This window comes from Calypte anna, chromosome 11 (assembly GCF_003957555.1).
Source record: "Calypte anna isolate BGI_N300 chromosome 11, bCalAnn1_v1.p, whole genome shotgun sequence".
In the NCBI taxonomy this organism is placed as follows: domain Eukaryota; kingdom Metazoa; phylum Chordata; class Aves; order Apodiformes; family Trochilidae; genus Calypte; species Calypte anna.
Window position 1 is genome coordinate 6658439 of NC_044257.1, and position 71850 is coordinate 6730288.

Here is a 71850-nt window from a genome sequence, read left to right on the forward strand (position 1 = left end):
GATTCCCAATGGAATCAAGATTATCTTCCCGCTACCACCACCTTAAAATTATCACATGCTTATTGGAACACTAATATCTGCACCCTAAGAGTACATTTGCTTTCAAAGATGAGGGTGATTCTTTTAAAAACACTTCAGTGTGGTAAATGCGATACAGATCTTTGCTAGTACTAAGTTTTGGAACAGTTTTGCTAATAGCAGCTAACAATACTGGATTAATATAATTTATAAATAATTGTTCCCTAAGCGGTGAACGTAAGTCTACACATTCACAATAATCTAAAACAAAATAAATACTGTGATTATGCATAATGTGGTACAACTTTACTAGTTTCTAGGAACAAAAGCTCAACACCTTGTTGATAAATTATCTGATCAAAGTAAAATATGAATCTAAAAAAAACAACATTGTCAAATTAACATCACTTAAGCTTAGTGTTTGAGTAAATTTTATGACTGTCCATATTTTTGGAACATATATATATTTTCCGTTTTGAAGTAAAACACTTTAACACATTGAAAATGTTTGTTAATTTAAGTGATGATATTAGTTCAGGTCTTATTTTAGCATTATTTTACTTTAACGGGCACTAACGAGTGCAATGATCTTTAAAGGTCAGGTTGGTCTGTAGTATCCTGTAAATGTACACCAAAAAAAAGTTTCAAAAAGTTAACAGTACTTTTTATAAAAGCATCATCTCCACAACAGCTGCATTAAATACAGCCACATGAGCCAAATACAGATTTTCCACTTTAAAGAAATCAGTGAAAGTAAATGCCACTTTCTACCACTGAAGTGTCCCAACTCCTGTTCCAAGTTATGCCCATAAGTAATTAACACATTTAATTCCTATTCATGGCATCAAAATTTCTGCAATCCAGACTTGTAATGTGACTGAACCTGACAAGCGCAGAGTTTAAATAAAATGATAACTAGGTCAATGAAGAAATGGTATGAGATATGAAAGGTTTGGGTCTTTAAGGCAATACAAAATATAATTCATTATTTGAAGTTGTTTGGGTTTTTTTCTTTTTTCAAAATAACTAAGTGTAAATATAAAAATGCCTAATAGGGGAGTGAGAAAAAAATACTTTAATTGTAAAATTTACTTAAAGCTTCAACAGTTATCTCCTACAGGAGTTAGCAAAAATATAAAAGACAAAAAAACCCAGACCTGGAAGGGGGAGGGAAGGCACAAATAAAGAGGCATGGGATTAACACAGCCCAGGAATGCAAAGGTCTGTAACAAACTGAGTTTTGTTTTTCTTTTGTTTTTTAAAAACTGAAGAAAAAGAAGAAAATCACCACCAACAACCAAACAAAAAATCTCAAGTGGCTTTATATTTCTTTAAAAAAAAAAAACAAAACAGTTGGGGAGAGACCACTAAGGGGAGGGAAAGAGGGATTCAACTATAAAACCCTACTGCCTGAAATGATGGCACTCTAGAAAACAAGGTGAAGGTTACTTCTCCGAGATGACAAGCTCAAGGTCTACACAAAGTACACGTACACTTTACACAAATGAAAAACTTCATCTGCCACCATAAACCTTTCGTTCAGAGGAACAGCTATTGCAGATAAAATGTTCTATTAAATCTTTTAAATGCCAAAAACAGAAATTCTGAGCAGTATAACTAGTTATGACTTTTTATATGGATGTTAAGATGACAATTCAGATTATTTTCCAAACTAATCCTGAGAAAAATTTGTTTACAGTTTAAACAGTAATGTTATGTAAAAAGTATTAACAAATCCACTATTACAAATGTCAGTTTTCCTATATGGTCATCTATATATACACAATAAAATGGTAAGTATATGCAAAAATAATTAAAAAATCATGCACAAATTACTTTCACCTTAAAAGGCTGGGTTTCCCTCAAAATACAATTTTTTGCTTTTTATTTTTTCCTATTTTTTTGTTTTTTTATTTGTTTGTTATCACCCCCTAGACACACTGAGTACTACCTCTACAGGTCAGCATGAGCTGATGGGAAATACATTTATTTTACATTCAAGCTTTTATATCCTAAATGACCCTGTTGCAGCGTATGACTTATCGAATGATCAAATGAGCAGCCTTTTTCCTCTTTTTTCCCTAAAAAAAATATTTTAAATTTTTTCTTATTTTTCTTTTTTTTTCCTTTTTTTTTTTTTTTTTTTTTTTTTTTTTTTCAGTGATCAATCTTCATGATCCATTCCGTGGCGAGCTGGGAAAAAAAAATGCAGTTGCTAATCAATGTCTGAACAGTCTGAAGCTCTGGAAGAGATCCAAGGAGTCACTATCAAACTATCCTGTAGCATGAGATCATTGCACACAGAAGAACAGTCATAAAATAGGCAACTATCTACAAAGGTCTGAGAGGGCTGCATCCCTCTTGTGTTTCCTCTTTTTGCCGTGGAAGAACTGATGGTGTGATTTGCTGCCCTGATGCTGTTTGTTTGTGACTGAGGTACCGTGGCTTGAGTTTGTTGGACCTTGGAAGCCTTTGTTAGAAGAGCGAAATAACCGTGCAGATCCATGCTGTAAAAAGAAAGAGAATATGGTAAAACAGTGCAAAAAAGAAAAATAGAGTGGCAATTACACAACCCTACTTCTGGATAATGAAAACATGAGCTCATGGAAGTGTTGCACTTGAAAAAGCAGATCTGGCAAAAGAAGCTAAGCCACTGCTCAGGCAGCAGGACAGTACCATGAATCTTTCGTTTGAGTGGTTGCAAACAAATGTCACTCTCTAGACCCAAGCCCAGGTAAATCAAGAGACAAAAGCAGACCATTTTCAGTTTTGAGAAGGACACAATTGTTGAATCTCTCCCAATTTGCAACCATCAAAAACATGTTTTTGAGACCAGGACGAATTTTATACCACACCCTGCTACAGATGTAGAGTATCTCAGATTGTGCCTACCCACATACCAGCACCACAATTAGCTCTGCAGAACACCACACACATACATCCAAGGTATTTATTGTGCTGGTATATATCCAAGGCCTAGCTTGTAAACTGCTTCCTTACTACCTGAACATAGATGACCAGCAAGTAGAAGGTAGCAAGTCTTCAGAATTACTTTTCAGGAATGATATTGCAGAAGATTACAAACTACTTTTCATACATTACAGAAGTCCTGAATTTTGAAGAAGTAAAAAAATTCAGACTGTGCCTCTCCAAAGTATATTGCATACAGAAGCTTGTAATATTTCCAGGTTACTGAGTTGTCATTGAAACATTTCTCAACATGGGAAATCTCCTAAATGAATAAGCTCTGGTAGGTCTCATCATAAAGATGTTTTTCTTTAGAGGGAAATGAGAGGGAATGTCATGGATCAGAAAGGAATCTTCATCTCCCTTAATGAAAGACAGTTCAACAAGTACCAACAGTTATCAACAGCCAGTCATAGTTTTAAACATACGTTTTTGATAACTGTTTTTCACTACGTGTAGGCACATCCCATTAATTCTGAAATTTTGCAGTAGACTGGACTGCTTTTTGCAAAAAGGAAATGTGTGCAACCTAACTGTATAATTCTGGCAGAACTAGATTTCCAAAACAAATTCAATCAAATTTAACCTGTTTTGAGGCTGAGAAAGCCATTGTTGCAAACTAAACACAGAACCAGATTACTTCAGAGACAATCAGTGCTCAGAGATTTTCGTGGGGTAAAAGGGAGATGAAAAATAGTCTTTCTTTTCCAGAACAAGATACTCCTACACAGAGCATGTGCAGTATTAAAATAACCTACACAGTTGTTGTTTCCAAATATTTCACAAACCTGAGATTTGTTCGTGTTGCTGGATGTATTGGTTGTTTGGCTATTTTGTGTTTTCCCACTTGACTGGGAGGATTCCAGTGACACTTCTTGTGACCCCACTCTGTTTGTGGTAGACTGACGGCAACTCAACTGTTTAGAGGTTTTGCAAGGTGTTCCATCAGAATCCTTCAGGAAAATGTAAAGTGTTAGTTTTTCTTACAGATGAGTTTGTTTTTCTACAAGTGAGTTTTCCCTCAAAAATAAAGCTAGTGGTGGAGACTTAGTTAAAAGGTATTTATTTAAAATTCTTTCAATTCATAATTCTCTCTGAATAAACCAGACAGATTTGAAAATGTATTGATGCATGATTCTGTTCTGAGGATCTGCCTTTTACGTTTTAAATAGAATTACAATTTAAAATAGGTTGTTTATGGTGTGCTTCTTTGAGACTTTTTAAAAATAGTTTTCCCAGAGAAAAAAGGGCTATGTAACTGTCTCCTTACTGTATTCACTTGCTACTTGTTATGTTAAAAAGCACACTGTAACTTATATGTGTAGAAATTGCATAAGAGAAATTGCATCTTATGCAAGTTAGGATTCTGGATGAATTAACTAACAAGGATTATGAACTTTCCAAATGTGTTCTGTGGCAATACAAATCAGGATAAAACCCCCAGAAAACAGAAAAAAAAACCCAAATCAGAAAATCTTCAGTACTTACTACATCACTAGAGCTGGACAGTGTAGATGATGATGATGATAAAGGACCTGATGAAGAATTTGAAGAATGTTTACTAAGTGTTTCTGAAGTTTTATTTCTAGGTTTTCCCAGTGCTTCATTCTCTTCAGCTAGATTATTGTTGCATTTGTCTAGCTGCTGAGTATCTACTATCAAGGTTACTCCATTACCTATTGAAAACAAAACAGAGGCATCACCACACATTAACTGCTAAAAGATGTTGTGATTTTTAAAAAAAAAAAAAAAAAATCCCCACAAGGGTCTGCAGAGGAAATCTCTAGCAAAAGCTTTAAAAACAAATACACAAAAACCCAAGCCAGCCTTAAGACTGAGTAGTTGTGTCGTCACCTCTGATGAATCCCCAACAACAGAAGAATTCCAGTAGCTCACACTCTAAAAATAATTTTAGAGAATTAATAATTTGAAAACTTTGAGCCAGCACCTACATCAAAGGAGGGTGGCAACTGGCTGGTGAAGTCAAAAGACAGGCAAACAAGATTATTTTAGAGGACATTTGCAGCAAGTTCTCTGGATGTTTCTTGTGTGTCTCCATTTATTCATAACAAGTGTAGTGACTGATATTTCAGGATTTTTCTATTTAAAAGATTTATTCCAATCATCTTGTCAATCCTGGTTTAAATAATGCTTCTGTACACACACAATATACTTGAAAATGAAAAATAAAAGAGGAACAGAACATAAGGACTTAGATTTAAACTAACATTCCCAGTGACTGTTTTTAAAACCTTGTCCACATTTAAAGGACAAAGGAAGTGCCACAGTAACAAAAGATGTCATTTAGATTGGAAGCTTTTCAAAAGCCTCCTCATGTGAGCCAACACTCCTTACAGAACTCTCTGCTGACCAAATCAATCACAGCAGAATAAATATGTGTTGTCTTCTTACTCTTGTACAAATATAAATTTTCTGGATGAGGAGAATACAAGAAAACATCCATCACCAAAACATCATCATCAAGCAAAACAGTAAATTCATATTAAGATGCATTTGTTGCCTTACATGGGGCAAAAGTAACAACAAAATTTATAAGCTCAAAACCCACAGGAAGTTTCCACTCTTAGCCATGCACAGTCAGGACTTACCATTACACGAAGCCTCTGTTCTACTCTGTATTCCCCACTGCTTTGATATCCAGTCTCTGTATGTGGCCACCTCTTGTGTTACTCTAATTATTCTACCCAATATACTGCAAACAAGGAAAAAAACCAAAGCAGTCACCACCAGTAATTTTTAGACACACCAAAATATAAGCAATAAAGTCTGAGATGTAAACTCATAAAATTTACCTTTCGGTTTCGTTGTTGGGATAATATTTAGCTATTGGGGAAACTGCATGGCTCAAAACAACATAGGCATAATCAAAAGCCTGCTTCACTTGCATGGCACCATATGAACTCCTCCCAACATCATTACCTTAAAATAAGAATATAATTTAATAAATAAATAATATCAAAACCATGCTTACCTCCTTTCAGACAGAATATAGTAGTGTGTTTTTAAAATTGCCCCTAAGTCCCAACCCACTGATATCATCTTTTGTAGAATGGGGTTTAGTGAAGTATTTGGAAGAGCTTCAAAGACCTACGGATTTTTTAAACGCGTGGAAATCCAAATTGGCCATTTTCTGGGTAAAAGTGCAATACATGATGACAAAAATCCTGTATTGCACATATTAAAGGTAATAATACTGTCTTGGATGACATTTTTCTAGACCAGAAATGTTATAAACAGGTCTTGCCTCACCATTTCAAAAGCCACCCACTCAAGTGAACAATCAGCATAAAGACTGTAAAGAATGGAGCCACTACCCCCATGGCAGGACAGGGTGTGTAAGAATATAGGCACAGTACAGAGTGCAACTGGGAGACAGACAAGCACAGGCTGGAAAAGGACCACATGCACACACAGGTACACCTGGCCTGCACTCAGGCCCACACTGCTGCAGCTTTATCACTGTCACAGAGCATGTGAGGGCTGCTTGGCACATTCTCACTGCCTCCTGACTGCAGATCAGCTCCTGCTTAACATGCCAACTTTTGCTAGGAACATGTCTGAAAGCAAATCATTGTGTTCTGAGTGCACAGTGTGTTCGTAGGCATGAATGAGGCAGCACTGGTCAGTCTGTGGTGGTCACTCAATGCTATTCTCTGCTTTAATTCCTCTGGATTAAGCATTCCCTTTTTTCTCAGTCAGTATGTTTAATCTTGGTGTATTAGAATACCTGGCTGTAACGGATCTTCAATGTACAGCATTGATGGTCTGTAGCCATCCAGCATGCTTTTTTGCACTTCATCCTTGGCAACGTAAGAGCCACCATCCTTTATTCGGATTCCAGTCTTCAGGTAATTGAAGTGACGTCCATATAATTCAAAAAACTCTATTAAAAGAACACCATAGTTGGCATTGGGCATACAGGCATCTTCCCTGGGATGCAGCTATTAAGAAGAGAGAAAAGAAATCATTTTCTTAACATCTCAAGTTTCCAGTCCTTTTAAGTGCCTTTTCTTTTTCCAGCATATGTCTAAATACAATAATAAACAAGAATAAAACATAATATATAAAGCAAACCTGTCTAAATATAGTACTTTTCCTCAATAAAGCCATTTTGCATCTTTAAAACAAGATGCTATCAAAACTTTTAAAAACTAACTAACTCTTTAAAATATAGCTGGGGAGTATTATATTTTTGCACTTGAGCTTTCAACTCAGTAAGCAAACTTCTAGCACTAATGGCAGGGTTCTTGTAAAAAAGCAAAGGTATTTACACTTCACAAACCTGGGTTTGCAATACAAATAAAGGCTTTTAATGCACACAGCTATGTAAAAGTTCCCTTCTTCTGTTAAGTATGCAGCCTGAGTCATTATGAATGAAACCAGTTCATAATTGTAACATACACAAAACTTCTTTTTTTTGCAGGGGCAAATGGAAAAGCTATTAGGCAACAGGGGCTGCAAGAGATTTTGGTTCCTTTCAGAATAACCTGCCTTCTTTCTCCATTTCTTTTGTGCTCAGCAGGCAGTGGAAATATCATTCAGCAAACACTGAGCTCCAGTTAGAAGCTCAGGTTTAAAAGTGAACACAGTCTGGAAAAACACAGGCATACACATACACACAATTAAATACAATAACATTTAGTACAAGAAAAAGAATGAAGTTGATACAGCCAGAACTTGGCTACTTCATATTTCTCCATTTTTCTCCTCCAGGCACAATATAGATTTAGTTCTTGTATTTTTTCTCTTAGATTTAAGAGAAGGCTGTAAAATGCACTAATCTGATACTGGCTTAAAAATCTATGAGGAACAAGCAAAACTCCAGTGCATTTGTTACAGCACATACAGGGTGCATGGCCTGGAAAACAAGTGTTATAAAGGACAGCTGCATCCAACACTAACCTATAGAGCTTGTTCCAAATAAGTTATCCAGCAGTCAAGCCCTTTTGCCATGAATTACACTTGTCCCTGGTACTGATCCACCAGCAGCCATGCCAAAAATCTCTAATACCAGTTAGAGTATGGGAGTACCAGTATGGGAAAAGAACAAAAGACAGTGGCACATGTCTATTTGTAAAAAAAGGGTTGCAAAACCACCAACAGGATATCTTAAATGACTGAATTTAAGGATTGATTAAACTTCTTCATAATGCAATGTTCTTTTGCACACTGGCATCAATAGATTTCATTAAACTTACCTGAAGGAAACTGACAGCCATTAAAAAAAGACTATAAGAACCGATTCCACCTGTAAATACTTCATTAAGGTCCCTCTGCAAAAGGAACTGTTTCAATACTAAAACTAGATAGGGTAAAACAGGATATTTCTGAAAGAGACAAACAAAGGTGTTAGGATACTGTGATGAATGTATACAACTGATGCTAAGCAAGTCCATAACTATAATGTTATATTAAACTTCAAAGCTAACTATAATTCCAATTTATTATTTTTAGTAATAGGGAAGAAGCCAAGGGCTCTACCTGTGATCAAGACAGTTATTTTATCTCAACTCCACCTGCAGATATTAACATTAGATAAAAACATACTACCTCATAAGATCAAAATGAATTTCTTTGGATATATAAATGCACTTGCTGTCCTCATAGAAGTGAAAAGGAAAGCAAAGGAAGAACTATGGGGATATCCACATCTGTAACAAACCTTCCTGCTACAATCAAGGAGGTATCCCAAAGCAGACTGAGACTTCAGTCCTGCAATTACTTCAGATGCCCAGAGTTCAGAACAGGTCTTCTAAATGACTACACCCAAATAGTTTTCAGAGGAGCTAAATACTTACCTGTGGGTAACTGCTCATTCAATATTTTGTCCACATGGACTCCCTTTCAGGTGTGCGTAAACTCCATGTTTGAAGAACATGGACATTTTGGACAGCAGTGGAAGCTGAGGCTATGCCTGCACCCTGTACACCCTCTCATAGGATAGGGGGCAAAAGAGGCTCAGTAATATCACTCCTTTTTATCAACACAGAGGCAGAAAGTTTCTTAGTGTCAGAGAAGAGATATGGATCATGGTATCTGTGGTTACAAAATATTAAAGGGAAAGAAGAATTTTTCTAACTTCTCTGCACAAGTCCTACAGTGAGTACTGGGAGTCCTATTTAACCAAAAGCCCCAACAACACCTTTTTGAACTACTAAGAATTTACAGTCACAAGCTGAAGTTGACTATCAGTATATACCAAAATGCAAAGACAGGATTTTTATCAGCAAACTGCAAAGTGGCCTCAGCTGTCTCAGACTTCCTAAATAAACTGGATGAGGAGAAATAGGCATTTCCATGGGTAATATGAAAACACCACTTCTGTTAGGTATTCAAAGTTACATGGGACAAAAGACCCAAAAGAATGCCCTGCAAGGGTTTTTTAGAGCAGTCCTCAAGAACACTCATGAAGTCTCTTGGCAAGTACACATTGAGCTTTCTTCAAGTTAAGTGACCCTCCAGGGCAGCATGGCTGTTGGGTGCTGTGTGACAGGGCTCAGTGCCACCTCTCCTGCCACATGGCTCTGATGCCCATGATCAAGGCCAGCTCTGGTGACAGAGCTGCATGGCCTTGGCTGGGGCTGCTGAGAAAGCAGCCATGTGGGAAAGTGCCATGTGGGAAGCCTTGCTGGGAGTCTCTCCACTCCATTCAAGAGCTGTTTTTCAACTCAGCTGTTCCCCTAAGTGTCTGAATGAGCTGTGCTGCTGCACGCTGACCCTGACCCTAATCCTGACCCTCACCACTGACCTGGTATCCTCAGCCTCTTCACTGGGGACCTGGCTGCCAGTCACTGGCCAGACTGGGAGCTGGCCCTGCCTGCTGTCACCTCAAGGTTGCATCCCAGGGAGCAAGGCCCTGCCCAGTGCCAGCCCAGCTGCCACAGTTTCTGCCCTCTCCCCAGGGGCACAGCTCACTCACAGCCCTGACCCACAGCAAAAGCAGCCCTTCAAAGGGTTACAAACAACCTGGCCAAAAGGAACACACTAGCACTTTTTTCTTTAAGAACACAAAATATTTTTCTTAATATGAAGACCTTCAGGCTCTCTAGAAAAGCTCTTAACATCAAGAAAAAAAGGCAATAAAACCCCTGAACTCTTCTGACATTTAGTGGTGCATAGGCAATTTGAGGCAAGCATATAGACCTTCATGGACGTACCAAAATGAATTATATGCAGACTGTGACAGAAATACAATCCTTGTGTTGTGGCAGAAACCCCAATAGGGACTGCCTGTCTACCACAAGGCAATGTGACAGTGCTCAAGATGGAAAATGGGTGTCTTACAATAGAGAATCTGGGCATCATCTTTCCCCAGCAAGGAGCTACACAGTACAGAACTGCTCAGCATAGAGGTAGCCAATGCAACTGAGTTCTGTCCATCAGACAGAAGCTGAGAGAAGAAAGGTCACAACACCCTCAAGAGGCCTGACCAGCACACAGTTTAAGCAGAAGGTTTCTGTAACTACACAGGTGAGAATACATAGAGAAGTACTCATAATCCTACTGAAACTGAACTACGTAGAGAGATCTTTATTCTATGGCCTTCTACAGGTAAAAGAAGTAGACACAGTAAGGGCAAACTGAGCCACTTCATACATATATAAAGGAGCTGGACAGTAAGGAGTTGAAGGCCATACATTCACCTCATCAGCAACTGAACATCCCCCCAAATTTAGAAAATTTCTTGCAATTCAATGACATTATTAAGGCAGATGTACATGATTTCTAACCCCTCTGACTGACAGTGCTTGCTGTCTTCAGTTTTATATAGTTTTCTGAATAAGTGTTTTCTGGTCCAGCCACTGAAATACTTTGATTCTCCTGCTGTCCATAAGTTTGGTTAAAAACCAAAAGCAGTTAGTAGTAGAAAAGTAATACCTAAGCACTTAGCGTCCTCCCAGAAGGGAGAAGTTTCTCTCCAGAAAACATGGAAACCCAAGAAAAATTTTCTACTGCTTTTATGAGACATTTACTATGAGTGTCCAATGCACTCAGAAAGGTATGGGAAGAAAAGGAAAAGAGTGTAATGATACTTTAAAACTTCAAATACAACAGGTCATTAATCGTAAGGAAATAAGCTTACATATTAAACCAAAATAACTATTATGTATCTATGATACTGGTATTAGTAAATCCCTGAACAATAATTTACTATATTTAACTTTTTCTGCTGAATTAGCACTTGTATGCTGAAACTATATTCAATCCAGAAAAAGATTATTTCTGCAGGAATGTGTGGTTATTACTAATTCTAAGTTCAAGGAACCACAGTCAAGAGAGCAAAAACATTTAAAATAGGCATTAGTGCATTTTCATCAGTCATTGTATTATTATAACTTCTCTGTTGTTTCTTTGTACATTCTAATATATAGTCATGCTTTCTAGGGCAATAAAGCTAAAATCTATCAGCATTATGCAATACTACCAGAAAGCAAAAAATAAGTGTGCAAACATAGTTCTAATAAGGATGCAGCCAAAAAGTAAATCAGAAATTCAAATTTAGTGATCAAATATTCAGCTCTGTAGTTCTATTATAGTGTTGCCTAACCTTGATAAAATCTTTGATGAGCTGGGCTGCTTTAACCCCGTTCTGTACATTAAAGCTTATATCAACTTTTACTTCAGTGAAGGAATCTGTAAGTTTAATAATAGGTACCTGTAAAAGAAAAGAAAGACAGATTAAGTCAATACAGATTTCCAAAACACTTTTGGTTTCATTCATGCTTGCAGGCACCAGTAGAACTGAAGTGATTTGAGTCTGTAGAGAAGAGGTAGAAAAAACAGGACTCCCGTCCATTTCAAAACTCACGCTCCTTGCCCAGCTGTTCACATAAACTGTGCTTTTCTAATTCATAAATGCTATTTTCAATCTACTATCCCATTTAACAGAACTTACCACTTCATCTTCAAAGTGATTATTTTTAAATTGCTTTTTATCTGTTCCTGGTGTAGAAGCATAGTTCAAGTGGGAAAAACAAACACCAGAGGGAGACAAATGCTTTAGATATAAAGACAAGGGTAATACAGATATTCTTAAGATGTAACACATGCTTGTATTATTGTGGGTTGTTGATCCCTCACCAAAATTATCACCAAGAAGCACAAGATGTTGAGAGAACTTTGACATATCTCCACCTGCGTGGTTTCAAAATTAACTCTCTGTACAAATAATAGCCATAAATTAGACAACTGTTTAAAGCCCAGCACTCTTGCATACTCTTACAGTTATCAGAAGGTAGGAAGTTACAATGGAATTAATTGTAACCTGCATGACACACACCATTACATAGTTATAATAAAAGGCTGTATCTACTACTCCTTTGAGAAAACCTGTCTGCTTAGTTGGTATAAAGAAAAGTAAGTTTTTTACCTATGTAAAAATTCAATTCAGAAATTCACAAGTCTTATCAAATTAATTGACACCAATGACTAGTATAACCTCACTTAAAAACAAATTTATGTTGTTCAGTATGGAAAAGCCAGTGATTTTCTGCCACAGAAGAAATGCTTCTGTTGGAGCACTGTCAGTAACAAAAGCCATACTAAATAAAAAGGTTCTATTTCAAATTTATATATAGAAGCCTCTGCTTATGAGAATTCATCCTGTTAACCAAGATCTTTCTTTGGTAAGAAATTTAGCACAGAACAAGGAAATACACCCTCTTCCCCCAAACTTACAGTTGCTTTATCCAAAACCTTTACTGAGTTTTCATCTGCTACATTGTGCTTCCTAAGCGCTTCTTCAAGGGTCCAAAGAGGTAATGTCTCCCATTTTCCAAACACAACTAAATCAATATCACTGAAATGGAAAGAAAATACAGATTTATTCAAAGTGAAAGACCAATACATAATAAACAACCGACATCCAGACATAACTAGAATGAAGCTGGCAGAGTATAACTTACCCAAATAATTTATTCTTAATTTTCTGAGGAAAGGGTTGAAGACGAACTCTTACACTTGGGAAAATCCAAAACATTTCAGGAGGGAACAGACACACATACAGATTGATTGGGTTGCAGAGCCTGAGATTAGTCTCCTAAGGCCATGCTGAGGGATCAGTTTTTCCAGAGTGATTCAGAGCAAGAAAATAACATTATGAATCACCACCTTTAGGCTGTATTATCAGTAAGACTGATCTAACAGCTTTTCACTCAAAAGCAAAGTCCTGTTCCTCCATCTTCTACTCCCACATGCATGGCCCTGTCTCCTCCTTTACTCTAGGTCTGGTGTTTATCTAATCTACAACAAATCAATTCAAAACATTAATGAGCCTAGAAGAAACCAACTCCCACCAACATCTGCCCTTAAAAAAAAATAATCCAAAACATCCTGGGGCAATTTCCTGCTTCTTTGCAACTCAATTTTTTGGGTGATCAGAGCACACGTGGGCACATGGTTAGCAGCTGGCCTGTAGTGCCAAAAGCAGGGAGCAAGGAAGGAAAAAGCAAAATGTAGCAACTGAGTTGAGGAAGCAACACAATTTTAATAAGTAAGATCAAACCATCTAATTAATTTCACCCAATAACTCAGCTCCCTGAAGAGGTGTCTCCATCCTGCTACACTTCCCAGCTATGCACATCTGTTCCATTTGACTACACAGGGAGCTGACACCCTCATTCAATGCCCAAACTCAAATTCAAAAGAGGACTGGTGTCCAAACTAAACCAGTGAAGGCTCCTGTGAGATCCCAACCTTCGCCTCTTTACTCTTCAGCTTCTTTGATTTCCCCTACCTGGCTGGGTACACAAAGGAGAGCACATAACCCTCTAGCTATAACAGCTGTCCAGTAATACAGAAAACTGCATATCAGAAAACACAAAAAAATTCTGGAATACTCTCTACCCTGCCTAGATTCTACAGGTCTGCTGATTCACAAACACTGTTTTAACCATCTCAAACAAACTACCTCTGCATTAGATGAAATATCTTTACCCAACAAGCAGTCTCAGCTGCAGCTCAGTTGTTTCTGATGCACACCAAGGTTGTCACCTTGAGTATCCTCATATTGCATGCAAAATAATAAGAGATCCAGCAGCTAAACAACTGCATGCCCAAACCTTCAATATCAGTTTAAGGATAATCAAGCAAAATCTAACATAGAGTAAATAAATTAAAAACACACTGTAGGGCTTTCTGAATCCCAGAACCTGAAATCTAAATAAACCATAGTTACTGATGGGAGGGGAAAACCCAGGCCAAAGGGAAGCTTTGATAAAAGGCAACAGTGAATTAATTACCAACATGCAAACACTGGTTATTTTGAAAGTCCAGAACATTAAATCCTTGTGTCCCTAAAGCATGGAACTCAATTCAAGGGTTAATTTCAGACTTATACTATTTAAGTGTGTTTATCCCCTGCAATCATTTAAGCCTTTGTTTCTATTGAGCTGTCAAAAATACTTAAAATTTTTACACAGAAGATTCAAGTGTCCCTGAGTAATTTCTTCTCTTTATGAAAACTAGTAATAACATTGGAACAGGTAGAGGCTGACTATTGTATACATTTCACAAAAGGTAATCTGAAAGAAAGAAAAAGAGCTCTGTATGTATTGTTTTTCTTCAGTGCTAACATTAATTTTAGCAAGGTTATGTTAAATGTTTCCACTTAATTGTCTATGGATATAAAATTTAGCTTTTCTTTTAAGGCCAACCTCTTACTTTGGTAATTTAATGCAGCCAGATCATTAAAAGGTTTTTTTTTGACAGCATGATAATTCAGATTTTTTTCCAACAAATGCAAGATCTATATAAGTGAAGGTATTATAGTTAATAGTCTTCATTACTATATTTCTGTGCACTTTTCAGAGTAGTAGTAGCTTAACACTTTGTTAATGTAACACGTATGCACACAACTAACATCAATGTTGGGAGATCAGATAAAGCACTACAGACATCTAGTTTTCTCTTGTACAAAATATACACTTAACAATTACTAACCTTGTAGGTAAATATAAACCAGTTTTAAAACTTCCAAATATCTGCACCTGAAACACAAGAACAGAATATATAACAACAAATTTTCAGACAACAGAAGAAAACCAAGTTCTGTTAAGTTGCTTGTATAGGCTGGTTATTGCTACCCTCCATTGGCAGATATTGGTATTGCTAACAGGCACATTCTTAACAGAAGTACTCTCCTCTGTTAAAGCTTTTACATCTTCAATGGAGTATAAACAGCTAAACTTCATTGCTACTACCCACAATACATAAATAGCTTTGATTTTTCTATTACAAACCTTTGTAATGTTTTCACTGTTACCAAACTTGGCAAAATCTATAAATCAAAAGATTTTTAAACACTTAGGAAAAACAGAATATAAAATTCCCCAGTATCAGTTCAATTTATATTTTGCTTTCAAATCTCGAAGTATACCCTTCAGTCATTAAAAACATTTCCTAATCACTTTTTTTTTTTTTAATTTTTGGTCTCTGAACAGCACAGCAAGCAGTTTGATTTGCTTTATTTCTATTTTAATAACAAAGCAAAATCAGTTTCAAAAACTTGCAAATCACACACATTGTGTTGACTGTGCAGGATTTTGACCAGGACTAGAAGTTTAAATGATTAGGTTTCCATTCTCCATGTCCAAACCCTTCTTATTAATTCAGCCTCTCAGAGAGGTCAGACTCATGTGCCAACTCTCAAAGGGGGACTGGTGAAACTTCAAAGTAAAAAAAAATAAAATTAAAAATCTCACATTTGGACTGATTTTCAACCAGACAGTCTTCTGTTGTGTTTCCTAGAGACACCTTACAGGCTTGTGTATTCTGTTTTAAAGAGTCTCACATACAAGCTTGATTGCCTTTTTGTATCTCAAGTGACTACTTTTATGTTTTTGTCCTTCGGGATAAAAAAAAGGGGAAGGTGGAAAAGGTGATGTTTTGCAAGTGTTTTGATACTTCAGTAGTCTAAGAAGCAGCCTCAGCAGTTCCTCTGGATCATTTTGTATCACTTCTCTCTTTTTACCCCCTCACCACCATCCAACAAAAAGCAGGTGCTGGCAGTCTATTTAATGTTTCAAGTTCATAGCTTCTCAAACTAGAAAGCACTGCAAGAGATGCCACAGAACTAGCACCAATATTGTACTAGATCTTGACAAAAGGATCATAAAGACATCACAAAGCTAAGAATATAATAATAATGATTAATACTACTTTTTTTTTTTTTTTTCACCCAGCATTCTCTGCCTGGGTTTAGTGAAACCAGATTTATTTGGTCACGAAAACCATCTGAGAAGTACTTTTGCACAATAAACCAACCACTGATGAGTTCAGAAAAAAACTAACTGTGCTTTCATATTATCAAACCATTAAGTGTGTTCAGCTGAACAGCAAAGAGCTTTTATTGAATAAACAACTCTCAAAGTATTCATAAACTTACTGATACAACATATATGACCTTTACTGAAAGGAATGAAACAACATCTGCTGTTGTACAATGATTTGGAGTATGAGAAACATTGAATTATTATAAAAGAAACCCACACCCACACTTCAATACTCCCTCATCAAGTCTGGAAACATGAGAGTGGGGAAATGGGAAAAGAAAAATTAACAAATTTTGATTTACTATCAAATAGGAATTTAAAGTGTTAAAGCTTTGTAGCCATGTACAAATGTAAAACATTCCAAATGTGGGACATTGTTATGCATTGAAGGGCAGGTGCATTAGTTTTTGTGGTGTGCCAATCATGTTTTTCTTCTGTGTGGAGTCAGATATGCATTTGCATTCATAAGAGAACTTAAGACTTCACAGTACTCTAGTGACTCCTGCTCCTGGATGCTATTACTACTTATCCTACATTTCTGAGGAATTGTTCATATTAAATTCCAAAGTTTCTGAAGCATGTTTAATTACATTATGTGTCCAAATATGTCCTCACTAAGCACAGTGGAATTTGGAAATCCACAAAAGCCTGGAAAGTCCTTGTTACCAAAATCCCTCCATCAAAACAAAAAATATATTTACAGTCAATTTGAACTCTACTTCTTAGAAGAAATCGAATTAAGTAGAACTTTGTAAGGTTTGTCAAACTAAATAGAGTTCATCTTTCTATCTCCATTCGAAATCATAATATTTTCATAACTGAAGTGCATGAGGTATGCAACACCACCTCTTTTCAGATCTACAAGGCCACACAATACTCAGACATGAAGCTGAGGCCATTATGATAAACTTATCCTAAATTCCACTGTATAAGTACTTATTTGTTCAGTAGTCAAATTTTCATTATCAACTAGTAAAAAAAACTCTCTCTTAAAATGCTTTTGTTTAATGTTTTGGGTTGTTTAGTTTCAGAGTAATTAAAGCCTTTCTTATGGTCAGAGCCTTACTGATGCCAAGAACAGTTCTCACTTACTAGGAATGTTTCCTTCTAAGCACATTCCCTTGAGTAAGAGCAAATGACACAATTGCTAACTTCTATAAATAAAGTAACAGTTTAGGATACCTAGTTCTACATACCCCCTCCATCTGCTTTTTCAGCTTTTTCCTAAGTGGAACAGGGAAAAAACAAAAAAAACTATGTGCACAGACATATCCCACATTTAGATTCATGAACCCTTATTTTCCTTTTCTTGGTATCTGATTTTTAAAGAATATGTCTTACCTCTGTTAGAAGTGAGAAACTACAAAATAAATGTGTTTGTTCAATGTAGAAAGAAGTCCATTTTAGCTGTATTCACTATGACTCAAAATGAAGGGCTTAAAGATTAACTTAATCACTTTACACTACAGCTAAAGCTGAGGACATTGGACCAGATAACACTCCACCTTCTCAGAGCATGTACTCAAAACTTCAGTCTTAGAAGTAGCTAAACCAATACACAGATCTTTAAAAGGTTAGTGATTAACCCAAATGACTGAAATATTACAACAAAAGACTGTCAAAGTCAAACATAGTTGAGTTCAGCAGTTTCCAAGCAGATCTGTAAAATTATTAGAAAAGTAACAGTACAGTAATTTCCAGTTATAACCTAGTGTGCTGTTGTCAGCATTCAGCTCCCTTCTAGTCTCCAGAAAACAGAAGGGCACACAAGAGGAGAATTCTTCCTTGAGGTAACAACAGCAGACGAAATGCTGAGTTTGGCTCTGAAGAACAGTCACTGATTTGACAAAAAGGAACCGGCATGCTCTTGCTCCCTAACATTTTAAAGAACAGCAAAGAAAGACAGTCATGGCAGCTTTAACTGGCACCAGTTGAAAAGCGAACTTCAGGAAGCCCAGTGGTCATCTGTCACTGTGTGGGTGAGCTAGTAATTTGCTTCCTCTTCTTTAGAAGTTTATGGCTACAAACCTCAGTTTCAGTAGCTTAAAAAGGCCCCTAACTCATAAATATGTATTTATATATAAAAATATTTTTTTTAATGTTGAAGACCTAGCTTTTACAGAGCAACTAAGTCCTACAAACAGCACTAAGTTCTTGTGCCACATTCAGAGTGTCAGAGGTAACACCGAAAGATGCCCTGGTAATAATCCCATTCACCCTATCACACTAATAAAGTCTGTAGCACACAAACTTGTCTAGAAAATAGCAGCATCTTCTCCAGGCTGAAGCAATCTGTTATCCTGGTGAAATCCCCTACTGCAAGACTTTGGCAGGGTGTACCATGGTAAAAACTGTTTCCCACCTGGAGTGTTTTCTGTACTAGTGCATGTCAAACTGGCAGCCTGCTGGTCTTGCTCTTGATTAGGGTCTACAAACAGCACTTCACTGGGTTACAGGAGAGATACAACACCTGTGAGATATGCTAACATCTCTTACACTGTTCCCTTGGAAAGGTTATTGGGTTTGCTCAAAGAGAAAACCACCAGTCATGTGCAGTACACTCTATCAACTCCCAGTAACAGTGCAAAGGGGTTGTCACCAAGTGGAGCCTGCTCCTTCCACATGATGTCACCAGTATAGTGTACATAACAACATGAATCACCTTTAAAATGTGAGTATATTTTACACACAAACCCACACAACACCTACGAAAAGCTTATACAGAACTCATACTCTGTCAGTTTCTAAAAACACATTCCAAAAAACAGGCTAAGGAGTTTAAATGAGCAGTGGGCTTAAGTCACTCATGTCAAAACACTTTTAATGTGGAAGGATCGAAGAGCACTTCTTACACTAAAGATTCTGCTGTCTGAACTTTGTTTGCTATTCTGTAAGGCTAACTAGTCCTTATTTTCAGCTAGTTATCTACAGAGAGATGACTACAGCTACATTTCTGCATTCTAGGAATTAATGCCATGTTAGTTAAATGCATAATTAAACTAGATTCAATTATGCTAAGTCCAACTGTGTTCCCATAAAACTATTTTGAGTCGCTCAGGGTCCATTAAAAAACGCACAGCTCTGAACAAGAGAAACTCTTGTTTTGACAGAATGAAGTAGTAGCAAAAACCTGCTTTTGATGAAAAGAGGCATTAGAGGCTTTCTGTATCTAAAATATATATAAATATATATAAAAAAAGAGCTCTACAGATTTATCTCTTCCTGTACAAAACCCTTGTTCCTTTGCATTTTTAAGATATTTAATGTAGTTTAACTGTCTTTGACTACACTAGGTCTAGCTTGTCTTTGTTCCTACGTGCAATAGAAAATGTTGATCTGTATCATTCAAGAAATAAAGAACATCTCTTTCATTTGACCAAAAATGCTTTTGTGTACTTTTAGTAAATAAAATAAAAACGGTATTTTTATTATTCAATACCTCACAAAGTAAACAGGAAAAAAATGTTCTTTTTATGTATTAGAAACAGAACAGTGTCCTACTCACATCTGCATTAGGCCAGAGTTCCTTTATAACATTTTCTATCCTGTTCACCACTTCCATCCGCATTCTCTCTTCTTCAGGTCTGGGAGACATATACTTATAGAAGTCAATTATTTCTTCATGAAGACTAAGAAAGAAAGAAAAAAAAAAGTCAGGAAAAACACACAGGAGAATAAAATACCGACTACTCTAATCAAAATTTCTTTTTAATTTCCTGGTTACCTATTTAGATAATGGGCAATTTAAGAGTAGCATGCAATTACAAAAAAATCCAGATTCACAACACTCGGTACCATTCACTTTCATGTTAGCTTCTTACCACATGGGTCAATATTGCATTGCTTTTGCTACAAGTGTGGAAGCAGATCTAAATCCAAGTGCCTTCAATTCATGTTGGAAGCTGCACTGTATTTTAATGCCAGCATAACAGAGAAATGGTTCAGTGTTCAGCTGCAAATGCAGCTGTAAGCTCTGAGTACACACTTGGCAAAAATTTAAACAGGAGGTTTTCAGTCTGTGCTTCCTACTCAGCCCCTGGCACCAGCTAGCTTGCTTCAGGCCTCCACTGTATTAAGTACTAAGATTTTTAAAAACTTGATAGTACTTGTGCCACTGCTAGCACTAGAAAAACTTCTTTTACTGATTAGAGAAGATGGATAAAATAAATAGGCACTTTCTTGCAATAGCAAGAAGATAAGTAGTACACACACAGCAGTGGTAGCTCAGAAGAACAGCTGATTGACAGTTAAACCATATATTTGACAGTTTATCGCATTAAATGTGCTTCTCAGTGTTATGTTTAGATTGCCTATGATTAGAGCTGAAACAAAAATGTCTTCATACAGTGCCACAAATTTCTATGCTGCTGTAATACCATAAACACATTATCAGCTCAACTAATGATGGTTTTTTTTTTCTAAGATATAACCCTTTAATTCTACCAAAATTTTGTGGAACTCTGGCACAGAGTAGCTTATTAATTTCATTTATTTCTTGCAATGGCCATTACAGTAATAGCTGGGGTTTTTAATGTACTACTTCTAGTTACCAGACACAACTGAATCTCTTCTTAAGAGCTCCGAGGGACCATCACAAGAGAGCAATTTATTGAGCGCAAGCTCTCAGATGAGATGTGGAATCTAATAATTCTCCACTGCATACATAAATAAGTCAAATGTTAACAACTGGAAGTTGTACATAGGTGTCCAAAACAACGTTAAAATATGTGAAAGTTGTATTTGACCAGGCTAGGGACAGAACTCAAACTATTGGTGTTATGTTCTTCAATACTGCACCATTATGAACAACACAAGCTTCTTTCAGAGCCTGAGGAATAAAATACATTACTTTTCATTGAACATTTATTGTAATTTCACACACAGAGAGCTAGGAGAATAATTATAAAATCCTAGCAACTTAAGGTGGCCAACACCACAGGCTTTCTATAGCAAACACAAACTCCTCGGAGAACTTCCTCTAAAGGGAGATCCAGACAGATGAATTTAGCTGTTCTAAATCAGCCTTTGGAGAAGGCTTCTACTCCTTTGACACTTAGAGGGATCCTTACAAACACTTGGACTAAAAACTAAAATAAAACAAGATTTTATTTGTTTAATAAAACAAAAGATCTGCAAACATGTAAGATGCCATCTCACTCCTCTGCCCACATTGCTGGCACCATACTCCATTAACACACAGCACCTCAGGTACCACAAGGATGTTCTGAACAGCAATGGTGCATTATTCATGCTGATAATGTTGCTTTCTGCATTTATTCTGATGCTGATAGGAAGTTTCTTGACTGCTCCTATGGGGTGCTTCTTTGCTTTTTCTTGGAAGCTTACAACCTGATATTAAGATGCACATTCCAAACCACCACTGCCATCCTTTACACAGGCATCGACTCCTTCACCTTTGGCTTTTCAGCCATCTCCTCTCCCTTTCTTCACCGCTATTCAATGTGTTGGCACTGAAACCATCTTACAGTGATCCTCCCATTGAGAAACTGCATTCAGATGAGAAGTACGTGATAAAGGACAAGTTGAGCACTCCCAACAACCAAACTCACACTCCATCCCCACCACCAGTCAGTCACACATCCTGAATTGCTAGTTAAGTTTCCACTCGACCATTAAAGCAACATTCAAAAAGCAGAGCAGCAAGGAAAACAGGTTAAGAAAAAAAAAGAAAAAAAAAGAACCTAAGTCTAGAAAGCAACAACTTTTCAGCTGTAATTTGGTGAACCAGCTTACAGGAAGATCTGGAAGTCAGCTCCAGGCTTCCTATCATGCCTGGCAAACTCTTTACTTCCTTTGCAGGCTACACTGTGGGGAACTGATAAGCTATACAGCCCTGTTTCTGCCTGTGCTCCTCGGGACAAGCTGGAACAGACTGGTTACATCCACAAAGCACAGTATTTGCCCCAGAGCATTGTTTTTAGCAATTCCAGGCTGAGCACACACCTGCACTTTGTGCCATAAGGAGTGGCACCACACTGCCTGGGGGTACTCATTGGCACAAGACTTGCTGGGGTAATACCAAGGGACTGCCACTGGAGAGAAATTCATGTATAGCAGAGAACACATCCATACTGCCCATCATTAGTGGACCCAGCTGCTCCTGGGCTTCCACTTCACAGGAGCTAATTGTTCCTCTGGCCCCACAAGGGAACTCTGAAAGAACAAGGCAATCAGAAATGAGGTCCCCAAAGTGCACAATGGGCCAAGCCACACAGACACTGCAGTTCTCTGGGCACTTCTCTCTATTAACTCCACTGATGCTCTTAATTGAGATAATTTTATCAATTGGTGCATTCTTTAGAAGCACATAAAATAATGACGTTGTCAGAACCGGATGTAACTCTTTCTAAACATAAACAACACATCTTCATCTCTTTAATTGGGATACTTCTTGTTCTTAGGGGAAAAAAAAAAAGCAGCTTGCAAACACACAGAAACTTAGACTTTTTCCCAAGATATAAGAAAGGCTTAAAGACTATTAGAAAAAGTCCCCATCAGTGCACCAGCTGGAAATAGGAGACATATCTGTGTTTTATCTGCTCCAACTCTCCATGCTGCTCTGACTGCCTGCGCTGCACAGAGCCAAAGGCAGAAGCTGTAAAGGCTCAAGACAACACCTGGAACTGTTTACCTGCCCAGCAATGGCTGCTGCCAAGAAATAAGACAATGATTAATTAAAACCAAGACAAAAAATATAGCCACATGCAGATTTCAGAGCAGTGCAACATGACTTACAGACGTGCCTGCAATTAATATGGAGTTAATATGAGATGGATTGAAAATTAAAACTCAAGGTTATTCACTGTCTTAATCAACATCTATTACAGTAGCTGTTTTTCAAAACAATTTGTTTGGATTAATTCAGTCTATTTATAGAAGTCCCTGTGGAATCTTATATCTTTAGCAAAAAAAGATCAAAGAGACCAAAAAGTTATCCTTGGTACCATAACCGTATTTTATCATTTAATGCCATTACATTCATTAGTTCTTTTAGCTAGAAGTCCTGAAAAAGAGACCACTTTTTAGAAGGAAATTACACTGTAATAAACCTGATTTCACTATGTAAAGTTATTTCATTTGGCATTACAGTCATACTGAATCACACCAACATCCAAATCTACATAGGATGCATGGAGAGAGAGTATTCTGCATGTTTAAGCACTGGTTTAATGTATTTATTACAGTGAACAGCAATACATGAGTGGGCCTTTGTCCTGTACTTCAGGAAAATTCATGTGCTAGAAAAAGAATAGTAAGTCTCCTACACTTTCTCTAAGTTTGTTTTAAAACGAAGTACTAACTGCCTGTACTAGTATTAGTACTCTGTTTTCAAGCTTGGTAAACTGATTTAATAAGAATTTAACAGACAGAACAGAATTATAGATAAGAGAAGCCACTAAACCTAGTGAACTGTAGTGCCTTTTATGTTTAAATTACAGAAAGTGATGTGTCCTTAAAAAATACATTATAGCTGCAAAAGTTGTCATCCCAGGAAGTCCTGCCAAACATCACTGAAGAGCACCATGAAGCTCACAACTCTGCTAGACTGAGGCTGGTTAGGTGAAAAGCTGCAGTCTCCATGCAGATGCAAGCATTAAGGAACACAGAGCATCACATTTCTTTCTTTCTTTGATCACACCTTACTTTATTTTGTAGAACAACTTGTGGGCTCTAAACGTGCAACTCAGGATTCTCAAACCAGTTTACATACACCCAAGATGTTGTAATTTTGGAGAATGAATCTCACTGTACCTCTGGCCATCACTTAAAAAATAATCACATATGAAAAAAATGCTATTTTTAATGCATTTTTTGCATATTTTGTTTTATATGCACAGCACACAGATGCATAGACAAGCATATACACCAGGCCATATGCTTTGGCTCCCTTACACAAACCCCAGCACAACACACTCCTGCCTTAAGTCCAGAACTGGAACCAAGAGTGACACTGGGAGGTCTGTTGGTTTATGAAACATAACTGGATACTACAAACTTCACTTCCCTGCACTAGAATCCTGATGCAGATGAAATGAGCAGCCCTCTGTGCTGGCCAATTTTGGCAGGCTGGGATAAACCAGCCTGACACAACAAATGCCCAGTGCTCACCAGCAGCTGCCCCAAGCAGGACCACAGCCTGCACCATTCCTGCCTGCACCACCCCTGCCTGCACTGACAGCTGCAAGGCAGGGTGCAGTCTTGCTAAGCAGAGCAACCAGTGAGATAAAGGTAATTCTGACTGGTTTTGCTTGACCACAGGGTAGTAGTTAAGCATTGCCTTTGCATGCTAACACGTAGTATTATACTAACCAGAGAGGTAAGTTTTAATTGAAAATTTTCCTGCTTTCATCATTCTGGAATTGTGTTATACTTTGAGTCTCCTCTGGCTCCTCTTCACTCTTCATTTCACAGGAGAAATTAAGCAGGCATGCATGTTCTAATTTCTCTCACCAGGGTGTCACCCATAGCTTCTGCTCCAACTGGTAAAAATGACTGGGTTCAAAATTCTGCTTATACATCCCAAAGTGCCTCCTCTGCCCTGGGCAGATGTACTTCTTTGCACAGGAAATACTTTTTGCAACATGAGTGAAGAGAATTCTATGCTGTGGATATCAGCCATCCAAAAAAAAAAAAGGACTCATATAGTGCTCATGCACTACAATTTTTCTTTGACAGGATTTTCAGAAGGAAGCTTCATTTTCAGAATGAAGCTTAATCTCAATTATTTAGAACCTCTGTGGACAGTGGGTAGAAATTAGCAACGATCACACACATCACTTTCACCTTCCCAAACTCTATGATTCAAAATTAATCACTTCTGATATAAGAGCTTATTGATTTTATATTCACATTTGGATGGGGTATTTGCAACACACCCCTGTAGCACCAAATTAAGCCTTTTCTTTATGAACTTTCTTTGAATAAATTATTCCCATAGGATGTGTAGCTGCTCCTATTACTTTAAGTCTCCTATGGAGAAAAAAAAAATCAAAGGCAACAAAGTAAAATATTGTAGAATTTCAGGTTTACAATTGTTTTTGGGGAAGAGCATGAAGCAGGAACCTGAGGTATTTTACCTTCTTGAAAGAAAGCATCAATACTTAAGAGATTTAGATGCATTTATCCCCTCCACTCCCTAGCTTCAATCAGGATGAATGTTGTCTTCATTAAACTCAATCAGATTACTTCTCATTAAAACTCTCAAACATATTCCTTTGTCAGGAAGGAATGTAAGAATCTCTCTTTCCCTGGCAACATAGAATTGAGCATTTTTTGTCTATTTATAAATTGCAAATTCATTTTCTAGAATACACTCAGACGTACTAGCATTTTTCAAACAGAAATTTGTATCTTAAGAGGAAAAAAGTCCTACTGGACTTTAATCATAAACCAGATCCTTGAATTAGTCATACTAACAAAGCATCTGAAGTACAACTCTCTATGACTGATCTACTGGTTTTTAAACCCATGCCATATACACACTCAGTTTGCTCTGTATTTTCTCAGCATTTCAAGCAAAACCATCAAATGCCAACTTGACAGAGCATTTTGAGAAGTACCCTTATTCCTGTTGCTTTTTTTTTTTTTTTTAATCCTACTGTACATAAAAGCAATCTAGCTGAATCACTCCATGTGTGGGAATAGCTTTCTATTTCCTTCCTGGAAACTATCTACAGATCATCCCTCCTTCCCATCACTGTAAGCAAGTGGTATGAGAGTCTGCTGCTTCTCTTTTCCCAGGAATGGGCTGTCAAAGGCAGACATGCATTTTGCTAGCAGAGGAGTGAAAAAAAAAATAGTAAGAGAAACTGCTACCTCAACTTAGCTGAAAGAAAAAGTACTAAAAAAAAGAACAAGATTAAGCAGGAGAAAAAAGGTTTTGTCCAAGAAAAACAAAGTGGGAAGAACTGATACGTAAAATAACTTTTATTTCATAATGACAAAAAAGATTCAACTTCAGCAATACCTAAATATCATGAAACACAGCAGTAATTCCAACATCCCCTATAAAATACAACTGTTTTCTTTAGCTCACTTGAAGGAAAGCATTAGTCTGCTGGAACAGTTCATATACATACCAGCTATGCAGTCTGCAACCTTATCATTTAAAATACAGATAGACACTCTTAAAAGCCTTTTTAAGTTTAAAGTGCAACTGTTAGCATGCACTTCATACATTCTGTAATTACAACTTGAGGTAAATTGCCAAACAGCTAAAACCACAGATAAGAGCTAAAGGTATCTATTTCCTATAGTGATGAATATGGAATTCCTCAGCCTGCCAATTCTCCTTGCTTCAAAAGCTCTCATTCCAAAGGCTCAAACAACAGTTTACAAGTTGTTGTTTTTTTAAACAGGAGCTTAACAAAAAGTAAAACTATCAGCATCAGTTGTACTTCAGTTTATATTAGCTGAATTTTCCCAATAACACAGCCATGTTTGGGTTTGTGTTAGGATCCTAACAAAAGTTACAGCCAGCAAATCTCTTGCAAGGCTTCTGAGGTCTTTTATCCCTTCTGTAGCAGCAGAACAAGAAGATGACAGTTAAAGAAAAAAAGTGTTATTAGACCATTTTGCAGGTATACCCAGTGGTGTTACTATTAGAACAGAGGGAGTACAGCAGGCATGTTAGTGTATCTCTGCCTTCCTAAAGTTAGGCTAGCAGGACAGTTCTTTAGACACCACTAGTGTATTGCTGCTACAGTATTACTGTAGCAAATATTATCAAATAAACAAACAATCTGTGACCTGCCATCTAGGCAGAAGCGAGACCAACTCCCTCCCTCCCTCCCCTGGCTGATGAACACTCCCACTGCATGGCACCTGCTTGATCAGAAAGAAAAAAAAAAATCTCGACCAGAAGACTGCTTGGAGCTAAAACACAGCCCACAGCCATTTCCCAGGGAAATGGCTACCTGGGCAGCAGGTCAGGAAGCCAGGTGAGCCTCACACAGGGATCCAAATGGGCTGACACAGAAGAAAGTGGAGAAGTCCTCTGCTTCTGCACACACAGAGGGTTCTGCCTGGTAAATACTCTTCCATTTTATGACTGAATAAATTATTTGACTTGGAAGTTTGGTTAAATGAAAGAGAAGAAAGTAATGCAACTATAGATGCCCCCATCTCCTTCTATCAGTCAATTTACACCTTCAAACATCCACCCCAAATAAGACCATAAGCCTGAGAAGGGAGACAGGCACTGTCAGAACCACAGGCTTACAGTGTGCACCACAAAGACAAACCAAAAGCTGTTTAAAGGTCCGTGTTCCTACCTGCAGCCAGTACTTTAAACAAGTAAATTTTAAACTGCTTAAACACTTGCCCCTGCAACTCAGTAACACCCAGGCGAGCAGGCACTGTGCTAGCTCCAGAAAGCCACTTCAAGTCCACCTGAGCAGCAGTAACACGTTAGATCACACTTAAAATAATTTAATATAGAAATATTAAGTCAAATAACCAGCCACATTTGCAGGTTGTTAATACCTTTCCTGCTCCAGGACAAAAACATCTTCAAATCAACTCTGAAGTACCAGTGTGCCACCTGGAAAGTCAATGCCAACTTCTAAAGCTGTCCAACATTTTCTAACAGTCACGGTTTGGGTGGCATTTTAAAATTATTTTTTTCTGAGAGTAGGGCATTTTACACAGCATTTTGGAACATCTGAGAAGATAAAAGCCAGCCCCAAGTTATTTTGCTCATATCTCCTACATCTGTAGTCATCAAAAGTTCTTATGAAAAGATTTGGAAGTTAACACTCTTAAAACCACAAGGCTTTAATTATGTTAATATTATATTATATTATTCAAGCAAAATAACAATTCCAACTTACCTGGTTAGTACATATTCAGAACATAGGCTACCACCCCTTTATTCCTGATTACTACACTTGGTGAGTCTGCTCCAATAGCAACACAGTCCAGGTGCACTGCTGTCATATTCGGGCAAAACTCAAATCCCAACCCAAAAAAATGCCCAAAAAGTCACTGGAGCAGGTGCATTTTGCAGCAGGAGGAGGAACTATCACACTTAAAATAGCAAGTATGTGTGAAAAAGAAACATTTCAGGTAACTTGTGACTTGGACGATGTGTTATCTTTACAGTAAGGGTGTGCACAGTGAACTATGTTCACATTAAACAAAGCAGTATTCATCATGATGCACTGGAGTGCTCTCTAAAAGGTACACATTAGGAACTATTTGTTCATATTCTGGTTTGTTCTCTTGTGCTCAGATACTCCCACTTGCAAGGCAGGATCCACAGGTACCAGGAAAACCATGTGCCAGGAGCAGTAGCACTCAACCTGCAAAATATTTTGGATAGTCACCAGATTCCTTTTGCTCTGCTTATCAGTTTGGACTAGAAAGCTACAAACAACAACCACCTGGAAAAGACAATGCCTAAGCAGATGACAAAAAAATGTTTCTTGGGGTCACCCCTATCAGCACTGTGATAGACATGCACACTCAAAAGCTCCAATGTCAGGAAATGCTAGAAATGTTTTCTCCTCCAATGTTGGAGAGTAGTGTCCTTCAAGGTGTCTGGACAAGATGTCTTTGACTAATCCTGTGGATCAAATTTTGTTTTTTATCTTCTTCTTTCCCCTGAAGCTACAGCTAGTACATCTGCCAGGAAACTACCAGTTCTTAGAAACCTGATCAAGATCAATCCAACCCACTTACTGAAAACACTCTCTCAAAATAATTTCAATAATAATCTGAATATTAAGCAAAGGTGTCTACAGAAAAGTGAGCAGAAGATGCAGCAGTGAAGCCTAGAGCTAGACTACAGCTACTGGAGAAGCATAAGAGGGGCACTGAGCTCTACAAACTGCTGAATCAATACCAATGAGAAGGAGCAGGGCTGAGCACAGGCCTGGGCAGGTATGCTGCAGAGGAGCAAAGGCTGAAGTGAACTACTTTAGCATATGATGTTCAGTGACTTAATGCCTACAGGCAAATACTATGTTATACAAAAGAGGAGGGAGGATGTTTGTTATTACACAGTTACTCTTTCTGATTGCTCCAAGGTGCTGTTATGTGGGGAGCCGACACTGGTACTGATGGCCACTGAACATTATCTGTTACCACCTGCATATGCTCTGTCACATTTGGCCAAGTTGTAATGAGCAGCTTCACAACCTATCTAGTTATTCAAATTAAGACAGATTTTAGCTAAGAAAATGGTTGCAGCTGATGTATAATGCATAATGTAATTGCAAGGCAGCAACTAAGCAAGACAATACTGTTCTTTCTGCCTCATCTCAAAAACCACCCCATAAGAAGAAATCCAACAAGTTAATGAGGCAAACTTCTCTTCTACCTCATGCTGGAAGCAGAGTTGGAAAGAAGCTGCTTACCTCAGATAATGAACTAGCTCTTCAAGGCAAAAAACAACATGAAGAAGTTCTCCTGTGAGTACCTGCCAAGTATGACTACTACGAAGAAAAATGCCCATGGATGAATGAAAGTAAGACACCAAGTCCAAAACACAACCAGAAAGCTAAGTAAGAAGAAGATCCTCAAGCATGTGAGCTGACTCACCCAACTGAAGAACAGTGTTTCACAATGAAGCAAAAACTAAATAAAATAAGCTATCAGGGCACCATTTTTTTCAGCATGGCTCAATATTGACCCAAGACTGTGTGTCACGGTTTAACACTGGCCTGGCAATTAAACTGAATAACAGATGCTCTCTATTAATCCCCTCTCCTCCTTGATAAAGAAAGGAGAGAGAATAAGGGAGAGAGACTTATGGGTTGGAAACTAAACTACATAACTTTAATAAAACAGTAACGATAAATAGGAAAAAATTACTAAATATATACAAATATACAAGAAAAATGATACCACGTTCCTCCCCCCCCTCCCCCAATAGCTCTCACGCCACCACCAAGGCTGCAGGGCAGCCCTGGGAAAGTCCAGGCTGGACTCCTGGAGTTGGCACCAGTAGGGAGCTGGAGGCAGGAACACACAGATTCAGGCTGGCATGGATCAGGAGCACACGCAGAGGAATGGACGGAAACCTCCCAGGATGCCCATGCAAACAGGGACCCATAAAGAAGGGGAAGCAGGAAGGGGTGTGACCCTTGTAATCCCTCAAATTTATACTGAATATGACGTGTATGGGATGGAATACTCTGTTTGGTCAATTTTGGCCATCTGTCTTGTCTGTTCCTCCCTAAGGGAGGGCTGCAGGTGTGACCTTTTTACTCCTTTTTTCCTTTTGGAGAGTAAAATGTTCCTCAGAGCTGAGCAGTGTCCTTGGCTCTGCATACCAGTCCCTAGCTGTAACTATAAACATCAAGCATTATCAATCCCAGAAGCAGACACTGTCTGAGAAACTTGCTGTTAATTTCAGCAAGTGCAGCTACTTACAAGAGACTTAGCTGAAAGCAAAAGTACAAGACAGAAAATTACCTTTATCCTGGCCCAAACCAAGACACTGTGTGATTTTCAATCATGACAATTATTCAGATGAAGATAGTTCCTTCATCACACTATGTTTAACTCAATACTTTAACTGACAGTTGTGGAAAGCTCTCCAACCAGAGGTACTCTGAATACATAAGAGATGAAGCCACTGTGCAAGGCACAAGTTCAGGGTAAAACTTCCCATAAAGAAGGAGGAATGTAAATGCATATAAAGAAGAATGCTTTTTGAAACAATCCCTTTAAAACATAATAGAAAAAAACAAACCAAAACCAGAAGAAAAAACATTTGCTTTTTGTTATACATAAGAAAACATCAGCTGTTCCTAAAGTAACAGAGGAAGTTAAAATTAACACAGTGAGACAAAAACCTAAAAAAAAAAAAAAATCAACTTATGTTATCTTACTTCCTCAGTCTAGATAAATCACAACATCAAGAGGTCAAGCAAGGTCAACAAGGATGCACTATCTTCAGACTACACATGGACACCTAACAGTAAGGTTAACACCACAGTCATCAGACTACAGTAAGATTCCTGCATGCCAAATTTTAGAGGTATTCTTACTCTAATTACAGTATGACAGTACAAGAAGGGCTTATCTTTATATTTGTGAAAGGTTAATGCAAGGTGTCTCACATTTTACTGAGTCCATAAACAAACAAATGTAAGGAAACATGTGACACTTTAAATGTGTGTACTTAAATGTACCTGGAAGTAAATCTACACTGAGTGAAGATAATGAATCACTGTTTCCATCATCCACATACCTCTTCCTCTACTACCCTAATTTCCCTGATTTGGAAGTTTCTAGAAGACTTTGATGCTTGCATTTGCCCATTATTACATCCCATTACTTGTAGAACCACAACACTATTTCCTCCATGCTGCCTAACAACATTTTCAATACTATGTTGGCCATTTCCCACCCAAATAAATCACACTGACAAGATGAAAGAGTGGAAATGCACAGACACTTACTTTGATCCTAAGCCTTTGCCTGCTTGAGCATCTGGTCCCATTGTTTTTAGATAAAAATCATGAAAAATGCAAATAAAAAAAATATTGTGAGATATGAAGAATTCCACCCTGTAAAGCTTTCTCAAGCAATTGTAGCAGGACTAACTGCACATTGCTTTTGAATAATTCAGATGCAGTTCTCATGCCATGGAGGACATTACAAGACTGTCAGAGAGGCTGATCTGGAATGAGGGCTGCCAAATAATCTTAATTGTCACCATGGGAGGAAGAAAATTAACAGATGTTGCTGATGTAGCAGCATAAGACATCCTCAGACCCAGTCATGCAGCCAGTTGATCATCACACTGAGCTGATGTCCTGGAGCCACCCTAGAGCAGCTGTCTCCTACCTGCAACCTGCCCTCCGAGCTCCATGGCCCCGGAGGCAGCCACAGTTCTCAATCAGCTCATAACCTGTGCTGCTCAATCTCACACAGAATTTGAGAGACAGCTTTAGGGGACAGAAAAGTAACCACCAGGGACAACTAGTAGCAAAAAATCTATGCTGAATGACACAACATAAATATATTAATTGGATGACCATTATAAAACACAAGTACTACCAATATAAAGCTACTGAAAATATTTAAACAGGCTCTAGAGAGCTGCAGAAGAGGTTTTGTACAAATTTACTTCCTAGTTTTAATCTGTATGTGGGGATAAACCATTTGTTTATCACCTGGTAACGACTTCCCAGACAAGAAGGGGAAACAGTATAAGGAGAGGAGACCCATAGATTGAAATGAAAACATATTTACTGAAACAGCACAACTAATATTAATACTAATGCAGATATATAATATACAAAGCTATATTCAGCCCAGTGAATAGAGTAAGTGGGAAAGCAGTCTTTGGAAGCAGGATGGCAAACAATCCTCCTCAGGGTTTGCAGCCCTTGAGAGCAGGAGGAGTAGGAGCCTCCATCCTCAGTAAACTTCGCCCTTTATAATGGCCTCATGTCTATGGCACAGAACACACCTGTCTGCCAGCTTGAGCTGCTCCTCCTAGCTTAAGCTCCTACTGACTCAAAACTGGTAATGGCCTGCATACCATGGTTGGCCTATGATTCCATCCCAGAAAAACCACGACAGCTACAAACAAGAGTTCTGCTGCATCAATCCATGTCTATCTCTTTCTTTGACATCATAAGTTTATAGTATTCCTGGAAAAAAAATCCTGCTGTGTTATCTATTGGAGGTTCAAGTTACAAAATGACTAAAGTTCAAACTGCTCCTTGTGTAAAGGAGAAGAGTCCAACAGGGAGCTACCAGGAGGACTGAGCATCTCTCCTGTGAAAAAAAGACTGAGAGAACTGGGGCTCTTCAGCCTTGAAAAGAGAAGGCTGAGTGGAGATCTTAGTAATGTCTACAAACATCTGAGGGCTGGGTGTCAAGAGGAAGGTGCCAATCTCTTTTTGGTGGTGTCCAGTAATAGGACAAGGAACAATGGGTTTAAGCTGGAACAGAGGAAGTTCCACCTCAACATGAGGAGGAACTTCTTTACTGTGAGCACTGGCATAGGCTGCCCAGAGAGGTTGTGGAGTCTCCTTCTCTGGAGACTTTCCAAACCTGCCTGGGTGCATTCCTGGGTGTCCTGCCCTAGGTTATCCTGCTTTGGCAGGGAGGTTGGACTAGATGGTCTCTAGAGGTCCCTTCCAACCCCTAAAATTCTATGATTCAATGATTTGCAGCCTACGAAAAGTATCTGAAGCCTGCATCCAGTTCACCAGTTTTCCTGTTTTTCTTGCTTATAGGAATTTTTTCTTTAGCCCCAATTTCTAGGCAAAGGGAGAGAAAGTAATATTCAAATATGCCTAACATCTTGAGCGTTCTTTGGTAGTTCATCCAAAAAGATATTTCAAAAAGAGGAATGTTCCTAAGAAGTCCCACCATGTTCAAATAAAGAATTAGCATGTCAAGTGCTCACTAAAAAACAGCATTAGTATTTCTTTGCTTATAACATGTATTATGCAAGATTTTCACTGTTTGTGTCACTATATCACTACCAGCACACACAGCTCTCAACACAACATTTAAGGTGGCTCTAGGCTGCATTCTGCTACTGCTGCCAGTTCTGATATGCAGCAAAGAGACCAGAAGAACCACAGTTTTACATCTCATGCAATATAAAAAACCCCACAACTGTGAATCATAGAGTGGGGTGGGTTGGAAGGGACCTTAAAAGATGCAAGACCTACCTCTTAAATTTTGGCATACACATTATTTTGGGAGCATCTCCCACACACACAGAGATGTGTTCTGGATCACCATATCATGACATCAATAAAATGAAGTATGAAGTATTTACATTATTGCCTATTTTGATAGTAAAGTTGGACACACAACTTCTCAAAACCACACTCCAAAGTTTTGCAAACTTTCAAAGTAAAAAAACAATCTCATACTCCAATTTTAAATAAATTTATTGAAAGTGCACAGAAACTAAGCATAACAGCAAGAGGGTTTAAAAAATTGAAGGGTAGAAAAAAGTAACAATAAGCTTCCATGATACAGGTCTCTATCTGTGTGTATCCCCTAAGAATCTACAATCCCAGCCTATGATCTCAGGCTTCGAAACTGACTCTATACTACAGTTTGCCAATTGAAAAATAAGAACTACAAGCTCAACAAAGTTTAATACAATACTAATAAAGACTCAGAGTGAGCAGATCCTTTTTCTTCAACTGCATTGCACAGCTACAAAAATCGGCTCTAGTGAATCAGCAAGCACAAAAGAAAGAATGTCCTACTCTTCCTACTACTTAATATAGACATCTCTATCTACCAAAAAAAGTCCACCAAACGTCTGCTCCTTATATAGCCACTCCAAGGTAAATAGGTGTTCCAAGTCCCAAGAAGAAGATAAGAATTGGAGAGAAAACAGTTCACAAGAATACATTCACATGCTGTTTTCTTGCAAGTGTAGGAATCAGAAGGCCTCTTAAATCCTCCTTAAATTGTTTAAACAAAACATGCTGATACATTGGCACAATTCCAACATTTTGCAAGCACAAACAATAATGTGAGATGATATTTATAATGTGCTTCCTAAAGGTTTCCTCAAGCCAACTTCAGTCCAATATCTTCAGCCCCCAGTAAACGTGTTTCTTTCTCCCAGCCCCTCCAAAACCAGTAATTTCCTCCAACAGGAGGCTGTGGGGCAATAATCTGGTTTCACTTCCATAAAATCCAGATAACCACCTTCAAGTGCTGCACAAGCTGTCACACGGGTACTGCCAGGACTGTGCTGTGCCATGACTCAGGGCGAGACAGAGTGATGGTGAATCCTACCAGACAGAGCCAAGAAAAGGATAGACACTCGAGTCATGTCCTTGCACTTCTACTTTACAGGGTACACATGCAGCTACAAAGTGAGGAGAGAGTACTTTTCTGAGAGGCTTTTCTCAGAAACAGCTTTGTCTCAATGAATTTTTCCTTTAAAAATTCATTTTTACACATGATGAGCAACCGATGTTTTAAGGTACAGATCTCCACTAAATCAAAAACACATGCAATAACTCTAAAAGAGGAGACATTAAGAAGCCATGCACACATCTCATTGTTTCACCAGAAATAAGAATCCTTTGCACAAAAGTGCTTGTTTCACTTATGTAAAGCATTTGCACATATCAAGTAGTGCAACAGCAAATCAAGCACCACCCATGTGTTTAATTTAAGCACTTAAGAGTACATGATGAAAAACCAAAACAATTAGGATTTTCTCAGATTTCCAAGTCAGGCATTCAGTCTGGCTAGACATTCTACTGCAGGTACACAATTTGCTCTGCTCACCCTATGCTCAGCTCCATCTGCTCATTCTCCAGCCCATGTAGACATCATCCTACAACGGCTGATAGCATGCAAGGGCCTGAGCAAGTAAGAGCTTATGAGACACAGGGTAAGTTACCACAGGCAGCCTGCTGTGTTACTGAAGCTACATGTCCTCTGGTGGGCTCACACAGCCTGTGGAGAATGAGCTTGTGCCTGCCTTAATGCACTTGGCTTCTTTCAAAAAAGAGATTAAAAGACTCGAGAACCTGACAAACTTCACATGAAAATACTAATAATAGAACTTCTGTAGCAAAGACGTATGTCTTTAAGCCATTTTCTTCCTAAAGTAGTTATGATTTTATTTCACAGTATCCTCTGTAATCATGGGCAACATGCTGAGAGCTCTTACATCAAATAAGCTGAAGCCTGCTCAATTCTGTGCCAACCAACTTGGCAGCCCACGGGTGTCTGCACGTCTGTGTGCACACCCCTCCTCTGGGGGTCACAGGAGTCTCTCCCTTTCACGGCAAAGTTTCCATCACTATTTCAAAACAGTGTGCATTCTCTATTTCAAAATGCATCATTTTCTATTTAACCCAGGTTCCTCCTCAGGAGTACACAACAGATTTTCCTCCTCAAACTCACACATTAACTGGGTTTTTGCCTTTGGCTGCAAATTCCTGTGGAAAGTAACTAGCTCTCTACAGAGTCCCAAAATCCACATCTGCCTGGGAACTGCATGCAAACTGGACTTTGGCACATGAATCACAGAAGCCTGTGAGAAGACAGGCCAAACTTATATGCAAGTCTTTAGTTTTTGGTTTTGTAATACTTGAGGCTTCTGGCTTTAAGCAGTTTTTATTTTGTCACCTTTCAGCTAGGCTCAATCTCAACTCAGTAGAAAGCTGTAAAACAGTCACTTCAGTACTCCAAATACTTTTTCTTCCCTTTTTAACTGTGACACTACTAACATAATTTACTGTTGCCTTTAGGACACACACACAATCTCCTCCAAAATCCCAACCCCACATACCCTTATACAGCCTTAAACATCCTGTCAAGGCATACCCCATCAAAACTTGTCAAGATATGCTATGTATTAATTCAACAATAACATCATACACATGCTGTAACATAAACATGTTATTCTATGTTCTTTTTAGCACTACTGTCTCTGAACAGGGTCCCCAGAGGATTTAAGATAAGCAAACCAAATATAACTGATGCAAAGGAACTTGTAGGTAGTGCTAGAAAGTTGATTTTCAGTGATATTTTAGAAGTCGCCAAGTTAAGAGTGTCAGAATAGAGTACCTGTAATGCAAACACCCACACAATTAGCAAAACTGCAAGTCTGAAAACTTAGAATAAGGGGCAAAATTAAACTGACCATAATGTGATATATACAATAGTACCATTAACTCTGTGGGAGTAAAAACTGGCCATGTGTTAAATATCAGTATTTCAGCATTGGTGAATGTCAGCTAATATTGTGCATACTTTGCAAGAAATACATATTAAAAAAAAAATACTGTTATTGGTTCTTTTTTAATTATTTGGTTACCTCTTTCCATGCTTAAATAGCATTAACTAAGAAAAGTGTATTTCTCAATAAATAAAAAAAGTGAAAAGAAAAAACTCAAATATTTGACTGAACAGATACTTGGCTTTCAACCAAAATCTCTATTTCAACATATTTACATTACCTAAATCTTTAGACAGACAGTTACAAGCTGCTATTTGTTTACATAAACTGTCCAACTAACTAAAAATTACAGGACTGCTTTTCCAGGCAGGTCATCAATATAATTGTGAATTAGGAGCTGGTGTTGCACAGTCATACACACAAGCGACAATCCTTGCACTCCAGATAGAAATGCCACACATCAGCTTTCAGCAGTGTTTGCCTACAAGTCAGGCCTCATCTTGCTGAGAATGGGACTGTTCCACCACACTGCCATATTAAAGAGACTCAAAATTTAAAGTCAGTAACTTAATAAATCACAGAATGATATATAGGGAAGTGTTGAGAGCCTCTGCTATTTTTTCACAATTTGCATTGAAACAATTGGAGAAGGTCCCTGATAACACACATGGAATGCTGTAATGGAACTGCAGGTGTGCTTCTTCCCCAGGAACTATTAGAACTGGACAACACAAATCTGGAAAATCATGTTGAAAATAATTAATTTAATATGTTCATTTTAGCAACGAAATCTTTTTATTTATCACTACTGCCTAGTGCAAAGACAGATCCTTTACATGAGACAATTTTTAAAAAGAAACTTGTATGCAGGAGAGATGGCAGCACCTCAGTGCACACCTCAGGCAGTTGCACAGGAGGCTTCTCACAGCCTTGCCAGCAGCCAGTCAGTCACACACTGCTGCAACCTTCACAAGACACAAGGATTTTCTGTGCTTTCCCAAAAGGCCTCAGCCCCTTCTGGAAACTGCTTTCACAATTTTTCATTCAAGATTTGTTAGCCAACTGCCTCTAAATACCTTCAGAATAAATAGCTTTCTAGAAGCAAACACCAGTCACTTCCACAATTTAGGAAAAGCAATGTAGGGATGCATCTCAGAGATGCTACAGTACACTCTGAATAAAGGGAATAGCTAAAACTGAACCTCAGCATCATGCAAATGTGTGCCACAAACTAGGCAGCCAAGCCAAATGTAGACCAACACACTCAAGTACCTTTTTGATGCTACTGGAAAAAAAAAAGTCCACAGCCTGCTTCCACTTGGAGCTTTAAACTGATTCAACCAAATTGTACTCTAGTAACAGATACTGCCTTGAATACTTTGGTATGGTTATTATTTTTATTATTACTCTCTTACTGAAGCTCACCTCCCACCCCCATCTTCAATGTAGTGAAAAGACTTAGGAATTTACAAGTCAGAGAGAGAAATGTATTTCTAAAAAAGTTCCCTCAACCTTAAAGTAAATAAGTGACAAGCTGGAAGAAACAGAGTCCAAAAACTGACTTACAAAAATTCAGTACTTGGTATGTTTTGCACACATTACTTTTAAGTCATGTGAAGAAACTTCCAGGAGATACCAATGTGTAGTGACTACACAACCTAAAATAGCAGGCTTCTACGATGTCATTTTATGAATTATTATAACCCCAGCAGTAAACATAACTGAGGAGATTACAAGAGAACAGGGAGCCAGAGGAGGTTAAGAGTTTGTCTTCCGAAGTGTCCAGCAAATCTGGGTAGTCATTTTGACAAACCTTGCAGAATGGAAGTCAAAGAGCTCAATGCTTTCAGTGGGAGGGGGCTGAAAGACCCTGAGGCACATGCTGGGCTCATACAAACTGACACACCAAATCTATTACTGATTTCTAAAGGCTCTTCTAGGCCTTCAGCTGTCACCATACACCTTCACCACCTGAACCCTGGAACCAAGCCAGACTTTTATAAAGGTGCAGGGTTGGAAAGGGTATTACACCTGCATGCACCACGCCAGAAACCCATATTTAACCAAGTCAAATAGACGTCAATGTGAGCAGGAGCATGCTATAGGTCAAGGCAAAGGTTACATTTTGAAAAGCATGAACTGTAAAAACAGAAGACACAGAAGGCACCAAATAGCTGTTATTAAGGGCATCACCTGTATCAAAAGCCTTCCTTGTGTTTTAAACAAAGGGGAGAGCACTCAAAACCATTTTCAGGTGAACAGATGTTTGCCTTCCCTTGATTTCTGCAGGTTCATGCAATGCCAACTGATGAGACCTAAGCTAACACAAAAATACTATGGAAAAATACTCAAGATCAGCACACGCATTCCAGAGTCAAGAGATCCATGAAACCCACTAGTAATCCCACACTGAAATGCATAACACTCCATACATGCGTTGAAATGTATATACTGAGGACGGTGCCACTATGTGTGCATACCCTCTCTGGCAGATCTTAGCAAACACATTCCCCATGCAATTACTTAGCCTACGCACTTTTCACAGCAGCAGATTAATTTTTTTTTTCAAGTTACAGTCCCTACTATGCATTTGTTCCACTTGTAGCACGAAGCTCTACACGTGTGCTTGACAGCGGCTGCGGAGGGCAGGCGTGCAGGACCCACAGCTGACAGCGCGCTGCTCGCCTGCTGCCTCCCCCCGGCTCAGCCGCCCTGCGCGACAGCCCCGCAGCATCTGCGTGAGCAGCAGCGGCACCAGAAACCTCAACAACGGAATAAAAAGGACAGAGCACCGGTAAAGAGAGGAGCAGGGCGACCGCGAACACCCGTGTTTGAGTGGTACGGGGCGAGGAGCGCGACCCAGGCCCCACGTGCAGAGCCGTGACAGCCGAACTGTCTGCCAGCAGCTCCCGTCTCCTGCGGGCGGGCCTGCCCGCTCCACCAGCGCATGGGAACCCGCTGCCGCTTACCGCCTTTATTCCCCCCTCCCGGAGAAGTCGCCGCCCGTGCCGGCCGCGCAGCCCTGCCCGAAGCCGCTCCTCCAGAGGGCAGGACGCCCAGGGCCGCGGCTCAGGGGTGGCTGCCCCGTCGCAAGCCGCTCGGCCGGGGAGCACACCCGGGGCCGGGAGGCAGGTTCGCACGGCCGCTCCCCGACGGCCCGCGCCCTGCCGGACACTGACAGCCAGGGTTGCGGCCAGGCGCCCACCGCCTCCGTCTCCCCCCACGGGCGGCGAGCGGTGCCCTGGGGTCCCGACCCGGCTGCCCTGCGCTGACACCCAGGACCGGGGCTGGGGACTGGGCCGCGCCCCGCCGCCGCGCCTCAGGTGCCACGGCCCAGCGCCCCCCGCCACACCTCGTCGGCCGCCCCATGCGCAGCACCGCGCCGGTCCGCCGCAGCTGCCAGGCCCCGGGGCGGGGAGCGCCTTGTCCCCCGCCTCCTCCGGAGGCCGAGTCGGGGCCAGGCCCAGCGCCGGCCGCGGCCCGGCGCCCCCTCACCCGCCCGCCCTGCGACCCGGCGCCGCCGCCACTCACCCTACGACTCCCTGGCTGTAGTTCCTCTTCTTCCAGGGGGTGCCGGTGTAGAGCGGTTCGGCCAGACCGGCCTGGGCCCGAGCGGCCGGCTCGTCCCCCAGGGCGGGGGCCCGGCCCTGTCCGGGGGGCCCCAGGAGGAGGCTGTAGTTGAGCCCGAAGGTGCTGGCCTTGTTGTCGCGCTTCCTCTTGTTGCTGGCAGCAGCGGCGGCAGCGGCGGGCGGCCCCCCCCCGTGAGGGCCGGGCCCAGGCGGCGGCCCCCGGGGGCGGCGAGGCCTGGTGGTGGCTGCGGTTGTGCTGGTTGTTGGCGCTCTCGAGCGGCAGGAAGTCGGGCTGGGGGTCGGCACGGGGGGCGCGGTACATGCCGGGCGGGGAGGCCGGGCCGGCCCCGGCAGGGGCGCTCTGCTGCTGCTGCTGTTGCTGCTGCTGCTGCTCCTGCTGCTGCTGCTGGAAGTAGAGGTTGCGGACCCCCTGCGTGGTTTCCCAAATCTGCATCCACAGGCGGTTCGAGGGGCCGAGCTGCTCTGGCTGGAACCAGGCGATCCGGGGATCCATCAAACGGGGACCCACCCCGGCTGCCTCCGCTTCCCGCGCCGCGCCGGCCGCCGACGCCGAGACCCTGTCACCGGGTCCCAGCGTTAATGGCGGCTCCTATGGAAGGGCAGCTCCGCGCCTGCCTGCTCGCTGCCGTCGCTCCACAGCCCCCGCCCCTCCTGGCGAGCGCGGCGAGGCGGGGCCCGGCTGGGCCGCCGGCACACGGGCCGCGCGCAATAAAAGGGGTGGAGGGGCGGTGGCGGCCAGGCCGGGCGGGAGGCGCAGCTGCCGGGCCCCGGCCTCACCCCCGGACCGTCACCCTCCGCCCCCGGCTGCTCCCCGGGCTGCTGCCGCTCCTCTACCGTCGCGCTGGGGACCGGAGTGCTGGGGCCGGGCGGCTCTCGGGCGAGAGCGGCGGCTCCTCTCGCGGCAGAACCGTCCACGTCCCGGGGCGACCCGGCCCTCAGCGAGAGCCCCGCCAGCCCCGCGCTCCAGGGAGGGGCCGCGCCCGGCAGACGAACCCGCGGCCCGGCTCCCCCAGCTCCACCCGCGGTACTGCCGGCGGGGTGGGTGCCGCAGGGCCCGGTCCCGCTTTGGGGGTACGGGGTGCTGACTGGGTCAGCCGTAAGACTCCTAAGTAGCGTGGATTAGGTACGGGCGTACCCTTGGTCTGCGGTACCCAGCGTGACCCTTCTCGTACACTCACAGCTGTCACCGCACTGCCCTCAAACTGTTTTGGCGATGGTTATAGGTACTTCTGACTTCCCGCTTCTCATTCAGCTCCCAAGGATAAGAAACCTTATCCTCGCTAAGATAAGCTTAGGTGCCATACTGGAATCACCAATGCTTCTGCAGTTGCAGAAACACATCATGGCACACAGAACGTGGAGTAGTACAAGTATTGGTCAGATTTAGTTCTAGCGTTTTCATACTACAGCCTTAAAATATCTTTAATATAATATCAGCTAGAAAGTTTCAAGCATATTGCATGGAGGGCCTGGTGCTTCCCATAGTTCCCAAATTGTGCGGAAGAGTATTTCTCTTTAGGATAGATGGAGGTGGTTTGGGAATGAAAAAGCTGCATTTCACTTCCAAGTATTCCATTCGGTGGACCATTTACAAAGTATTCTTAGCACCACTCCCCTGAAGTAGCAACAGAATTTATTTTTTTTTTTTTAAATAAAAGCTAATTCTTCAAAACCCAATTATTTGTTCTGAACTCATAGCACATAAATGTAAACACATTTTGTTGGAGGACTGAGGTTTATTTATTTACAGGATTCCTCAGTAGCAACCCTTTCCAGAAAAGGTTATTTAGAATCATCATGTATTTTTTAGCTGAATCAGCCATCCTTCGGCTAAATTCTAGAAGTGCCTTTCACTCTCCTTCAAGGGGCAGGGAAGAGGGCAATGCAATTTTCCTATAAAAAAATTCACATCAGATGAGAAATAAAATGAATTCTCACCATGATTTTTGTCAAAAAAGGAACACAAAACCAGGGAAAGGAATCCTGAAATCCCAATGCACCTTTGAAAGTAGCACAGGTATGAGTGCATCCCAACAGCAGGACTACATCAGGACCCTCTGTTGACAGCAGGCCACCATTATTCTAATAGCATACAGATTATTACAATGGTATTTTACTCCAATTCACAAACTGATTTGACCCCTTACTGTAACAGTAACATGAGTTCCTGACACCCAGAGTTCAGGGAAAAAAGAAAGAGCTTCTTATGACATCCTTTGTGGGGAATTACCAACCTATGTTGTTATGTGGTCACTGAACTAAATGCCTCTCAGAGAAACAAGGAACTTACAAAAATACAGAAACAAAATTAAATTAGACTGAATTAATTTAAATTAATATTATTGAAGGTACAAAAGTTAATGGTTTGAATTTGTTTAGACATTAGACCCAAAACCCCACCAACTCAAGTAAAAGCTTCTTCAAACACAAAGGCTCACTATGTTTCAGCCATGGTGGAGAAAGTGGAAGTCAGAGAAAACTCTTGCCAGTCATTGCAGGTTAAGGATTTGCTAGTCATCTTAATGTTATATATCTTAACTGGATGTCCAGAAAAAAATAATTTAGATTGTTTACTCAATTAATCTCTGCCAGAAAGGAACAGCTACATTATTTTCAGTTACCGCAAGCACTGTCTGAATATGAATCTGCAAAAGAAATTGTAAGGCTAGACATTTCTACCCAGTCCTCTGGGAATGCTTCTACTAAGGAAGCAGAACTGAAGTGTATAAGCATTTTTGGTTAGTTGATGTTAATGTTCCACAAGATATCCATTTAATTTGTAATACTTAAACTACAAACAAATTAATTTGTTCTCTTGACAGTTTTCATTTAGTAAATTTCCTATGCTTTCTTTCCTTAAATATTTTCCATCAGAATACAAATGTAAACCAAGTCAATTAGTATTGGTTGAGGTTATTCTTGTTACTCTAAATAGCCAATCTTTAAAAAAAAAACATACTGTACAAAAAAATGCTTTCAACACACACCACAGAGTCCAAATAATTAAGCTGTTGACTATAATGTGGTATACAGCCATCTTGTGAATGCCAAGGAATGACAAAATATGCTTCACAAAAATGCTTATTTAAATCTTGCCACTTGTTTCTTTTCACAGAGAGCAAAAATAAAGCCACATAGTGATGATAACTCCTTATTTGCACAGCTGGGGATTCAATATTTTGCAGGCTGCAGAGAGGACAAAGCAGCAGCAAATGCCCACCAGTCCTACTGCTCCTGAACAGGGCAAGGAGCACACAGCCCTCTTCATTCAATACCACAGACCAACTTAAATTCAGCATCTATTTTAGTATAAAATCTCAACCCAGAGGCAGCTTCTGTTGGGCTAGGTGTCAGACAGGGAGACAAAGAAGAAATCCACATTTTCAAAGGACTGAAGTTTTTAACTGAAGCACAGACAGATGATGCCATAGGGACCAGGTTAAGCAAACAAATTCAGTTTCAGATACCTGTTTTGATACCGATGTTATCTGTATGAGTACATAAACTGATGAAGATCACTTGCATCTATTTATCATCTATTTACTTATACTGCACATTGTCTAGATCAGTCCCATTTCTCCCATCCTCAAACTACCTTCAAGACCTGTTTTTGCCCTTGCAGGCTGTCAAGGATTTTGTCTCAGACCATCTCAAGCTTACCCTAAATTTATTTAAATAAACCAGTGTCAAAAGGGCCCCCAAAATATTGGGACAATATCATCACTTCTGCTGCTGCATCTTCTGCTGCTGCATAAAATTTCCTTAACTGTGTGAGAATAACTTTTATAGTTCCAATTTTGCAGATTAGCTCTTCTGTAGTTACAAATCTCATCTGGTTTTAGGCCCTGACCTGACACTTTGCATCACAGTTAACTTGCCTTATCTCTCACAGCTAGGAGTTTTCAAAAGTCTTCCATGCTTTCTTTTTCTATTAATGTCTATCTTGCCCCTTACAAGTAGAGCATGTTCTCTAACATACAAAATTACTGTCTTAGTCACAAACCTTCTATTAGGCAACAAAAGCAAGTTTCACTAAACTTGTAGCCAGGCAGGTGATAGAGTAAGATTTTCTCATTGAGAGAAATAAATAAAAGTGCAGACATCAAAATACACAGGTGGCTAATTAGCATTAGCTAATTATAATATCACAGAAACCCCAAAGGAAGATTAGGGCTTCATTTGCCATGGGTCAGTGGTAAGAGCCATCGACTTTGGCAAAGATCTTACACTATGGGATGTTAAGAAATCACAAATAAAAGCTTCACTAAGAGTAGCAATGAGGTTAATAACAAAACAACAAAAAACTCTCCCAAGAACCACAGCTTACCCCTCTATCATTCCAAACTTATCTGCTGAGCTGGAGACAGAGGCACAAGGTTGTTAGTATTTCATGCCCTCAGCCAAACAGGCCCACTGCAATTCCACATCTGGAATACACTGTGCCCAGCTTCAGGGGCCCCAGTTAAGACATGGAAGAGCAGGTCAAGCAGAAGGCCACCAAGATGGATAGAGAGCTGAAGCACATGATGCACAAGGATAGGCTGAGGAGGCTGGGTTTATCAGGCCTGGAGAAGAGTAGGATGCAATTGTTTTCAATTAGCAGATGGGGATTATAAGAGAGGAGAGAGAGAGGCAGACTCTTCTTGGTGCTGTGGAGTCAAAGGACAAGGGCACATTTTGTAGCAAGAGGAAGTCCTACTAGACATAAGGGGGAACCAGAGTTGTGAGATTTCCATCCTTGGAGATACTCAAGGCCTAGCATGATCTATATGACTTCAAACCAAGTCCTGCTTACAGCAGGGGACTTGACATGGGGATCTCCAGAGATCCTTTCCAACCTAGCTCATCCTGCAAATCAATGCAACACCCAGAAAATGAGAGTAGAAGTTTCTGCATTGAAGTTCTTTTAAGTGCTCTGAAAAAATATTAATGTCTTTTATCAGGCTAATATTATACTACCCTCAGTGTGCAGCAAAAATGTAACTAACACTGGGATTAAAATCCACCCACTGTGCAGTCTTCTACTATAATCCACCTGGGTGCTCTCTCTTCAGCTGTTACACTCCCTCTCTCTTTGCTGCTTGCCCTTGCCAAATCCCAGGATAACCTTTCCATGCTCCTCAGAACTTCCCTGGGTCAGGCTCAATGGTCTTGAGCCTTCCTTATCCCACCCTCTCACTCACTCATTTCTCTAGCAGGCATCACATCATATATCATATCATATCATACATTTCTTCCAGTTCTTGTAAAGTAATGGCAACTACAGGACTTCCAGACAGTACGGCTGCCTAAACTGATTTTTCACTTTTTCTTGAATTTGGCAAAATACCACATCAGGATTTTATAAAGTCAGTCCTTTGACAGTTACCCAGTCAGTTCCTAAGCCTGCTTTCCAATCTAAGCGAAACTGAACAAATCTAACAAGCTATCTAACAATCTAACAAACTGAACAAATTTTATCTTCGTAGTTCCATGCCTAGCACCATGGGTAACATTTTGCCACCATGGGTAACAGATGCCACTGAAAAAGCAGCATGTTAGGAGAAGATGGGGGGAAGAATAAGTCCCATTTTAAAAATCAACACAACAAAATGCTTCTATTTGGTTGTGGGATTTTTTCCTTAAAAAAAAAACCTGTATGAGAGAAGATCTTACAAAACCAAAGCTTTCTATATGTGGAAGTTCACATACAATCTTCATGAATCTTCATGACATTTTTTGAAAATAGGTTCTGTATTTACAGCTTTAAAATATCACAAATATTTGAAAGAATATATTTTAAACAATTATAAAATTACCTTATATAATACCTTAGTACAAAAAATACTTTTTATTAGTTTACTACTTCCTTGAATTCAAATTCATCCTGATGTAGAATTACAAGGAAGAAAGTAAATCAGAAGACTTGATTTTCAGAAATACCAATCAAAATAAAGTAAAACCAAGGAATTGCATATAAGATCCTCTTACACCGATTCCCACAGCAAAAAGCTATTATGCTGGATTTATCATAAAATGAATCTGAACCCATTTTCTCTTTGATAAACCCTCATGAAGTAACAGACCCAAGTGCTGAGAGTAATCTATATAATTGTCACAAGTTTCTCTTGGGAAGCTTGTCTTAAGTGCCTATGCAATTCTAGAAGTAGGTAAGAGCAAACAGCAAAAATGAACATTCTGCCACTGCTCAATTTCCTGAAAAATATCTTGTGCTTTTAAAATTTCCTTCTTGGTCTGGTGCATAACCAAGACTATTCTTGAAATTACTTCATTCAATTACAGTTTTCCACCAGGGAATGCCAGGATTTCTGAACAATGACAGTGGTGCTATGTACAGACCTCAGGACTGCAAGAGCACGTTCTTATCACTGCTAACACTTGATCTCAGAGTGTGATAATTTTTTACACTGATGTGACTTCCATATTGCATCAACCCAGAAGTATAAAAATACTGAACAGAAAAAAATGCAGTATTAACACGAAAGCAAAACTGCTCTGCTCAATAAAGTTTAGAAGTTCAAAATGGTTATATTTTTGGAAAACATTATTCAGTATGAAAAACCTTAGTTTAAAGTTCCTTGATGTTTCAGGTTGGGATTTTCCCTAGTGTCTCTTGATATGCAATAAATCTTCTCAAATTCATCTTCACATTGTCAAGAACACACAACTGATCTGTACTGTATTGTCCTTTTCCTTCTTTCCGTATCTGTAAAAGCAAAAAAGAAGTTCCTCATATTAGATCACCTAAGGTTTATAATAATTGGGTGGTCAAGGCATCCTACCCATGCCTTTTGAGAACTCCAACACATTACTGCATGCACACATAGCTTAGCAATTATTTCTGCAAGTCAACTCACTGTAATACATCTCTGCCTAAAATTAGATTGCATCCTGTTTCACTCATAAATCTGAAACATTTTCTGTGAAAATATTTGATCATCATATGAAAAGGCCTTGCACATCTAGCAAACCAAACAACTGTAGCTTTGTGATGTATGTATTTTATGTGCGTCCTGCTTAGCTTTAAGACTACTAAAGTCACTTCTCAGGCTACACCTGACTAACAAAACAACATACTACAGGTCATTCTCCATTTAAGAAAAGGCTGTGCTTAAAATTAGTTTGGAATTTTGGCCTTGTCCATTTTGAAAATAGAGAACACGTGATCTACGTTAATTAGCCAATAACAGGACACAAATGTCTACCTACAACTACATCAAGTTAAAAACAAAAGATGCCAGTGTAACTTCCAAAGTTACTTGTCTCCCACCAATCTATCTGTTCTCCAGAGACATCTGCAGGATTTGTTTTCAAAGGGTTTCAGAACAATGCAGTGATTTGGGCATCAATAATGATGGTGATGTAATGCAGATGTTGCAATGCACCCCTGACAGTTCCATGAACTGCAAGGTATGTCTATTTGCTTTCCTCTAAAGCAAAATATCAGGAATTCAATTACTTGTTTGTTTGATTTTTTTTTTCCATCTTATAAAGCTATACATTCCTTCTTATTTATCCCCTTCTACCAGCCCAAATCACAAAGCTTTAAACCCACATAGTGTGTTGAGACCTTGCTCATTAGATACCTACCCTCAGTTTGAACACTGGCTGAAATTCTTTCAGTGCTGGAAGCAACTTGATCTGTACTGCTGCCTTTTCTGCTTCTTGACCATCTGCAAATACATCAAAAAGTGCATCCAAGGCTTCCCCTGCTACCACAAGAGATGACTCCTTCATAGCAACCTCAAGAAGAAATTTTCCAATCATCTGAAAAAAAGAGAAAATCTGATTTTTCTAGCAATGCTTCAGAAAATCTAAACAAGTATCAAAACTGTCCTAGGTTTGCAATGCAAAGTTTGCCTTTTCACCTTTAGTGTTTCAGCCGTATCTTGTCCTTTTGCCAGGATGCTGCCAGAAATTCCAAGGATGCTCACTACATTCACTCTAACACTAGCATTGCTGCTGTGAATACCAGCTTCACATAAAGCCAACAGCTGCTCAGGAGTCATACACTGTTTAGCAAGGGGAAAAGAAAAACACTAAGATAAATATATTCACATTTTCATGAAAATTTTCAAATATGACAATTAGATCATTTGCCTTTACAGAACACAGGCAAATTTATAACAGTGAAACTGAGTCCTGTATTATGAAAACTATATGAATTCTGAAAATGTAATCAGCAAGAAAACAGTTAAACTGTCCCTTTCAACTTTTTAAGGTTTTTCTTCCAGAACATAACCAAGGCTGTCAAAGCTGAAGGAAAAAGTTTTGAGCTCAAAGGAATTTTCATATTTATCTAGCTCAATAGTTATTTCCAAATCATTAAAACTTGCAGAAGTTTATGTCTCAGTTTAAAACCAGAAAGGATCAGCAGACCATCCATGATTAACATCTTGTATAACAAATATACTTCATTCTTATATTTAGTTAGCTCATGTCCAACCAAGATTTTAGAAGGACAACTAGGTAACATAAAGAAATAAATAATCCACATTTCTAGGTGCTAATTTACTAAATGCTTCTCATTATATCCATCTCCTGAAGATACTACCAGTGGCTTATTGCTATTTCGGTCTTGAAATACCTTTATCTCTTTACCTCTTAAGAAGAAGATACACATATAAAAAAGTATTCCTGTGAGGTTCATCAAAAATACTAAGAGTGAATGCCATTCAATCTGTTCATTTGCTGCTTACAGTTTCTGAAATTTAGCACTTCATCTAAATATTTTTGTTTCAAAAACTTTCTGGCACAATGTCACATGAATCTAACCTACCAGAGCATTTGAATTTCAAAGCTTTTACCTGGGAGATGTTCTTTGATGCCATTGTTTGTAGGAGAGCCCTCAAAGCACTGGTTATGGCTTCTAAGAATTCTGTGTCTGTAGGGAGTTCTGTCAAAGAATCGAATCCAGAGCCAAAAGTTAAACAGGAGATGAAGGATGTGAGAAGAAAAGAAACACAAATTCTTTAATCCCTTAATTGTTCCTTCAGGTACTACCACAAACAGGAAGAGCTAGATTTTCAGAGACTGGTCTTTGTAAAGTTGTAACCATAGTGATTATTTGAATTCAGTATTAATTGCATCTGGAAGTTAGACAAGTAACTAGGAAGTTAGTTGGTCCTTGTTTTCAGGCACAACCCTGGTTAAGACCTTTGCATGACTTAAGGTATGGTACAAACCACCAGTCAGAACAGAAGGTTGAAAACTGGTATCACAGGGAGGCCACAATACAGGAACAGAGAAAACTACAGAAGCTGACTGTGGACTTTACTTCTTTTCTTCTGCCTTGTAAGCAGGCTTTTTAGATGCCCAAAATGCTGGACTCTTTCCAAGTCAAATAAAAACCATGTTTTTCCATGGTTTAATAACCTTTCAGAAATTTACAAACATTGCACTATCTTTGCTTATTTACAAACTCAGAAATACCCAGCCATCACCTTCAATCCTCACATCATCTGAATTTCTTGAAGCTTTTTATGTGTTCTTGAAGCTCCAATGTGTTCTTTATTTCTGGACTACTTCAGATGCAGGAACTCTTGATTATTTCACGTGGATCTCATTCTACCCATGTAAGAAATTACACCTTTATACCTCTTTTTCACCCTATAAACCACAGAATTATTTCTAGCCACATGTTATGTTATCAACTGTATCTGGCAGTTTCCATTACATGGTATTTAACTATTAAAAAATAGCATGTTATCAAAACCAGATGTGGGCTAATTTATTAGCACCCTCTGTCTTCAGCTAGCCACTTTTCCAGTTTCACCTAAGAACTTTCTGACTATTGCAAAGCATAACAGGTGGACCACAAGTTCTTGCAAATCCCTCTCTTTAAGCACAAGACATTATTTTGCATGGACTTGCTTGTACATGTCTTCATTTTCTGCATTTTAAGTTTTCAAGAACTGTGCTCTCAGTAAAAATCTTCCCACAGACTGGTCACATCCTTTTAATGACATTGCAAAAAAAAAACAAGTGTGTTTTGCAGCCAGATGCCTTTCCAATCATTAATGCAATGTCACACTGTAACACTGCAGTGAGGAAGAACAACATACACCACTTTTGTGGCTACAAATGAAGATGCTTGAAGGAAAGTGAGAAAACTGATTTTCTGGAGTTTCTAAGAGACAAGAAATGCCAACACAATGCATATGCTAGACTTCAACAGATCTGTATCAAGAAAAATGTTTTCTGACAATTTTGCGAATTGGCAGGCTCTTCCAGCCTCTAACAATGTATCTTGTATTTTGAAAAGCCATCATCACTGACCTTGAAACAAAAACAGATTATGAGAATAGTCTGAATGAAGCAGTACATAGCATAAATGAATAATGGGAATGATGCTGATTTGATGTATAAGATTACAGAGGTAGCAGGAAATGCTAACTGCTGCCTATCTGTTCTAGACCATCCAACAATACTGACACATCATCACAGCATTGATTACCACCATAAGAGGAAGCTAAACAGCTTTGATATTTAGCCATTAAAACTGAATATTTTCTTATTATAAGTATATCTTCAATAAACCTATGCAATCATATGCATAAAGCATGTCCTAGAGACAAGATGGCTGCTATGTTTCCTACTAGAATAAGCATGTACATTCTGGAGATTTTTTGCAACAACCATCTTTGCCATAATTTTGTAAGATTCTTAGAAAACATCATGTGAAAGACTGTGGTAGATAACCTTTTTTCACATCTGTTTAGGCAAGTCTGCACATTTAAAATGAAAACATCCTATTTTCTTCATGGCTTGTCTGAATGCTAAAAATTTGTTCTTAACACAAATATGATCACACAAACCCTTTTGGTCTTACAGCAATGTAGGATTCTTCCACTTAGTCACTTGCTACATGCACACACAGAAGTGAAGCATACTCTTGGATTAGGAGCATACTTGCTCAAGATGTAACTTGAAAAAACACATCAGGCTACACTGTTTTGTCAGCACATTTTTGACATTTAGTACCCTTATTTTGAAAGCCCAAAGGGATAAAACTAGTAATAAAATGGCACTAAAACTTAACAATGCACATGGCTACTTTATATCTGCATGAAATAGGTCCTCAAGCCCCTTACCTCAACATCTTACCTGTTTTAGAAAAGAGTAGATGTGAGAGATGCTGTGCAAGGGACTGAAGTGCTGAAGCTCCTCCAAGACAATCCACATCTGACACTAACAAAATGCTATGAAGACATGTTAAAGCTCTACACTGCACCACATTCAATCTGCAACAAACAAAAAATGCACTTAGCAGGTCTCTGAAAACAGATGTCAAAATAAAAAGAACCTTGAATTACACAAGGCTGTGATTCGGTGTGCAGTTTACACAAACATTTGTATCTCTTCATTCAAAATCACATATCAGATCTGCCACTGTCCAGATCTTAACACCAACTCAAAGATGGAAAATCCTTCTAAGAGTTCTAAAACACCTGAATATACATGAAAAACAGTAAGAGTGGTAAGAGAAACAATGAAATTCCTACTTTTTAATCAATGGTTTCCAAGATGGATTGTGCATACAGATGTCTAAAGCAACACTGTTCGGAAAAGCAGTTTTTTCAAGAATCTGGGGAGGGGAAAAAGAAAGGTTTAGCAATAAAGCTTTTTTGGTTTTTTTAAAGTTTGTTTGGTGGGAAGATTGAAATTTTAGGTTAATGTGAAACAGATACTTTGAACTACGTATTTCTTAGTTTTCCAGGTAGCAAGTGTCTAACCTGATAGAAGTGCCAGAATCTCCTCAATCACATAAATGGTGCAATTATGCACTGGGTTTAGCACAAGATCTTTTAAATATTTAACAGTACTTAACAAAGGGTGATTTTCTAAGTCTCTGTTATTCTTTCTTATTTAGATCTTTCTCATAGATTCTGCTCCAGAATTTTCAGATAGCTGCAACCTTGCCACGAAACTTTGACTGCTTGCTATAAAGTACAAAAAGCATTGTATGTTTTTATCTCACATTCTGAAAACAAGAACATCTGACTTCTTGGCAGTGTCAAATATTGTACTTCAGCTACTGTATAAAACAGGGAAAAGATAACTTGCATTTTTTCAGTGCTGTTGTCATTCATATATTCCTTCATCTTACTTAGCTAATACAGAAATCTGGCAGTCATGCTTCTACCCACAGTTTTGTTTCGTTTTGCAGGTAATCTTTTTCATGTTCAACTCAAGGAGTAAACCCATGTATTTTGAAATTTAAATTCCAAATTTAAAACCAAACAACCAAACAAAAAAAACAAGAAGCCACCATCACATTTCTGAAACCACCACACCTCAAGTTTCTATTCCCACTTACATGAAGGAATTGGTTAGGTCAAGTTAGCTCATGTAATGATGCTCCACATCTAGGTCAAAAAAAGTGAAGCTAAACTGATTTTTATAACTATTTCTTTTTTCCAGGTGGATTGGGATAATTTGTTTGCCTAACCTGGGACACAAACGAGTTACAAGGGGAAGACTGTACCATGTGTTGGGAAAATAAAAGGCAGTACCTTCTTTGGAATGAGGTTGTTCAGAAATGCCGAGTTAACCTCATCAGAAAGGCACAAAGGTGACATTAGCAGCCCAGTCCCCTCATTGTATGAGTTTTCCATAAACAAGTCACTTTCATCACTGCTGGAGAGTTCTTCCCATTCATCATCAGAGGGATCTGAGAACAAATGACAGACTTGTAAATGTAACAGCACTCATGCAATATTATACTTGACTCAAGCTCTTGGTTTAGGAATCTTTAAACTCTTGGGATCTACTGAAGTCCACACAAACCAAGTGCCACTAAGCCACAGGTCTAAATACTGTGCTGCATTTGTTTCAATTGCTTTAAGAATTTATTTATTCTATATTAACTCAGGTAACAAGTATGAGGCAGGCTCTTCAAACACAGGTACTTCATTCTCTGAAATTAACTGAGCTTCACTTAAAGATATCAGGAAAGGTATAAAAGAAACATTTCATAAATCACTTACTAAGATTTTAACTTAGATTGTATAATTTTACTTTTTGAGGCAGATTCAAGCATGCAAATATACCAGTTTACTGGTTTACTAACTGCAATCTATTTAAGGTAACTGTTTCCTCTGGCAATACTGAGGCCACAGACAGAAGCCCTCTGACTGGGAACTGACTGAATTGGATGAAGATATTACTGCCTCCAGAGCAAAGCCAGCTGGAAGGAAATTATGAGAGCAAAGCAAGTCAGATCACCTCTTGGCCATTTCAGGCCACACATTTTAAGTAAATTAAACTAGTTTTATAGTTATAAACCTGAAGTAGGATATACTTACAATCTGTAAAGGCAGACACAGTGAGAAGGGCTGAGGTAGCATTACCAATGGGCACAGCTACTGCAAAGGAAATTATCTGCCCACAGTGTAAGGCACACTTGGTCTGACAAGTACAAGTGAAGTCCACCATTTATATTTAAACTGATCTATCTACATCCATAGGGTTTACACTGATTTATCTAAAGTTGTTTTAAACCTGGTTACATTTTAACTGGTGTCACAGTGGTGTTTATGCAAGTCCTAAGTCTACAGGTTGGACTGATCCTCCTTACTGACAGTTGAAAGCTCTGCCTGTGTACATAGGTTGGGACATTTAACTACTGTGATGAAAAAATATCATATTCAACCCAGCCTGACAGCACAAATTCATGTGAGATCCAAGTACTGTAGTAACAACAGTACATGCACTTTTTCTGTGGCAAAACAAATTAATCCATTTTAAATACAGCAAGAAAGGTCTAAATAAATGCATTTCACCTGCACTGTGCAGCAGCTGAAGACTTTAGTTGAAGGTGATGACTACTCTTTATCTGATACACAGGAACTCATCAAGCTGTGGCAACTTATGGGCATCTTCTTTTGCTTATGGTAATATCCAATTAGTTCTACAGCCATAATATGCTTGTGTTCATACTCTTTACATGAGAATATGGTTGTCTTTCATATGCTTTAGCAACCCACGGTACCAACAAGCATGAAAACAAAGCAGACATCCCCACTTCAGTCAGTCTTCTGCCTCTCCTAAAAAAATTACATCTACATCTTTACAAAGCAAACAAAAGCCTCCTTGGAAAATTAAATTATAACTATATGAGCTGACCATGCAATTCAGCAACCACAAAGACAACAGCCTTCATATGTTCACAGTGAGTGATCAGGGCAGAGCTGGAACTGGACTCAGGACATTAGTCCTAACTAAGATGAGGTTTCTTCTAACTTACTTGGAAATACAGTAGTATTTCCGATGGTAATTCCATTTTAACTAACACTGGTAATCTACAAACTACAGACTGGGCAGCAATGCTGGAGTCTCCTGGCTTCATTCCCATGTCCCCTTTACAGGGAGAGCATTCTGTTTCTCCCAAATGCCAGCTGGTGTTGAGTAAAACATTTCTCTTTCCAGCCTGGTTATTTCCCTCAGCGCTGTAGCAAGCTGAGTATTTCTATGAACTCTGCATAATGGATGAAGCTATTTTAGTCCTCAAATAACTTGAAAATTAAATGAACAGCTGCCTCTGGATTCCTCTTAATTTCTACAGACTATGTTTCTCTCTGCCCATGAATGGGTAAAGCAGTGTAGTGAAATAAAACACAATCAGCCTTACATTACACTGAATGAATGGCAGAATATGCAGCTTATCCACAAGAGGTTTTCCAATTAAAGGGGAGAGCTTATGAATTACAGCTCATTAGATGAGAAATGAAGTTATGAAAGGAGCTTCATATACTAGGTGCGGAATTTCCTTGAGCTGTAAGAGAAAAAAAAATTACCACTGGGAATATCTGGGTATTACTGTGGATTTTATTAGAACCTGAAAGATTCCCTTAGAAAGTTATCTCCTACGCAATTACTTTTGCATCAGGCTCTCAAACTGTACTAGCAATTACAATTTTCAGGTCTTGGAGGAGTGTTTTAGTGTTTGGTGGGTTTTTCTGCTCATTTTAAATAGAATTTGAGAATCATTTATTTGTTCTCCTTTTTGGAGAAAAGCTATCAAAATTGAGTGTATATTGTTCATAGAAGATACAGAATATCTACTTCCCACTTGCCCCAGACTAACAGCTTCTCTTTTTCCTCAAAAAAAAAAAGCTCACAAAGACAGAACTCTGAAGAGTCTAAATCTGAACTGCTGACAGACTTGCACACAAAACCTACCTCTCCTTCTTTTACAGCACCTGAAGTATTAAAACTAGAAGATCTATCTGCTTTATAACAATCAACACCTCAGTCCTACAACAAGATTCCCACCCATACTGTACCAGTTGAACATTCAGACCATGTTCTAACTGACCAAAGACTTTGCTATAAAATTTCTTAGGAAATACCTTTTTGGCAGAAGTGCTTTTTGCTTTTTCTTCCCTGTTGGCACACATGCTATCATGCAAAAAATGTGTAAGTGCTAGAAATCATTTACAGGAGAAAAAAATCCACTTAAAATAGCAACAGAAATTACAATCCAGTCTGTCCCATGGATGAGACCATCAGGGAGGAGGCTACATGCATTCAGCCTTGAAAGTGCAGATTACCAATGAGCAAACTAAATATGACCTATTCTAGAAACAAAATGCACCACACCACTTGCAACGAAAGAGATTTCTACAAACCTTCACTGCAGCACATATTAACAATGATTTCCAGAGCAGCCTGCTGAGCCATCAGTAAAGCTGTCACTTCTTTCAGTTCCCACTTATCAGACTAAACAGAAAAATAAGAATCAAATTTAATTTGGTAAAACAACATACCAGTGCAATTTTAAGTACCCTGGCTGTCAGTTAAAAATACATTCCATCCATTTCCTCTTCTCCCTCCACATAAAAAATAAAACAGGCAAACAAAACCAAAAGACAAACAAACCCTACCTTACATATTTCTGCTGGACACTTCAAAACAATTTTGCCTTTAAGAAAGACCACCTGCTCTAAAGTTGTAGCAAGTAAGATTGACTATTGCTAGATAAAGTCCCAACAGAAACATTTGTTTCTGTTATTCATTTCATGCACAGCAAATGCACCTGTTCAACTCTGAGCCATCTCTACTCACAACTGAATGGTTTCAGCCATTAAAAGTCTCATTTGCCTTATGCAGAGACCTGAACTTCCTGCACCAGCTACAGCAAGAAGTGCAAGATAAATCTATAGCTACCACTAGAGAAAAAAAATGGAAACATGCTTTCCTGATGTGCCATACAAGTTGCCTACATTTGAACAAGTTGAGCTAAAATTCTCCATGCTGAGCTTTGAAGTTTTAGCTAAAGCAGTCAAACCATTTGGGAGTCCTAACTAACACCAGTAGGTAGCTACTCTGACTAATGCTCAGTCAGGGCTGGTCAGATGCTCAGCCAAGTGCACTAAGCTGCTTGAGAGCCAGTCAGCCACACTTACTGGAAGCAGGTCTGAAATGTCATTTTCTCTCCTGACTTTTCCTTTTGGTATTTGTTCCATGTCATCAGCTTCACTCGAAGCACAGTTGTATATAACATCACTCATGTTTTCCTCAGTTTCTGCCTCCACAGCAAGTTTTAACCTGTTTTTTTCAGCTTCATTCATACGAATAATCATTTCACCAGCATCTATTGCTAATGATTCTGAAAAAATCTTCAGGATTGCATTAACCATGCTCCCCAGGCTGCCCGCTGGAATGGTGTCCTTGATATTCCAGATGGTGCCTAAACGAGAGAATCGAAATAGACAAATCTGTTAAAATACTCAATTCCCAGCTCTGCAATAGCCCTGTATTTTGTAAGGACACAGCCTCCACTAAACACACTCAGTGCTTATATTTCAATTTGAATTTTCAAGTCTTTCCTCTACAGATTTATATTTTCTTCTGTTTTGCATTTCATGTTAAACTTAAGATGCTTTTCCCACATCTTAAGCTTAAATACATTTCAGCATGTAACAATGCACAGAATATTTATGCAAAGTGATCTTGGTGACACTTTTTACTTGTGATAACAAATCCACATTAAATCATAACTTCCTAAGGATTCTCAAAATTAAACTGATTTATTACCCTCTAATATCAAAACCCACCATGACTGAGCATTTGAAGTCAAAAGAAGAATGCAAGGTAGAGAATCTGAAGTAAAAACCTATTAAGGTCAAAACAATTCCTCTACAAGTCATTACTGAGTTATTTTACTGCTGAAAACCAAATTAAAACAGACCAGTTAAACTAGATGACCACACTAAAAGACATGAACTTCAGAATCAAGCATTTAAAACCATTTTTAAAACCAGCAGCAAATATTTGGTTAATCCAAATCACAAGAAGTACAAATAACCTCATGAACCATCCACACAGGCTTTTATGACCCAGAGCACAGCAGAGAAGGCTAAGTCTTCTCTCCCTCTCACCCTCCTTTACCTGCTGAACAATGAATGCCCTGAGCATCCTACCTGCTATCAGAGTTCTCAACTGGACATGCTTCATTGTGCTCTCTGGACACAACATCACCATTTCCAATACTTGTTGTGCAGAAGCATTGAATGAAGAAAGAAGATCTGGATTATCTTCTGTCACTGCTTGCAAGCAGTTTGCTGCAGTAAACAACAAAGATAATTAACAAACCAATAGTAGATTTCACTCTCCTAATAAGAAAATACTGTCTTCCTGTAGTAAGAAGTAATGAAACACAAACACAGGAAAAATACTTCATGCAGCATCGTGTCATAATGGTATGACACTGGCCTTCACAAACTGTGTTTTAATTTAAAAAGACATCCTCTGGCAAACCTGTATACACAACAGGTGAGGACAGTAACACATCACACATGGGACTGGCCCAAATAATTTTAGCTACTCCAAATTCAATTTCTCCATTGTATAATAACTAGGGAAAACAAAGATGCTGCAAGACTATTTAGTAACCACACTACTAACATCATCAATGAAAACATATTGAAATTGATAGGAGTCGTTGGGATTTTTTCAATGGACTATGTCCTTTGCTTTACATATTGAACTCTTCATTACCAAAACCAGAAAACAAAATGAAAAAGCAGTCTCTTCCTAGAGCTTTCTTTCCACAAATTTTTTCCTCATGTGTTACCATCATTAATCAGCCATTTGGACTCCTTTGGAAAAAAAGCACAACAGATGTCGACTTCTGAATGTTGTGTTGTTCAGCAAGGAAATCAAAGTCTTATATTTGGTGTAAAGTTTAAGTAATGCTAAGGCAAGAGTACTATGCAAAAGCTGAGACAATAGTGTTACATTCATATAGTAAATAAAAGAAACCAAACAAACTTCATATCCTGATCTCCTCTTTTTATCACTTACCTACTGAAATAGCCAGATCCACATTCGTGGAAAATTTCTTCATGTAATGCAGCACAGCCTCCAGACACCCTTCTTTATTGAATATGGATACTGCTGTACTGTTGCATTCACTAATGCATAAAAAAATATTAATGAAACACTTTTTCCAGGAAAAAAGTACTTGAACAACATTTCAATTAACCTGTACTTCCTCTTTTACATTTTAAAAACCTACCTAAGAATTACACATTAGGCAAAGAGTTATCCTTCACTATTAAGGTCATGATCAGCTCTAAAAAATGGAGAAAGAGAGGCTGCATATCCTGGACACCTCTGAGGAAAGCTGACTGTCACTGGCTGCTTTCTTACACACAGGGTTTGGGAGTTCATTTGGGAGCCTTAGTGCAGTCTCACCTGCACAGATCCAGACAAAGAATGAAAGGCAGCTGACAAGCCAGTCCAGGGAAGACTTCATCCACAAACCCTCAGACAACAGAGTGGGCTGTTGCCTCTCCCATCAGAACAGTCACTTCAGAAAATGACAGCTCTTAACATTCAGAAATGCAACCCCAGTCAGTGCTAAATGGGACATTTACTTTAATCTCAAACAGCAGGGTTTCTGTTTCTTCAAGTATTCACAGCTATTCCCATTTTTAAACTAAATATATTAATACAAGACAAAATCAAACTAAAAAGACATGGGACCTAGCTGGCTCTAAAGGTCTTTAAAAATTTACTTTTAAAAATACTGTGTCTCAGAATCAATGCTAGCCCTGATTTCATCACTACCACACTCAGCAATGAAGCCAGAAGTTCATGGTCACTGCCACAAAGTTGAAAATACTGAAGTGATTTATAGAACACAATGATTATATACCAAAGCACTCACATCTATGAAAACAATAAAAAAAAAAAAAGACCAAACATTGTTAGAACAAAAGGTATCACGTATCCTGTGCAAGGTGCTGAGCAAGCAGTTTCTGTACTGTTGTAGATTCCAATCCTAAAAAAACACAATTTACAAAAAAGGCTTCAAGCCACAGTACAGACACCAAGGCAGCTCTGCTGAAATACTTTATAGTACCAAACAGAATTCTGTGACAGAAGTGTATAATAATGTGGAGCTGTCACAAAACAAAGAGAAACAACACAAAATTGAAGAACCTCCACAACAGGTTTGTATTACTTCAGTGTTAATGCATTTCTATATTAACAAGGTTGCCTTTCTCTTCATTTACCTGGTAGTTCCAATGTAAACTAATTGAACTGATCACATTCTTTCTCACCTAATTAGGCAAATTTGTATCAGTGCCTCACTTACTAAGAGGCAGATTGTCCACACATTTAGTATCAACTTTTAGATTGACCTGCAGAGCAAGTAGGTAAGAGAAAACCCTCCTCATACTCCCAAAATGCTGAAGTACACTGATCAGAAATTAATTTTCTCTGTCTCCACAATAAGGATCTACAGGAACTGCATGCAAGACTCCACAATCCAAACTACACAGGAGTCTATGACAGAATATGTTTAGAAAACAGTACCACAACTTAGGATGAACCACATACAGAATGAAAAAGTTGTCACTCTGCTAGAAACTGTGCACTTTCAGAATCCTTCACTTACAAAAGTATCAGAAACTGAATGTATATTCCCATGTAATTTCTTTTCTGCCTCAATTACCATGCTCTTCTTCAGAAACAATTCATTTTATCTCTTCTAAAAGGCCATCATTAACACAGCACTTACCATACATTCCACAGCAAGTTAATAGCCTCATTGGCTATGTCTTCAATATAATTTTTATCCATCTCTCTGTGTTTCTGGTTAGCATCTAGTCCAGTGCTGCACTACAAACAAACATGAGAACCAAGGTTGGGAAACAAAGAAGACACAAGAAAAGCAAACATTTAAAACATCTGAAGCAGAGTGAATGATAAGATCTCTCACAAGGTGTTTAGCTGACTGATTTCACATTCTCTGAAAACAAGGCCATTTTTTAAACATCCCCAGATTTAAACATTTTTTTCTCTTGTAGCAACAGTACTTGCTATGCATTCAGTAATCTTTAAAAGCTTTTTTTAAAAAGAAATACTTAGCAATTTTAGAACCTGAAATGCTGTTTCTTGCTAATACAGTCTGCATGCAATTTTAAACAGTTCTTTCTCAACACAAGATTAATTCAGCAAATATCTTGCTGTGGTTTATAATAATGCTATTACCCATACTTAAAAATGGGGAAGAAACATACAGAAAATGATGGTATTGCTCAAGGCTGCTCATACAAAGACAGCAGGTGACAGAATTCAATGAAATTTCCAAACTGCACAGCAACACCTGAACCAAACAAAGAATAGGTGTTCAGTACAGATTATTCTACCTGACTGTAAATCCAAGCTTTCACTTAGACAAAACTGTATATTAAAAAAACCTCACTAGAATAATATTGCAACATAAATGAAAAAAACACAAACAAGCAGATCTGGATCTTGACTGACAAAATACCCTTGTTTTGACTGATGTTCCAGACCCAAAATCTCCAGACCATTTAAGCAGAAGTCATCCTAGGCAGCAAACCCCACCACAGACCCAGCTGAAGGAGCAGCAACTGGTTTGAAATCTCTGGAATAATTTTTGTGCTATTAAACCTACTAAAGCTTTTTTTTTAGAGACCTTTCAAATATCTTAGCTTTATAATAGCTTTAATAATTGAATTATTTTTTAAAATGGGATAGTTTAATGGCTTCATCACTTTTAAAGTCAGAATAATAATAAACACACCTCCTTCAGAAGTGCAACAAGGGGTGTCATGATGTCCTTTGTCACCATGTCATCACAGACATCAAATCCTCCACAAGCACTCAGATTCCTGGGGTTAAAAAAAAATGCTTTGTATCAGATGCAGTACTTTCCAGGATGTTTCAAAAAGCATGCATTCAGTATTCTCCAAAGGTTATATTTTGCTTTAAAATAAATCTGTTTCATCAGTAACCTTAGTCTTTCACCTTCCTAATAGAAAACTTCGATGTTAGGAAAAAAATAAAAGGAATAATTTTACTTGTCTAACATAGCTATAAAGTTTATTTGTACCAAAACATGACATCTGTTAAGTGTTACTCAGTGTAAGATATAAAATTAATGTTAACAAGCATTAGCATCACATTTTTCTACAGATTAAGCAAGCTGTAGGCCTGTCTGCATAGCACCAACTCCAAATGATGCTGCTCAATATTTACAATTTCCTCAAAAACCTAGCTATGTGTGCTTTCTAACTAACCCATGGCTGCTAATGTTACAAAGGCACAAAACACCACCAGTAGTGGTGTTTATTTCTTCATAAAACTTTTTTTTTTTTTTTTTTCTTTCCCTAAGACAAGGATGGAAAGTAGAACATTCCACTGGGAGCACACAGACAGGTAGTAGCTCCCTTATGCAGGTCCTGACATTGAAGCCTCCTGGCAGCCTCCTGGAGCAGGAAAAGCTCCTCTCTGGGGAGTCTGACTGAGGCAGATATACTTACTCAACACGGAGCTGAAACAAGAGAGGGTGGCATTTAAGTTCATGACTTTTAAAAGCAGAAACCTTCCTTATCATGCCATAAGACCTCATTATATCTGGGTATTAACAAAAACTTACCGGAGGGCACCCGCAGCTGTCTCCCGAACAGCTAAACTGTGATCCATCAACAAGGGCCCTAAACACCTGACAACATCTCTCTGGAGAAAGGCTGGGATTATGTGCTTCTGCTGCAACAGCTTGGAAATACTGGCACAGGCAAACTCCCTCACTTCGGCACTTGGATGCTGCAGCTGGGGAGACACACACAGGGCAGATTAAGGAAGAGGGAAAAGGCAGCTTCAGGTTTTTATTGAGTGAAAAGGTTGATCTGCTTTTTTATGTGCATAGCTCCTGTTTTACTGCTCCTGAGGGGAATCAAGTGCTTTTAGCTTCCATGGAAGTTTGTCTGGGTTGTGTGCTAACTATATGGCTAGATAAATACTATTCTGGATGTTTACAGAAGACACATAGCCTAGACACAGATTTGACACTAGCTGGCATTGGTGAGACTTCATATCAACTTTGGATTACCACACTTTAAAAAACAATGGGTAAAAATTGGGAGGGGAAAATACCATCAAGGAACTATAACAAGACATAACACATGCTAGCTGACAAAGAAAGCAATCCAAAAAGTAAAAAAAAAAAAGAAAAAACATTACAGCCTTTAGACTAAAACCATCTCTTTAAAGACAAGGAGCAAGAGGTCTCTATGTCCATAAGACAACACTAACTTGCAGATTAACAAAGATTCAGGTGAGATGTAAGTACTGAAAACCATAAAAATAACAAAATAGCAGAAGCTCCTGCATATTCATTCATTGAAAACCTACCAGAAAAAATAAACAGCTGCCGAAGAGCACCCTCAGCTATGCAGCTAAGTACTTTTGTAATCACTTTTCCTGTCGTTTGGTTGTTGAGTTTTTCTTTGTTGGTTGGGGTTTTGGCTTGGTTTTGTTTTTTTAAGACTAAATAGGTTAGTCCAGAAGAATAATCAAGCAGCAGCTTGTCCAATGAGTTCACTTTGATGAAGTGAGCAAAAAGGATTTTATTAAAGGAAAACAGATTTTTACTTCTGATTCTAAAACATCACATGCAGAAGGTTTAAAATACAGTTTTCGTCTGTAGTGCTTAAACCAAAGAAAGAAACCCAGACAACAAATGGTCAAACTCTTCCACATTTTCTATCAGATATTTCCCTGCGTATGGATCTTAAGACTCTGTCTGGCTGTAGGAAAGCTCTCCAGAGTCGGGCAGAGCGAACCTAAGCACTGCAAAAACTCTTTCAACTCCTCTCCTAGGACGAAGGGCAGTTTCCCGCTCTGTCCCAGCCCCTCGGTCCCGGTCAGAAGGGCAAGCACGGGTGCCCTGGCGGGATGCGGTGTCCCCCGCCCCGCCCGTGCCTGCAGAGCGGCAGCAGCTCAGGCCTGGCCTAGGGCAGGGCCACCCCTCACCTCCGGACAGCCGCCTGCGGGAGCAGCCGCGTCGCCGGAGACGGGACGGGAGGTGGGGGCCGACCCGCAGACCCTTCCCGCGTCCAATTGCAGGCGGACGGCACCGCATCCGAGCCCTCTCCCCACGCCGCAAGAGAAGGCCGTGACCCCGCCTCAACCCCCCCGGCACCGGCGGGCACAGCCCCCTCCATCTCCGGCTGTGGCTGCCGGGTCTGCCCCGCTTTCCCTGCCGCGGGCGGGGGTCGCGCCCCACCCGTCCCCGCCCGCTCGTCCCCGCTGGCTCTGCAGCTGCCGCTCCCTCCCGCACCTTCTCCAGCAGCTCCGATGCCGGCTCGTCCTCGGGGCTGCTTTCTCCGTCGCGGCGCAGCTCGGGGCCGGCGGGGGAGAAAGGGCCCCTGCGGAACCTCCGCGCCCGGCTCTTCCCCATGGTTCTGCGGCCCCCGCCGCTCGGCGCCGGCGCACCCACGTGTGGTGCTCAGCGCAGGCGCAGTCCCGGTTCCGCCACGCCCCGGTCCGGCCCGGCCCGCCCTCGGCCCGGTGCCGAGCTTACTAATTACGGCTGCAGAGAAGCGGCAACGCCCTCCACGGCACACGGGCAACCCGGGTCAGCCGCCGCCAGCAAGGTCAGCGAAACGCAGCTCTGCCCAACCAAGCGGGTTTAACTTCCCCCGCAGCTCTGCCACAGCAGCCTCAGCAGCATCCCTAGAGGTGTTCCAGGACAGAAGCCTATTCTAGAGGTGTCCCCCCGGGTCAAAAACTCAAACAAGGTGAATGTTGAACGAAACAATTTCCACAAACAGCACTTACAGATGCGGGATTGACCCGTAGGGTGAAAAACTGGAAGGACTTTCCCTCTGGTGCCAGAATCTTAAAGAGTGTAAGAACCACATCAAATACAGGGTATGTTGGTCTGGTACTAAAGTTAGACTTCAGCTATAAACTTCTGAATCTCTTCAGAGTTCACCTGTGATCTGTATTTGCACAGTACAAAAGAAGATAACATCTGTTTATACAAAGAATTTATTTTACATACATTTACCTACAAAATATACAGCAGTTAAAAATAATGGGTGGGCAGAAGACTTACTGGAAAAATGACAGGAGACAATTCTTAATGTCTCAACTGACAAAGTTACATCAATAGGCTGCCTGTAAAAGCCAGTCTACCTTGTAGTAGGAGTTACTGAAGTTTCAACAGCTTTGCAGTTCTAGTCAATTAAAAGAGTCTGAAACAATTAAAAAGGCACCTTGAACAATTTAAACTTAAAACTCTTCATAATTTTAGCTATTCAGCAGTTACACTTTATACATATAACATCCACACCTTGTTTTTAACACTTTGAGTAACACATCTCGTTATTTTATTGTGGCACTCCGTATTTTCTTCACTAAATCTTTAGTTTTACATTTGCAATACTAATTTTGTATTCAGACTATCACAGCATAAAAATCCACTGAGAATGGTCATGTGGACTTAAAATACAGTACAACCTTGCAATCGGGATGATACAAGCATATTTAAGACAATCTTTAAAATATTAAAATCTTAAAAGAGCAGTGTTGTGAACCAGATCAAACAAGGAGCTACGTATGACCACAACGAAAGTGGCTGGTGCACTATATATACAACTTGACAAACGTGATCCTTGATACAGTTGCAAAGTTCTTAAAGTGTAAGACCAGTCTTCTCCAGCACAGAGGACAGTCCTTCTGCAAGCCTTTTAACCAGTTCCAAAAGGAGTGACCAGGAAACAAGGACAGCCGTAATCAGTCAGTGTGCTAATGAAACATCATGGGAATGGTAAGTGTTCCTTTCAATACTGTTCATGAGAACAAAAAAAAAAAAAATCCATACAGCAAGTATTACTTCTTTTCCTGAACATTGGCATTGATCTGCTATTTACAATAGTTTACAAAGACATGTAACACAAATGAGGTTTGATTTTCAAGTTTGACATCATAGCCAATTAACATACTTCACCTGTATGTTCTGTTCTAGCCGAAGTAAAAAAGTGACACTAATACTGAAAAAGAGGTAATCAGAAGTAGCAAAAGCACTGATAATATGATAACAAAGAATTTGGATAAATATTCAAGAAAGTAATATTGCACACTTTCACTGTCAACTGTGTAAGACTTTTACTCCCAGGCAGTGACAACCAGTCCTGTTTGTTTTCTTGCTGTCATACTACCTTAAAAAAAAGGTCATTTTTGGTTTCCATGGCAGTGGAAAAAACTGAAGGAAGACAGCCCTTATTGAACATGAGGCCTAGGTTTCAAAATTAATTTTCCAGTCTGCAAAAAAAAAGAAAAAAAAAAAAGAAAAAAGAAGTTTAGACCCTGAAAGTTGAGCCCAACGACTGCACTTCAAATTTACCAGCTCAGTTTAAAATGATACACAGAACAATACCAAGTATTCTACATTCCAGTTCTACAGACACAGAGTTTTTTAAGGTATATACAAGTGCTATTTAGGAAAAAATACAACTGTGTCTTTTTGAATCATCAGTATTTAAACAAATATAAATTTAGACAACCACAGACACTTACATCATCACAGGACATATTATATTCTGCCAAAACAGTTCTACATCTGGCTGCTATACTGTGTGGGTTTTGTCAAGGAAAGCAGCTAACACTTGTACATTGAAAAGTAAAAACTGAAAAAGCAATATTAGCATAGGCTTCAATAACAGCAGTAACTACAACACTTCTAACCTGACAAACTATTGAAGGATACATTGATGGGGCCACCACTCTTTTATGTATTCCGGCAAAGAATAAGCCTATGAGGGTGATACAGCTAATTGTGAAAAATGGGTGATTCCAAAGTGATGTGAAAAATGACACCTAGGGAAGAAATCAGGTTAGTCCCACTGTATACTTTTTAAAACACACAGAAAGTTGCTGCCTAGTTCACAATTAAAAAACAAACAATAAAAAAAACCGCAAACAAACAAAAAGGCCCTGCTCCTAGTCTCACTGCTCCTAAGTACTCACAATCAATTCTTTAGACAAGCATTCAAGGTGTATCATTTTTGGTAGGAACTGTCCCTGGTTTTATTCCACAAGAATTCCAGACAGCTTGAGACCTCAACTCTAACGATGATCTCTCAGTTTCCTGGGAGAACCACCCTGAGCTTTTTTGTTTTCAAGATCACAGAATGGTTTGGGTAGGAAGGGACTTTAAAGACCATCTAATTCCAACCCCCTGCCATGGGGAGCTGCTGACACTGAACCACTTGACTGCAACACCAAGCTATGAACCAGAGGACATTTGGGATTACCATGATCACTACCTTTTGTGTCTCCGGGTCTATTAACCAGTTCCAAGCACCAGTTGCTGTGCAGACCGATACCACTATCAGAATCACTGATGAAGAAAAGAATAAAAATCAAACAGTATACTCCACTCTTACTAAGAAGCACTTCTTTTTCAGCAGCAACTCTTAAGCATTTATTTCTTCTCCCACTTCTAGGGGAGGAAAAGCTTGTATTTGGAAGGCAGAAATGAAAATTAAGAAAATTTTACTATGTGAAAAGAAAGATCTGTACAAGTGTCCTGGAAAGGACAAGTAGGTACCAAAATCTAAATTCGGTCAAGTGAAAACACATTGATGCTTTGAAGAAACAAAAGGTTCCAAAATAACACAGCTAGCAAAAATATAAGTTGGAAGATTGGAGTGAGAGCTGTACCAAATGTTCTGTATGCCATTTGAATTTATGCAACCTAGGCATCAGAAATGCAGCACCACTAACTTGCAAAGCAGAACAAAGTTTCTATCCCCTAGCTCTTCTATGTAAGAAAAGCCTGAGGCACGAGCACCAGTAGCTTCAGTGGCACATCTGAATTGTGTTATGTTCCCCACAGTGATACACAGGATTACAAGCAAGGGCAGCCAGCATAAGGAAACACAAAATTTAAATAGGACTCAGAAGACATGTTAGCATTAGCACAAGATTAACAAAAAACTACACATCCAGATTTGCTTAGAAAAAAAATTCAATTCACTGTTAATGCGTAACACTAGATACATATTAGAGTAACACAAAATACTCGACTGATTCTGAGATTACAAAGAGTTGGGGATCAGGGATGATGGAAAAAAGAAAACAGGAGAAATATAAAGGCAGAGAAAGATCATATTCTATTCCACACCCATAAAGCCTTGCAGCTTCCACTGGACATTTGGCAGTTCTGAGTGTTTTCTGTGGAGTCTGAAGTTCTGGATACAAATAAAGTCTTTTACCAGGGAAAAAAAAAAAAACAGAAGAGAAAAAAAAGAAACAAAACAACAACAAAACAAAAAAAAGAGAAAAAACCCACAGTTACATCTAGTATGGACTACTGACCCCAAAGCTGGCAGCATATCTGCAGTGTTTTTGCCTTCCCCCCTTCTTCAAGCATTAAAGTCCGAACAGCAGCGAGGACATATTCTGACATCAAGGCACATTACTGCTACTTTTTCACCTTTGGTTTTTTAGAGACTATCTAACCCAATCATATTTAGTTCAAGTAACTGTTGTGACTGGGAAGTCTGAGCCTTCAAAACAAACAAACAAGCAAACAACAAAGACTAACAAAAAAAACAAACCAGAAGAGAAGCAAATACACCTGTCACAACTCTTTCCAGAATAATTCAGCCTTGAGCCAATTCAATATTTACCTCATTTTTCAAACTCTGCCAAAAGTATTAGTTATATCATCTTGTTGCAAAGTGTTTGAATGTGCATCACAGAAATTTTAAAGAGCACTGAAGCACAGATTTTTGTATGGGCAAACATAAATCAAAGATACACACTAATAAATGTAAAAAGCTTGAAAGACAGTCCTATTTATCTCTTGGAACATCAAACTTACTTCTCCAACGTCCTGTAGCTGGTTGCAAACATGCAATATACTCAGTAAGTCTTCTTTCAAAAGCTTTGAGATCTGGGGAGGATGTATATCAAGCATAATTAGACCTTCATCTACTTATTACAATTTCAATGTAAAAGACAGAAGGAATTCACTTTTCCTCTGTGTAAACTCATTTCTTATGCAGAGAAAAATCAGTGCAATCATTTAGATTTAATAAAAGCACAAAGTAGCTCCACACAACTTTTTTTAGCTAAGAAGTATAATGACCAAGTTACACTAAATGCAAGAAACACTCCCACTTAAAAATAAGGGATTTGATATACTTGAGAAACCAGAGTATTTTAGAAATTTTTAGAAGTACTGAGAGTTAGATTTAGGACATCTTAAATAACCCCTCCACACAAGAAAAATTACACATTTTTTAGTACTAAGTACATTAGGAAGTAATTAAATTCTATTATCTATGCAGTGGTAATCAATGAAAAAGAAATTGCCACTTGCCAGCTGTTGATGGGATTACTTGTAGCAGCATGGCTTTAATGACTATTTTGTAGAAACTTATGTGCCATGATACGTATACATACACACATATGCATGTAAAAACATAGCAAACACTATCGAACAATCCAGTAATCTTATTACCTTTTTTTTTTCTTTACATAGATCTTTCTTATTGCCACCATATTCTCATGGCTTTTTCCACTGAAATTAGTGCTCAAGAATTTGAAGTTCATCTAATTTCTTACAAAATCTCTGCCAGTCACCTGTTTGCCTACAAGGAGCTGTTTCACCTGAAGTCTACGATAGATTTAAGCTTCTCTTTAACAAAGTCAAATATTGGCAACATTCCAGTCAAAGCTAGAATTTTACCTGGAATTGTTTTTCTCAGTAGAAACTTAACTTTCAGCTACAGAGTTCCAGTTACCATCACTCTGCAATTTTCTTCCTTCAACTTGCAACTATCACTAAATTTTTATCACAATAAAGATATTAAAGAACAAGATTGGAAGAAATATACCTATTTTGATCATTACTAATGCAGTTTTCCAAACTGCAAATTTACTCCTAAGTGGTTTGGAGTTGAATTCATGGGGAAGATGACAACATCTTGACTTCAGCCACAGAACAGCTAACTGGTCTTAATTACTGCCAACAGCCCGGTAGTTATGGCCTGTCCTCCACCTCCCTTCTGGGGAAGAGAAGCCATTGCCATCAATTAAAGCTAATTAACTATTCCCTGACTAGCACAAACCCCTATGCTTGTTACTAAAGGGAGAGGGGAAATATGAGGCACATGAAAACCTGCTATTTCAGAAATAGCACTCTGTAGGCATAAAATCAAGCAATTAATAAACAAGTTCTCAAGAAAACACATACAGTGTAACCAGCTTTAAAAAAAAAAGATTAAAAAAAATGGAAAAAGCCAAAACCCTCAGAAGACAGAAGCTTAATGCTTCAACCTATTTTTGGATATCCATGTAACAAGGACATTCTCGGAGTTTATCACTTTAGCACCCAGCAGCTGTAATCAAGGCACACTCCTTGGATCTCTACAGCTTGTACAAGCACAGCCACAAAGCTGTGACAGCCTCGGACTACCCTTTTTTGTTGACCTATCTGCCTCTACGATTCGCTAGAAAACAGCTGCCGAGTCTGAGACACTGATGCATTTTAGAAATCTCAGTCTTATCTTTGGACACAAAAAAACCTCATTTCTGTGTTTCGACATCCTGTAAACTTCGAAGAATTTGTTATACAAACCACCGAGGTCCTCAGACAAGAGGAGGTTATTTGAGGTCACGTTCTTTAAGAGCCCTGGCACAGCGCAGCGCCTGGTGTGCTAGATGGGGCTCTTCCTGGCTCGAAGAAACGCATTTCACGGAAAAACCCAGGAGCGGAGCAGTAGCACAAGCTCAAGTCAGAGGGCACCGAAAGGGAAACCCAACAGGGCAGGAAGGCGGCTGGCGGGCCCGCCCCCGGCCCCCTCAGCCGAGGCCTCCCCCACGGGCCCCGCTCTCCGCCTCGGTGGGGCGGCCGGAGAGCAACGGCAGCACAAGCCCGGCCCCGAACCTCAGGATACGGCCCCAGAGACCCCGCCCCAGCTCGCCTGTCTGGGCCGAGGAGGAGCGCCGGCCCCGGGAGCGCAGTGGAACGGGAGCCGAGGCCTCCCGGGGCCGCTTCGCCTCCCTCAGGGCAGCGCCTCGGTGGGGCCCGCTCCAGAGGGACGAGGCAGCGCACCCGGGCAGCCCGGGAGCGGTGCCGGAAGGGCCCGGCACGCCGAAGAGACGGCTCCGGGCTGGCTGCGGGCCGCCGCACTCACCCTCAGCCTGGTCCAGGGAGTTCATGGCGGGCGGGCAGAGGCAGCCACCGGCCGGGCCCCCGCAGCCACCGGCCGCCCCCCGCCAAGCTCACCCCGCACACACACCGCGCGGCCCCGCCCCTGCAAGAACACCGTGCCCTATTGGCCAGCCGCCCACTCGCCACGCCCTCTATCAGTAAGCGCGTCTCGCATTGGCTGCAGGGAGAGAAAGGGGCGTGGGCCGGGCGTGGGTCCGGACATTTGAGGGCGGTGGCGGCGGCAGCGGAGCCGCTGTGAGTCCTGCGCGGGAGGAGGAGGGAAGCAGCCCGAGAGGCTGTAACGGGGCCTGGGCGGGAGCGGGGAAGCACACGGAGGGACACACGGGGACTGTAACGCCTGCTGGGCAGCTCTGGAGCTTTTTCCCGAGTTTCGGTCTTCTCTGGCTCTTGAGGTTTCCCCAAGCTCAACCGCGCCGGAGCCCTCTCGGGGCGCGTTCCCGGAGCGCAGGGCCGCTCTGCCTGTTGGATGAAGGGGTCCGAGGTGGTCCCACGCGTCTGCACTTGGCTGTATTTAAGGGTGGGCTTTTCCGAAGGGGCGGCGGGTCCTGGCGGGACGGCCGTGGCCTCCCCCGGCGCCGGGGAGCGGTGTGGGTGCCGAGGGGCAGCCTGCGGGGCGGCTTCTGCCTGAGCGGGTCCCGCTCCTCCGGGCCGTGCTTCGTTGGTGACTGTCGTCAAGAAGAGGGTGACATCTGGAACGGAGTGTCCACAGGCACTGTTCAAAGCTTAGGTGTTTTTACAGGTTGGGCGTGGCCCGGGGGACCAAGGGCGATCAGCTGTCGTGAGCCCATGGCCCTGACTGGTGTC

General features: G+C 39.9%; 3 protein-coding genes and 1 long non-coding RNA gene across 14 annotated transcripts in view; 1 reads left to right on the forward strand and 3 right to left on the reverse strand.

The window, feature by feature from the left end:
- Positions 1-2145: 2145 nt before the first annotated feature.
- Positions 2146-41124, reverse strand: TENT4B (terminal nucleotidyltransferase 4B). Its single transcript, XM_030457755.1, is given in 13 exon segments — positions 2146-2525; positions 3774-3938; positions 4474-4661; positions 5595-5698; positions 5799-5925; positions 6734-6947; positions 8205-8333; positions 11555-11662; positions 12685-12805; positions 14947-14993; positions 19783-19906; positions 40471-40697; positions 40699-41124. Coding segments are annotated over 13 exon segments (2058 nt in total). The 5' UTR covers positions 41023-41124; the 3' UTR covers positions 2146-2345.
- Positions 41125-46079: 4955 nt separating this feature from the next.
- On the reverse strand, positions 46080-64287 carry HEATR3 (HEAT repeat containing 3). 3 transcript variants are annotated; one of them, XM_030457649.1, is made up of 15 exons: positions 64135-64287; positions 62452-62624; positions 61597-61684; positions 60565-60660; positions 58839-58948; positions 57956-58096; positions 56939-57222; positions 56162-56252; positions 53045-53202; positions 52034-52116; positions 51636-51772; positions 49337-49425; positions 48398-48541; positions 48120-48296; positions 46080-47235 (listed from the first exon to the last, which is right to left on the reverse strand). In XM_030457649.1, the coding sequence occupies exons 4-15, from the start codon at positions 60624-60626 to the stop codon at positions 47116-47118; spliced, it is 1596 nt and encodes a 531-aa protein (XP_030313509.1). In that variant the 5' UTR covers positions 60627-60660; positions 61597-61684; positions 62452-62624; positions 64135-64287; the 3' UTR covers positions 46080-47115. The 3 variants fall into 3 exon arrangements, with proteins under 3 accessions (XP_030313509.1, XP_030313508.1, XP_030313510.1); XM_030457648.1 differs by having other exon boundaries at positions 46349-47235; positions 60565-60665; XM_030457650.1 differs by lacking the exons at positions 62452-62624; positions 64135-64287 and adding an exon at positions 61067-61152 and having other exon boundaries at positions 46408-47235; positions 60565-60665; positions 61597-61667.
- Positions 64288-64829: 542 nt separating this feature from the next.
- Positions 64830-71148, reverse strand: CNEP1R1 (CTD nuclear envelope phosphatase 1 regulatory subunit 1). Of its 6 annotated transcripts, none has more exons than XR_003988038.1 (8): positions 71009-71096; positions 68689-68760; positions 67987-68070; positions 67127-67200; positions 66568-66677; positions 66378-66432; positions 66020-66122; positions 64830-65647 (listed from the first exon to the last, which is right to left on the reverse strand). XR_003988038.1 is itself a non-coding variant. In XM_030457886.1 (7 exons), exons 1-7 carry the CDS (start codon positions 71031-71033, stop codon positions 65642-65644), a joined length of 426 nt encoding a protein of 141 aa, XP_030313746.1. In that variant the 5' UTR covers positions 71034-71096; the 3' UTR covers positions 64830-65641. The 6 variants fall into 6 exon arrangements, 4 of the variants coding, with proteins under 4 accessions (XP_030313746.1, XP_030313745.1, XP_030313748.1 ...); XR_003988037.1 differs by having other exon boundaries at positions 65809-66122; XM_030457886.1 differs by lacking the exon at positions 66020-66122.
- Positions 71149-71218: 70 nt separating this feature from the next.
- Positions 71219-71850, forward strand: part of LOC115598941 — a 9766-nt gene continuing 9134 nt past the window's right edge. For 3 of the 4 annotated variants that reach the window (XR_003988028.1, XR_003988027.1, XR_003988029.1), the window contains exons 1-2: positions 71219-71280; positions 71786-71850. The exon at positions 71786-71850 is cut by the window's right edge. This is a non-coding gene — a long non-coding RNA (uncharacterized LOC115598941). Of the gene's footprint in view, positions 71281-71572 lie in introns of those variants that run through there. The other variant, XR_003988026.1, reaches the window with a different exon arrangement.

What these genes read in the sequence shown, in the direction of transcription:
- HEATR3 (XM_030457648.1), bottom strand. Translation starts at nt 64,254, where the DNA reads ATGGGGAAGAGCCGGGCGCGGAGGTTCCGCAGGGGCCCTTTCTCCCCC. An exon ending in TAATATGTGCTGCAGTGAAG is followed by an intron (nt 53,203 to 56,161) that starts GTTTGTAGAAAT and finishes ATTTGTTCTCAG; the next exon opens with ATCCCTCTGATGATGAATGG. An exon ending in CATCAAAGAACATCTCCCAG is followed by an intron (nt 48,542 to 49,336) that starts GTAAAAGCTTTG and finishes CTTGCTAAACAG; the next exon opens with TGTATGACTCCTGAGCAGCT.
- CNEP1R1 (XM_030457885.1), bottom strand. Translation starts at nt 71,033, where the DNA reads ATGAACTCCCTGGACCAGGCTGAGG. An exon ending in CTCCCTGGACCAGGCTGAGG is followed by an intron (nt 68,761 to 71,008) that starts GTGAGTGCGGCG and finishes CATCCTCCCCAG; the next exon opens with ATCTCAAAGCTTTTGAAAGA. An exon ending in AGAGTGGTGGCCCCATCAAT is followed by an intron (nt 66,433 to 66,567) that starts GTATCCTTCAAT and finishes AAACCCACACAG; the next exon opens with TATAGCAGCCAGATGTAGAA.